Raw genomic sequence first — 72,089 nt, 5'->3', positions numbered from 1 at the left:
TGACCTTAAGTTGCAATACCGATAATTGGCCAGCAGGTGGTGTTGTTGTACCACTGAAGCAAATCCAGGGGGTAAAGAAACTCTGGTCTGACTTATCTCTAATGTATTACAATCTGTCATTTCTAAGCAACAGTCAACAAACCCAAACTGAACAAATCTTTGTTAGAGAGAACGGAAAGGAAGAAACCTGCACATGCAGTAGGTGTTGAAAAGCCAGCAGAACTGGGCAGCTGTACTTGGTTGGAGCTAGAGCTATGGAGGGCTATACTGGGCCAGTAACATAGCAGCAGCTGCTGGAAGCTGAGAGATGGCTTTAGTGCAGGCTGCAGTTCTGGGCACTCTGCTAGAGTGCCACGTGGAAACGAAAGGAAAACCAGCAGTGGCTCTGGGAAATTAGGTGAAGCAGCACTGGCAACAGGCCATGGGGGTTGGTTGCCAGGAGCAGAGCAGACATGGAAGGACATGCATGACACACTTCTCCAAGAAATCATGGAAAAGCCTCAGATAGTGGCAGCTGCTGGCAGGGTCAGGAAGCTGCACAGTAAGTAATTAGCAAATACATGGTGGGAAACTATGCAGAAGCAGACTTGGTGGACAGGAAAGCAGGCAGGGGTTGGCAATACAGGAAGAGCTGGACCCATCTGACCAATGAATGCAGGGAAGCTGGCAGGGCTTTGGGGAAAGAGGGAGAGACACCACAAACCTTCAGAGCAGTAGAAATATCAAAACACAACTGTGCCAAGAATTCTGTGAATAATGTTTTAAACATGTATTTTTAAATATATCAAGTAATACTACTTATTAAACATCTAATCCAAAGTCAAATGCTGGTTGATAGAAATGGGTAAAGTTGAATTTTTGTTATAATTCAGTCACTATTTGTAAAGTTTCACTGCTCCTTGGCTCACTTCGAACTCACTATGTAGATCAGGCTTGCCTCCAGCTCACATGGATCCACATTCCTCTGCAATAAGGTCTTGCTCTGTATTCCATGCAGAACTCAAACTCAAGATAGTCCCTCTGCCTCTACCTCCCAAATGATGGAGTTATAGGTATAAATGACCAAACATGGCCCAGTGTCTCTTAGGTGCCTCCTAAGCTTCAGTTTCTTGCATTTGACAAGGCAGATGTTTATCTTTAGCATCACCCAAGACTAAGTATTTTCGATGACTCCTGCCATTCTGATTATTTCTCTGAATGAGCTTGTGTCAGGAACTATGAAGCCTAATATCAGATCAGCATATGACCACTAGGCCAATGGGTCTCCTCAGGGCAAGGACCTTGAACAGATTGACTCTCACTTGGCAAGAACTAGTAGACTGTGGGACATTGCAGGACTTTGCTGAACTCATGTTCCTTTCGATCTTTTTCACTCTCATTATGTTGTTGATTCTTTTGGTTTGACTTTGTCTGCTTTACATATAACAAGTGTAATTTTCTTTGGAAATTCCATTTGTTCTTGAATGTTTCCACCTAATATTAAGCTGGAGGATAATGCTTCTTAAATTTCTTATCTGGAATCACTAACTACAGCTCCTAATACTAGGAACTTTTCTGATTCAAAAGTGGCAGTTAAAATTAATCCATCTTGCTTTCCTAATTGTTCTAAGGAAAAAGTAGGTAGAACCACCTTGTGGAAAAAGATATTCATAGAACTGTAGTGGTAGTAAGTAATTGGTACATATGAGAAAACAGTACTTGGAACATTAGATTTATCTGAGTTCTGGGAAGGAAAGGCAATGCATACACAGAGAAGGGAAAAGGCCTCAGGGATACACACAATGACAACTGTTGAGAGTAAGTTCCCTGGGACCAAATTATAGAGAATCAATGGTAAGATCTCAGAGGCTACAAGAGAAAAAATTCAATGCTAACTGTGAGATGGATAGACCCATCTTTACCATTCATAAGAGATTGCATTGGTGGAATCAGAAGGTTATGGTAGGATGGGAAAAGAGTACTTTGTTAAATTCATTTATAGAGAGATTGAAACATAGGACCTTCGTGTAGGCCAGGGAATTGTATAAAAGCATATTATAGGCATGAAAACATTGTCCAGATTTGAATATTTTGTCCTCAAAGTAATGTACCTATGTCTATTACTTTTTAATTTTGCAACTACAAGTAGTTGCCAGATGATGCAAGTTAGCAAAAGCAGGATGTGTCAGGCTCAATATTTAGTTGAGCTTGCAAAAGCACTGTCTACAATCAGATTGTACAGAGGGTGAGAAAGGGGAACAATGGAGGCTTTTATTATCATTATGTTGTATTATTAAAAGTCAAAATTAGAAGCTAAAGAAAAACTGTTCTTATGTCATATAGAAAAAAATCTCTATTAAAAGTATAAAGAAAGATGGCTTTATCTATTTGGATCACTTGTCTGCAATGCACCTGGTGGTCAGATATTTCCTTCCTCTGATGGATGTGCTTTCCCTGTCTCAGAACCAGAGGCAAAGCCAAGGCTGGACCCTAGCAAATTTAATAACAATGGCAAATTATAAATTACATACAATAAAATTAACCAGGCAGTTGTGACACATGCCTTTAATACTAGGACTTGGGAGGCAGAGGCAGGCAGAACTCTATGAGTTTGAGGCCAGCCTGGTCTACAAATTGAGCTCCAGGACAGCAAGGGCAATACAAAGAAAACCTGTCTCAAAAAACCAAAACCCCAAAACAAAAACAATAGCAGTAAAAGTCAGAGATAATTACTACAGTGACTAAATTAATTAAATTGATATATCTCCAAAAACTGAGATGTAATATTTGTACTAAACTGCATAACATTTGAAGTTCAAGGTTCTTTGGGATTATGTAACTAATGGATTTGCAACATTAGTGACTTAGCTTATTAAGGTACTTTAATCCCTCTAATTTGAGAAAACAAATCAAAATGGGCCTTTTCTATATATATGTGAAATGGCATTAAAAACTTAAATTAATATGCAGGATTGAATTGTGTCCCTAAAAATATGCTGACCTCTTAACCCTCAGGGCCTATGAATGTGAGTGAAGAATGAGGTAATGAGGATGGGCCTAAAGCACTGTGACCACTGCCTTAATGCCATGAGCACTGTGACCACTGCCTTAATGCCATGAGCACTGTGACCACTGCCTTAATGCCATGAGCACTGTGACCACTGCCTTAATGCCATGAGCACTGTGACCACTGTCTTAATGCCATGAGCACTGTGACCACTGTCTTAATGCCATGAGCACTGTGACCACTGCCTTAATGCCATGAGCACTGTGACCACTGCCTTAATGCCATGAGCACTGTGACCACTGCCTTAATGCCATGAGCACTGTGACCACTGTCTTAATGCCATGAGCACTGTGACCACTGTCTTAATGCCATGAGCACTGTGACCACTGTCTTAATGCCATGAGCACTGTGACCACTGCCTTAATGCCATGAGCACTGTGACCACTGCCTTAATGCCATGAGCACTGTGACCACTGCCTTAATGCCATGAGCACTGTGACCACTGTCTTAATGCCATGAGCACTGTGACCACTGCCTTAATGCCATGAGCACTGTGACCACTGTCTTAATGCCATGAGCACTGGGACCACTGTCTTAATGCCATGAGCACTGTGACCACTGTCTTAATGCCATGAGCACTGGGACCACTGTCTTAATGCCATGAGCACTGTGACCACTGTCTTAATGCCATGAGCACTGTGACCACTGTCTTAATGCCATGAGCACTGTGACCACTGCCTTAATGCCATGAGCACTGTGACCACTGCCTTAATGCCATGAGCACTGTGACCACTGTCTTAATGCCATGAGCACTGTGACCACTGTCTTAATGCCATGAGCACTGTGACCACTGTCTTAATGCCATGAGCACTGTGACCACTGTCTTAATGCCATGAGCACTGTGACCACTGTCTTAATGCCATGACAGAAAAGCAGGGAGGAAATTGTATGAAGACAGAGAAAGAGACTGGAGTGTTGGAACTGCAAGCCCAGTATACCAAGTATTTGAGACCTCCACCCAATGTCTGGAACAGGAAAGGAAGGATTCTACAGTCACTGTAGAAGGCCCTGCTCATACTAGACTTCATATTTTGTCCTTCAGAACACTAGCAGCACATCTTTTTTTTAGGACATGTAATTCCCTACATCAGCTGTATGGAAGGAACATGCTTCATGATTTTGCTCAATATTTAAATATGGAACAAATAATGCCAACTCACCAAATGGAAAAAATACAAACTAAAGTGAAAAGGCAATGTTACAAGTGTATCATTAATGAAACTTGTAACTTTTGTAATAGAGAATGTTAATAATGTAAATACAATTACCCCTACAATGAATACTGGTTTAACTAAGTATTATAACCCAAGATCTTTTGTTAGGGATGCATATGTGTGTATTTGTGCCTGTGCATGTGCATATGTATGTATGTGCATGTGTGTGTCAATTCATTATCTATTTGTAGCTATGTATGCATTTTATATAGGATATAGTATAATTAGTATAATTAACATTTTCATTTCTGATATAAGCAACTCTATATTGCATATACTTGAGTTGGATAAGGAGAACACAGCTGGGGTGTCATTTTATTTTTATTTTTCAAGACAGGGTTTCTCTGTGTAGCTGTGGAGCCTGTACTGGCACTCGAGACCAGGCTGGCCTCGAACTCACAGAGATCCACCTGCCTCTGCCTCCCGAATGCTGGGATTAAAGGCATGTACCACCAAAGTCCAGCTTGAGGTGTCACTTAAAATTGTACAAATACATACACACAAATTGAAGAAATAATTGTTGGTGTCTTTCATTACTATGATATCTGATTAATTGTACCATGTTTCATTATTTGAAATATTTAATTACTTCACATATTTTTGTCATGTTGTAAATAATTAGCATAAAATAGTGAATTGTAATATATGTTCTAGAGATAGTGATATAAATTTAAGTCATAGGATTCTCTATATCTAATTTTCCTTTTAAACTAGGAATATATATTTAATAATGCTGCTGAGACATGTTCTTTATGTCCTGTGTAGTACTGAATTAATGTGAAAAACATCACTTTTTCCTGAACCCATGTGAAAATACCCGATGTGGTAACACATGCTTGTAATCTCAGCATTCGAGAGCAGCAGACAGCAGAAGTGAGGGGCACACTGGGCAGAGGGTCTTCCTAAACAGTCAACAGGAGGCCCTGAGACCCTGTGAGGAAATAAAGGGAATGACTCCTAAAGAAAAAATATGGGATTTTCATACTGTCTACACATACAGCATACACATGTGCACACACATATGAATAAAGGTACATGCACGCACGCGCGCGCGCACACACACACACACACACACACACACACACACACACACACACACACACACATGAACACAAATGTGTGCACACTTATACACAAAAAGAAGGTATGTAGTATGAGAGTGGTGGGAACCCATATTTTAGCAATCTATATATTCTAATTTACTCTGCAGGTGATCTTCAAAATCGGCATCTATAAAACTAGGGCAACTTGGTCATGCACTGTGTGAGCCTGCAATGTTATGACAAACATGATAATTTTCTGCTATTCCATCATTTCTCATTGTATATGACCAGATAAAATCCAGGAAGAGATTGATTGACTGTATACTTGGCAGATGCCATGGGTCCTACACACAGGACAGGGGCCGCATGCTGTACTCAGAGACTTGTTGATCATTTCCCCCAGTAACCTGTCCCATGGATTGACCTGTGACATTAAATTCAGTAACTCTCTCATCCCCAAGGCAAGCTTGTCTCTTCTCTATGCTCTTGATTCTCCCATATCCCCAGAGTGGTTCCAGTCTCTGAGTCATGCTGCACTGCAAGTGGCTTTTGCTGCTTCATTATTGGGAGTTCAGGCAGGGGCATGGTAGGAATGCTTTCACATTTACTATGCCTTTCAACGTTTTCCTTGAGAAGCAGGGCTTAGGATTTCATATTTCCATGTGTGTTTTCAAACTCTGCTAAATTTCACAAAGATTATTGGGAAATTTTATCATTGAGAGAAAAATCTTCAAATTGATTGGAAGGGGTTTACAACATGAATTCCTCAACTCATCAAGAGATTATATCACTTAGAAATTTAGGCTTTGTTTCCCCACCCCCAAAGTATTCCTTTTCACTGTCATGGCTTGTAAATATTTTCTTAAAATTTTACTGAATAATGAGTTTTCTCTGGTTATTGTTTTCTAGAATTTATATCATTCTTTTGATCTGGCTTATTAAAATGATTGTGTTTTTCTTTTTTCCCTTTTTAATTTAAATTATAATAACCCTACTTTATATATAAATTCCAGTTCCTTCTCCCTCCCATTCTCTCATGCCCCACACCGGCTTCCATCCCATCCCTCTTCTGCTCCATAGAAAGGGTGAGGCCTTCTATGGGAATTATTAAAGTCTATCACATCATTTGGAGCAAGGCCTAGGCCCTCCCCTGTGTGTCAAGGCTGAGAGAATATCCCTTTATGTGGAATGGGCTCCCAATATCTGTTCGTACACTAGGTATAAATGCTGTTCCATTACCAGGGACCCCATAGACTTCCCAGACCCCCTTACTGACACACACATGCAGAAGGCCTGGTTCCATCCTCTACTGGTTTCCAAGCTGTAAGTCTGGGATCCATGAGCTCCTCCTTGTTCAGGTCAGCTGTTTCTGTTGATTTAACCGTCTTTGTCTTGACCTCTTTGCTCATCACTCCTCCCTCTCTAAAACTGGATCCAGTAATTTGGCTCAGTGTTTTACTGTGGGTCTCTGCTTTTGTTTCCATCAGCTACTGGATGAGTCCCTAGGATGGCATATAAGGTAGCCATCAATCTCATTATCAGGGAATGGCATTTAACATAGACTCTCCACTATTGCTTAGATTGTTAGTGTCATCCTTGTAGATCTCTGGACATTTCCCTAGTGCCAGATTTCTCTTTAAACCTATAATGGCTCCCTATATTATGGTAACTCTTACCTTATTATCTGATATTCTTCCCATGACTCAAACTACCTGCTCCCTCATGTCTTCCTCTTCCCACCACTTCTCCCATTCTCGTTTTCCTATCTCCCTCTCCCCCCATGGTCCCAATTTGCTCAGGAGCTCTTCTCTCTTTCCTCTTCTTCAGGGGACCATGTATGTCTCTCTTAGGGTCCTCCTTGTTTCCTAGCTTCTCTGGCAGTATGGATTGTTGGCTGGTAATACTTTGCTCTATGTCTAAAATCCATATATGAGTGAGTACATATCATGTTTGTCTTTTTGTGACTGGGTTACCTCACTCAGGATGGTTTCTTCTAGTTCCATCCATTTGCCCGAGAATTCAAGGTTCCATTGTATTTTCCTGCTGAGTAAACTAAAAAACATCAATATCAGTTTATGATAGAGAGGATGTGGAGAAAGGGGAACACTGCTCCACTGCTGGTGGGAGTGCAAACTTGTACAGCCACTTTGGAAATCAGTATGACGGTTCCTCAGGAAATTGGGAATCAGTCTACCTCAAGATCCAACAGTTCCACTCTTAGGCATGTACCCAAAGGATGCACATTCATACAGCAATGATATCTGTTCAACTATGTATTATGTGTAATAGCATTATTATATGTAATAGCCAGAACCTGGAAGCAACCTAGATGCCCCCCAACTGAAGAATGGATAAAGAAAATGTGGGACATTTACATAATGGGGTAAATTATTATGATTTTATGTTTTAATCATGATGTTGAATTTAGTTTAACTATTCTTATTTATTTTCCTAATTATAGCTAATGATTTGTCTGTCAATCTATGTGGAATTTCAAGGTGATTTGTGCTTAATATTTTCTCTCTATATTTTATATTTTATATTCTTCTTTGTTTTAGTTTACATTATTATTGAACTGATTGATGAATTCCAGATAGTGTTAAACAAAACACCCCTTTCTTTGATTTTTTAATTAGACTATTTGACTTTTTTGTATTATCACTGGGACTGTGTTAAAGTCTACTTAAAAGACAAATTAGACAGTGACAAACTGATTGAATACTGATATCCAAAAGTGCAATATGTTGATTCTGCAGGCACAGGATAGAACTCTGTGCTACATTACCAATCATAGCTGTGTCAGTCAGAAGGGTCTCCATGGAAGCACTCATGGTCCTGCTGCTCACTGTCTCCTGGCTGCTTCTCTTCCCACTCTTGAGACAGAGCTCTGGGAGAGTGATGCTCCCTCTTGGCCACATGCCTCTGTGAACTATTTGCAGGTTATACCACAGAGGTGTGACAGACACCCAGAAATCCATTACCAATGTAACTATGCTTCATGCCTTATAGTTCTATGAGAAGGGAGAGATATCTAGTTTTAAATGAAATATTGGATGCAATGTTGTTTAAAATGATCATAAAGTCAAAATTCTGTAAAGCTTTGTGTTTCTTCTGCTTCTTAAACTTGTGTGCTGGTCAGGAATTCTGTATTGATCAATAAGTTTCAGGTGAATAAACATGAAAGTCTGATGGGGATGTCCTTCTGTTATATATGTTTCTCTTATTGGTTCATGAATAAAACACTGTCTGGCCAATAGCCAGGGAGTAAAGGCAGCGCTACCAGACCAGGAGAATTCTGGGGGAGAGGAGAGAGAGGCTGAGGAGAGACACCATGTAGACCCTTCTCTGGTAAGATAAGACCATATGGAAATACTTAGATTAATAGAAATGGGTTAATAATTAAGAAAGGGCTAGGTCCACTGGCATGACCCCTACCAAGGTGAGTGTACCCTCTGCTCATGTCCTATTCCTACCAAAGTTCCCATTCACCCTGGATCTCTCTGGGCCTGCACCAGTTTAGAGTGGACACACCCAGGCAGGGAGAAGCTCCCTGAGTCTGGAAACACCTCACACTTCCTTCCCCTTTCTGCTGCCAGCCTGACCATTCCTGAGTGAAGAGACTACCAGGAGAGGCAAGACCATCCAGAGCTGCAGACACTGAAGTCTTGGCCCACACAGACAACTGGATGACAAGAGGAGATAGAGAGACCCCACCTGCACTCACTGGAAGAAGACAGGGGAAGAAGACTGAATAAGAACACACTCAAAAACAGAAATACCAATATGACACCACCAGAATCTGGGAATCCACACCAGGAAGATCTGAATAGCCCAACACAGAAGATGAAGAAGAGATGGACCTCAAAAATTATCTTAGGAAGATGATAGAGACTTTTAAGAGGAAACAAGAAAATCCCTTAAACAAATGGAAGAGAAAACAAGCAAAAAATTGCATGAAGTAGAGGAAAAGACAAACCAAAATTTCAAAAAATAAACAAATCTCTTAAAGAATCTAAAGAAAGCCAAGAAAAAACAAGCAAGTGAGGGAAGCATTCGAAACAGTTCAAGGCATGAAAGCTGAAATAGAAACAATAAAGAAAACACAGAATGAGGTGATGCTGGAAATAGAAAGGCTGGAACTAAAGATGTGAGTATAACTAATAGAATTCAAGAGATGGAAGAGAGAATCTCATTTATTGAAGACTCTCTAGAGGATATACAGTCATTGACCAAAGAAAATCTCAAGTCCAAGAAATCTCTAACAAAAATATCCAGGACATATTGGACACCATGAAAAGGCCAAAGCTAGGAATAATTAGATATAGAAGAAGGTGAAGAAATACAGCTCAAAGGTACAGAAAAAATTCAACAAAATAATAGAAGAAAACTTCCCCAACCTACAAAAGTATAATGCCTATGAAAGTACAAGAAGCTTACAGAACACCAAACAGACTGGACCACAAAAATAAGTCCCATCGACACATAATAATCAAAACACAAAACCTACAGAATAAGGAGAAAATATTAAGAGCAGCAAAGGAAAAAGGGCAAGTAACATATAAAGGCAGACCGATCAGAATCACTCCCGAATTCTCAATGGAAACTTTGAAAGCCAGAAGGACCTGGAGAGATATCCTACAAACACTAAGGGAGCATGGATGCCAACCCAGACTACTGTTGTACCCAGAAAAACTTTCAATCACTAAAGATGGAGAAAACAATATATTCTATGACAAAACCAGACTTAAAAAATACATAGCCACAAATCCAGCACTGCAGAAAGTTCTGGAAAGAAAACTCCAAACCAATGAAGAAAACTACACTCACAAAAACATAGGCAATAGACAATCCAATTTTACCAAACATGAAAAGAAACAGGAGGGCAAAATCCACAAACAATGAACCCACCAACAATAAATCCAAAACAAACAAGAACCAACAATCAATAGACATTAATATCCCTCAATGTAAATGGTCTTAACCTGCCTATAAAAAGATACAGGCTAACAGAATGGATACAAAGACAGAATCCATTATTCTGCTGTATACAAGAAACACACCTAAACAACAAAGACAGACATTACCTCAGAGTAAAGGGTTGGGAAAAGATTTTCCAATCAAATGGGCCCAAAAAACAAGTTGGTATAGCAATCCTAATATCTAACAAATTAGACTTCAAAATAAAATCAATCAAAAGAGATGGAGAAGGGTAATTCATACTCATCACAGGAAAATTCCCTCAAGATGAAATCTCAATCCTGAACATCTATGCCCCAAATACTAAGGCACCCACATTTGTAAAAGAAATATTACTAAAGCTCAAACCACACATAAAACCACACACACTTATAGTAGGAGACTTCAACACTGCACTTTCACCACTAGACAGGACCACCAGGCAGAAACTTAACAAAGAAACAAAGGAGCTAACAGAAGTTATGACTCAACATGGTTTAACAGATATCTATAGAACATTCCATCCAAACACAAAAGAATATATCTTCTTCTCAGTGCCACATGGAACCTTCTCTAAAATTGATCACATAGTTGGCAACAAAGCAAACCTCCACAGATACAAAAGAATTGAAATAATGCCCTGTATCTTATCAGATCACCAGTCTTTAAAGTTAGAATTCAACAGCAATACAAATTGCAGAAAACCTACAAATTCATGGAAATTGAATAACACCTATTTCACCATTCCTGGACTGAGGAATAAATAAAAATAGAAATTAAAGATTTTCTAGAATATAATGAGAATGTAGACACAACATACCCAAACTTATGGGGCACTCTGAAAGTTCACAGCACTAAGTGCCCACATGAAGAAACTGGAGTATAGTCACACTAGAGAACTGACAGAACAACTGAAAGCTTTAGAGCAAAAAGAAGCAAACTCACCACAGAGAAGTAGATGCCAGGAAATAATCAAACTGAGGGCTGAAATCAATAAAGTAGAAACTAGGAAAACATTACAAAGAATTAATGAAACAAAGAGGTGGTTCTTTGAGAAGTTCAACAAGATAGACAAACCTCTATCCAAACTAACCAAAAGGCAGAGAGAGAGAACACTAAACAACAGACACTGAGGAAATCCAGAGAATCATCAGTTCATACATTGAAAACCTGTACTCAACAAAATTCAAAAATCTAAAGGAAATGGACAATTTTCTGAATAGCTATCACTTACCAAAATTAAGCCAAGAACAGATAATCAGTTTAAATCCACTTATAACCCCTAATGAAATAGAAGCAGTCATCAAAAGCCTCCCAACCAAAAAAAAAAAAAAAAAAAAAAAAAAAAAAAAAAAACCCAGGGCCAAATGGCTTCACTGCAGAATTCTACCAGAAATTCAAACAAGAGCTAATACCAGTACTCTTCACATTGTTCCACACAATAGAAGCAGAAGAGACACTGCCAAACTCTTTTCATGAAGCTACAATTACTTTGAGGACCAAGCCACACAAAGACACAACTAAGAAAGAGAGCTACAGACCAATATCCTTCATGAACATCGATGCAAAAATACTCAACAGAATATTGGCAAATCAAATCCAAGAACACATCAGAAAAATCATCCAACATGATCAAGTAGTCTTCATCCCAGGGATCCAAGGATGTTTCAACATATGAAAATTTATCACTGTAATCTACCATATAAACAAACTGAAAAAGAATAACCACATGATCATCTCACTAGATGCTGAAAAAGCCTTTGACAAAATCCAACATCCCTTCATGATAAAGATCTTGGAGAGAACAGTAATAACAGGAACATATATAAATATGATAAATGCATTATACAGCAAACCAAAGGCCAACAGCAACGTAAATGAGAGAAATTCAAAGCGATTCCTCTAAAATCAGGAACAAGACAAGGCTGTCCACTCTCTCCATATCTCTTCAATATTATACTTGAAGTTCTAGCTAGAACAATAAGACAAAAAAAGGAAATCAAGTGGATACAAATTGGAAAGGAATAATTCAAACTTTCACTATTTGCAGATGATATTATAGTCTACATAAGTGACCCAAAAAACCCTACCAGGGAACTCCTACAGCTGATAACTGCCTTCAGCAAAGTAGCAGGATACAAATTTAACTCAAAAAATCAGTAGTCCTACTATATATAGATGATAAATACAATGAGAAAGAAATCAGAGAAATGTCACCCTTTAAAATTACCACAAACAACATAAAATACCTTGGAGTAATGCTAACCAAACAAGTGAAAGACCCATACAGTAAGAACTTTGAGTCTTTAAAGAAAGGAATTAAAGAAGATGCCAGAAAATGGAAAGATCTCCTGTGCTCTTGGATACATAGAATCAACATAGTAAAAATGGCAATCTTGCCAAAAGTAATCTATAGATTCAACGCAATCCCCATCAATATCCCAATAAAGTTCTTCACAGACCTTGAAAGAACAATGCTCAACTTTATATGGAAAAACAAAAAACCCAGGATAGCCAAAACAACTCTGTACAATAAAGGGTTTTCTGGAGGCATCACCATCCCTGACTTCAAGCTCTATTATATAGCTATAGTTCTGAAAACAGCTTGGTATTGGCACAAAAAATAGACAGATAGACCAATAGAATAGAATTGAAAACCCTGATATTAACCCACACACCTACAAACAACTTATTTTTGACAAAGATGCTAAATCTAAACAATAGAAAAAAGATAGCATCTTCAACAAATGGTGCTGGCACAAATGAATTCGAACATGCAGAAAATTGCAGATAGATCCATATCTGTCACCATGCACAAGACTTAAGTGCAAATGGATCAAAGATCTCAACATAAATCCAGCCACACTGAATCTTCTAGAAGAGAAAGTGGGAGATACCCTTGAACGAATTGGCACAGGAGACCGCTTTCAGAACATTACACTGGTAGCACAGACATCGAGATCTGCAATTAATAAATGGAATCTACTGAAACTGAGAAGCTTCTGTAAGGCAAAGGACACAGTCAGTAAGACAAAACAACTGCCCACAGAATGGGAAAAGATCTTCACCAACCCCACATCTGACAGAGGGCTGATTTCCAAAATATACAATGAACTCAAGAAGCTAGCCACCAAAACACCAAACAATGAAATTAAAAAGTGGGGTGCAGAACTAAACAGAGAATTCTCAACAGAGGAATCTGAAATGGCTGAAAGACACTTAAGAAAGTGTTCAAAATCCTTGGTCATCAGAGATTTGCAACACAAAATAACTCTGAGATACCATCTTACACCAGCCAAAATGGCTAAAATTAAAAACACCAATGACAATCTATGCTGAACAGGATGTGGAGAAAAAGGAACTCTCCTCCATTGCTGGTGGGAGTGCTAACTTGTAAGACCACTTTGGAAATCAGTATGGTGGTTTCTCAGAAAAATGGGAATCAGTCTACCTCAAGATCCAGCAATTCCTCTCTTGGGCATATACCCAAATAATGCACATTCATACAACAAGGACATATGTTCAACCATGTTCATAGCAGCATTGTTTGTAATAGCCAGAACCTGGAAGCAACTTAGATGCCCCTCAACTGAAGAATGGATAGAGAGAATATGGTACATTTATACAATGGAGTGCTACTCAGCAGATAAAAAAAAAATGGAATCTTGAAATTCACAGGCAAATGGATGGAACAAGAAGAAACCATCTGGAGTGAGGTAACCCAGTCACAAAAAGACAAACATGGTATTTACTCAGTCATTTATGAATTTTAGACATAGAGCAAAGGATTAGCAGCCCACAATCCTCTTCACCAAAGAAACTAGGAAACAAGAACTCTAAGGGAAAAATGCATGTACCCCTGAGAATGGTAAGGGTCAGGATCTCCTGAGCTAATTGGGAGCATGCAGGTAGGGGAGAGGGAGCTTCCAGAATTAGAGGAGAAGAGGGGAGAGGAGTAAATGGAGAAGCAGAAAGGTTGAGTTGGGGGATGAATAGAGGAGAACAGGATACCATATCAGAGGGAGCCATTATAGGTCTGAGGAAAGATTTTGTACTAGGGATATTTCCAGAGATCTACAAGGATGATACAAACTGACAATCTAGGTAACAGTGGAGAGGATAGCCTAAATGTCTTTCTCCTATGATGAGTCTGATGACTATTTTTATGCCATCCTAGAGCCCTCATCCAGTGGCTGATGGAAGCAGAAGCAGCCACCCACAGATATACACCGAACTGAACTCTGGAACCTAGTTGTAGAGAGGGAGGAATGAAGATCAAAGGGTTCGGTACCAGGCTGGTGAAACCCATATAAACAGCTGGCCTGAACAAGGGGGAGCACATCGACCCCAGACTGCTGTCTGGGAAGGCCAGCACGGGACTGATCCAGACCCCTGAACTTGATGTCAATGATGAGGCCTCAACACTCTTGGGGGCCCCTGGTAGTGCATCAGTATTTTTCCCTGGTGTAAGAAGGGACTTTGAGAACCCATCCCACATCTCAGCCTGGACACATGGGGGAGGACTTATGACCAGCCCAGAATGATGTGATGGACTTTGGGGAGCCCCCCATCGAGGGTCCTACCCAGCCTGGGGAGTGGAGGGTAGATGAGGTGGGGAGCAGGTGGGAGATTGGGGGTAGGGTTGGGTGAGGGGAAGGAGATAGAGAAGGGATTGACATGTGAAGAAAGATTGTTCCTCATTTGAACTAATAAAAGAAATTACAAAAAGAGAAAGAGCTAGCCAGTAAGAAACCCTAGACATCAGCCAAGAGTTTAAAATTAATATAGCATCTGTGTGTTTATTTGGGGCTGAAGTGCAGAGAGACCTGTCAGAACAGAAACCTCTGTCTTCATAGCTCATTGCATTTTATAGCATAAATCACAATATTCTAATGCTTCTTCACATATGTGCTTTGCAATTATTTTCCATTATTTTTGGTTGAAGTTCAAGAATTTGGAATAGTACCTCAGATAGTCAGAATATTTTAGATACTCATTGTTACTAGGATTAGTCATTGGTGCTGGACTCTGAAGAACTGATTGGTGCCTTATTTGAAGTAAACATCTATGGGCAAAGACTCACACGGTCAATAAAACACATTTACAATGTGACCAAATATAAGTAGCAGTTTTCATATCTATTTTCATTTTTACAAAACCTCTTCCTGGAGACAAGAACACTACAAGGTAAGAATCTTTTTTCCTAACAGATGTTGGATGCTGTAGTCAGCTTCTATGGAACCCATTATCTGGGGTTTTAGTAACAACAGAAAAAAAATTGACTGATCATTTGTAGTGACCTGAAATTTCTGCCCATTATAAGAGGGCTTGCTAGTTTTCCACAGGAGGAGTTTCACAGCCAATCCTGCAGCAGTTATCTGACTACTGATGTATTGGAAACTGCTCCAATGAGTTAGCTAGGATGCCTGAGTTGTGAGTGGTGTGAGGATTGAGAAATGGCAGATAAAAGAAACACAGACAGAAATGCAGGATAGATTCAGGGAGGACTGCCTGGTCGATGCCAAACAACACATCAGACAGCACTGAGTTTAATTTAGAACCTGCTTATGTACAGAGTAGAGGTAAAGCAGAACAAAGTAGAGCATAGTCAGTAAACCAGCCCCTTGCTCTGTCCTTGAATCAGAGTAGGCAGGCTTGATATCATGTGAATCCCACTAGCAGCAAGCACCTTCATTCTCCATCTTTATGTGCCTTTCAGATGGCTTTCACCAGCCTGCATCTTAAGATAACGCATTCTTTCTCATGGGCTTAATCAGAACTTTTTCATAGCTCTCAAAGAGACTGAAGTAAGCAAGCTTGAACTCAAATGATTTATAAGTCAGAAAAGACTCCAGATGGAAACTATGTCAAATGGGCTCCCACATTGATTTCTATTTTATATTTGAATGAATATGAGGGTGGTGATAAATTGATCAAGAGTCGAACAGTGAAAAAAGGGAGTGCTTATTTTGAGTATTTTTGCATTTGCAATAGGGTTCAGAAAATGAATGTGGAGTTCTTTACATCAGTTTCATTGTGAAATAAGACAAAGAAACCTGGTAAATATCTTATTGTGATGATTCATTGTCATTTATGGGTCAACTGTCTGCATCATTGCCTGGGACATTGTAAGACATCCATAAGTGGTAATCACTGTCATGATATATATCAGAGCCAATTGAATCCGAGTTTGCCTGAATAAAACATTAAAATACAATAATTCATCAGCATCAATGAAGTTTCTTGTATGGAGAATGAATTCACATGGTTCCTATCTTATTGAAAGTTCTTTTTTATTTGCAAAGAGAAGCCAGGACTATAGGTCTCATGTTAATTTTACATTGCAGTATGGTGTCATGCATTTCCCTCAGCACAAGTATAGTTTCACTATTGCATATTATCTAATCTAACAATAATCACTGATAATGGCCAATGTCCTCATGTATGCCCAAGGAGCATACTTATATAATATTGATGTTCACTTTTTGAATGACATTGCTCTACATTGCTTTAATCATGTTTCTAAGGGGCTTTCACAGATCATGTTCACAGTTCTTAGTGACAGTGGTAAAATGTGTAGTTTTCTTTACTTAGCTAATTATAATAGGAATTTCATCAATTATTATATCTCTGCTTATAAATGACTTCAAGATTTTATCACTATTTTCACATTGCAAGCACATGGAAATTTATGTAATGATTCATTTACCTAAATAAGAAATATTTTCACAGTGAGTTGGTGCACATGCCTTTAATCCCAGCACTCCGGAGGCAGAGGCAGGTGGATCTCTGTGACTTTGAGACCATTCTGGTCTCCAGAGTGAGTGCTAGGATAGGCTCCAAAGCTACACAGAGAAACCCTGTCTCGAAAAACAAAAAAAAAGAAAGACATATTTTCACTGACTTTTTCGTATTCCCCTACATGTCTTAGTTTTGCTTATACTTTTCACATATATTGTTTGTGTGTGTGTGTGTGTGTGTGTGTGTGTGTGTGTGTGTGTGTGTGTGTGTGTGTGTTTGAAATTTAATGACTGAGGCCAACTTCTGCTTGCCCACTCTGGGATCTCCTGGCCTGGGGACTGCAGGCAGGTCGACTGCCCCCCCCATGAACCCAGAAACCAAAGAGTCTGCTGACATCACTGTGCTAGTCCCCCTCTCACCCACCAGAAGAGGGAGTGCCTCAGACCCACCTGCACCCACCATGAGACCGATCAGAGGATTGAAACTGCTTGCACCCACTGGAACAGGAGCTTGTACCCATACCTACCAGGAGAGGAAGAGAACCCACCTATACCTGCTGGAAGAAGGGATAGGAAGTTGACAATATAGGAACACATTCAACAACAGAGAAACTAATATGGTGCCATCAGAGTCTAGGGAATCTATACCAGCAAGATTAACCAGAAAAGAACTACCTTAAAAACAACTTCATGAAGATGATGGAGATCCTAAAAGAGGAAATAAGAAAATCTTTTAAAGAAATGGGAGAAAAGACAAACAAAAAATTTCAAGAAACAATTCAAATAGTGCAAGGTTTGAAAGCGAAAATAGAGAGAATAAAAGAAGACAATTGGCAGGAATGCTGGGATTAGAAAATCTGAGTAATGATTGGGAAATACAGATGCAAGCATAACCAACAGAATACAAAAGATGGAAGAGAGAATCTCAGGAATTGAAAATACACTAGGAGAAATAGATTCATCAACCAAAGAAAATTTTAAGTCAAACAAATCTCTAACACAAAATATCCAGGAAATATGGGACACTATGAAAAGGCCAAACCTAAGAATAATAGGTATAGAGGAAGGTAAAGAAACCTAACTCAAAGGTTCAGAAAACATATTCAGCAAATCATAGAAAAAAACTTTCCCAACCTAAAGAAAGACATGCCAATGAAAGTACAAGAAGCCTACAGAACACCAAATAAAGTGGACCACAAAGTGTCCCCATCATCAAATGATAATCAAAACACAAAACATATAGAATAAAGAATAATAAAGAGCAGAAAAGGAAAAAGGCCAAGTAACATAAAAAGGCAAACCTATCAGAATTACACCTGACTTCTCCATGGAAACTCTAAAAGCCAGAAAGTCCTGCATACATATTCTACAAATACTAAGAGACCACGGATGCCATCCCAGACTACTATAGCCAGCAAAGATTTCAATCACTATAGATGGAGAAAACAAGATAGTCCATGACAAAACCAATCATAAACAATATATAGCCACTAATCCAGCCCTACAGAAAGGACTGGAAGGAAAACTCCAGTCTAAGAAAGTTAACTATACTCACAAAAACACAGGCAATAGATAATTGCACTTTAACAAAAGCCAGAAGTAAAGGCAGGATAAATCTACACACAGTACCAACAAAAACAAAAAATCCAAAACAAACAAGAATTAACACTCAATGTCCCTAAATTTCCCTCAATATTAATGGTCTTAACTTGCCTATAAAAAGACACAGGATAACATAATGGATACAAAGACACAATTCACCCTTCCCTTGCATACAAAAAACACACCTCAACTTAAAAAACAGACATTACCTCAGAGTAAAGGGTTGGGATAAGATTTTCCAATCAAATAGACCCAAGAAGCAAGCTGATATAGCTATCCTAATATCTAACAAATTAGACTTCAAAGTAAAATCAATCAAAAGAGATGAAGAAGGTCATTTCATATTCATCACAGTAGAAATCCATTCAGGAAGAAGTCTCAATTCTGAACATCTATGCCCCTACTACAAAGGCACCCACATTTGTAAAAGAAACATTATTAAAACTCAAATCACACATAAGACCTCACACAGTTATAGTGGGAGACTTAAACACCCCACTCTCACCACTAGACAGGACCACCAGACAGAAACATAACAGAGAAACAAAGGAACTAACATAAGTTATAACCCAATTGGATTTAACAGACATCTATATAACATTCCATACAAACACAAAACAATAAACCTTCTTCTCAGCGTGACATGGAACCTTCTCTAAAATCAATCATAGTCTCAGCAACTTAGCAAACCTCAACAGGTATAAAATTGGAACAACTTCCAGTTTCTTATCAGACCACCATGTTTTAAAGTTAGAATTCAACATCAACACACATTACAGAAACCCTACAAACTCATGGAGATTGAACAATGTGCAATTGCACCATTCCTGAGTCAAGGAAGAAAGAAATTAAAGACTTCCTAAGATTCAATGAAAATGAAGATACAAAATACTCAAACTATTGGGATACTTTCAAAGCAGTACTAACAGGAAAGTGCATAGTACTGAGTGCCCTCATGAAGAAACTGGGGAATAGTCACACTAGAGAATTAACAGAACACCTGAAAGCTCTAGAACATTAAGAAGCAAACTAACCAAGGAGGAGTAGATGCCAGGAAATAATCAAACTGCGGGCTGAAATTAATAAAGTAGAAACAAAGAAATCAACACAAAGAATTGATTTAACAAAGAGTTGGTTCTTCCAGAAAATCAACAAGATAGACAAAGCGTTATCCAAACTAACCAAATGGCAGAGAGAGAATATGAAAATTAACAAAATCAGAAATCAAAGGGGGGGACATAACAACAGACACTGAGGAAATCTAGAGAATTTTCAGGTCATACTTTGAAAACTGGTACTCCACAAAATTAAAAAAAAATAAAGGAAAAGGACAATTTTCTGGATAGATATCACTTACCAAGATTGAATCAAGAACAGATAAGCAATTTAAACAAACCTATAACTACTAATGAAATAGAAGCAGTCATCAAAAGTCTCCCCCCCCAAAAAAAAAACAGGGCCAGATGGCTTAAATGAAGAATTCTACCAGACGTTCAAAGAAGAGTTAATGTCTATACTCCTCAAATTGTTCCACCCAGTAAAAGCAGAAGGTTCATTACCAAACTCACTTTACAAGGCTACAATTACCATGGTACCCAAGCCACACAAAGACACACCTAAGAAAGAGAACTATAGACTAATATCTCTCATAAACATTGATGCAAAAATACTCAATAAAATACTGACAAACTGAATCCAAGAACACATCAAAGAAATCATCCACCATGATCAAGTAGGCTTCAGCCCAGGTGTGCAGTGATATTTTAACATATGAAAATCTAACAAAGTAATCCACCATATAACAAACTGAAAAAGAAAAACCACATGATCATCTCACTAGATGCTGAAAAAGTCTTTGACAAAATCCAACACCCCTTCATGATAAAGGCCCTGGAGAGATCAGGGATAAGAGGAACATATCTAAACATGATAAAAGCAATATACACCAAACCAACAGCCAACATCAGACTAAAGGGAGAAAAACTCAACATGGTTCCTCTGAAATAGGAACAAGAAAATCTGTCCACTATCTCCATATCTCCTCAATATTATACTTGAAGTTCTAGCTAGAGCAGTAAGACAACAAAAGGAGATAAAGGGAATACAAATTGGAAAGGAAGAAGTCAAACTTTCACTATTTGCAGATGATATGACAGTTTACATAAGTGTTCTGAAAATCTCTACCAGGGAACTCCTACAGCTGATAAACACCTTCAGCAAAGTGGCAGGATACAAGATTAACTCAAAACATCATTCGCCCTACTATATACAGACAAGAAATGGGCTGAGAAATAAATCAAAGAAACATCACCTTTCACAATATCCACAAGCAACATAAAATACCTTTGGGAAACACTAACCATATAAGTGAAAAACCTGTATAGCAAGAACTTTCAGTCCTAAAAGAAAAAAATGAAAGAAAATACCAGGAAATGGAAAGATCTTCCATGCTCTTGGAAAGGTAGGATCAACTTAGTAAAAATGACAATCTTGCCGAAAGCAATTTACATATTAAAGGCAATCCCCATCAAAATTTCAACAGAATTCTCCACAGACCTTGAAAGAACAAAAATCAGCTTTGTATGGAAAAACAAAAGACCCAGGATAGCCAAAAGAACTCTGTACAATGTTCCTTTATAAGATTATCAGAGGCATCACCAACCCTGACGTCAAGCTTTATTATAGAGCTATAGTCCTGAAAACAGCTTGGTATGGCACAAAATAGACAGATAGACCAATGGAATTCAATTGAAAACCATGAACTTAACCCACACACATACAAACACCTGATATTTGACAAAGAAGCTAAAATTATGCAATGGAAAAAAGAAAGCATCTTCAACAAATGGTGCTGACATAACTGGATGCTGGAGTGTAGAAGACTGCAGATCAATCCACATCTATCACCACACACAAAACTTAAGTCCAAGTGGATCAAAGACCTCAACATAAATCCAGCCATACTGAACCTCTTAGAACATAAAGGGGGAAGTACCCTTGAATGAATTGGTACAGGAGACCACTTCCTGAGCATAATACCAGTAGCACAGACATTGAGATAAATAATTAATAAATGGGACCTCCTGAAACTGAGAAGCTTCTGTAAGGCAAAGGACATAGTGACTAAGACAAAATGACAGCCCACAGAATGGGAGAAGATCTTCATCAACCCCACATCTGACAGAGGGCTTATCTCCAAAATTTACAAAGAACTCAAGAAGCTAGATCCCCCATGGTATGCCTTGCCCTCCCTGGGGGAACAGAAAGGGGATTGGGATAGGGAGTTAGTGGGCAACAGGGGAGGAGGCAAGGGAGAGGGAACTGGAATTGCCATGTAAAACAAGCTTGTTTCTAATTTAAATGAAAAATAGAAAAAATAAAGTTGATGACTCTTTCTTTGCTAGCAATGTGAATGCAACTCACCTAACATGGCTTGTATTGAGAAATCTTACTTCATTGAACTGCAAGTGACTAACAATTTTTCATCCAAATAGAGTAAAGGACTCACAATCATATTTGAAATATGAATCATGTGTTTATATACAATAGCAATTCCAAAATTATACATTTCTTTGCTAAATACAATACATTTTTCTAAAGAGAATACAGTGTTTCTATACAATACATTTTGTGATAACTTAGAGCAGTGATACTCAACCTTCTTAATGCCATTACAGTTTAATATAGTTGCTCATGTTATAGTGACCCCAACCATCAAGTTATTTTCATTGCTACTTCATAACTGTGATTTCTGCTTCTGTTATGAATCATAATGGAAATCTTTATTTTCCAATATGGTCTTAGGCCACCCCTTTTAAAGGGTTGTTTGGCCTCCAATGGTGTCTTGAAACACACATTGAGGACTGCTCAATTAGAGTATTATTCTATATTACATATCTGGTAACCAGCAAGAAGCTCAAGGAGTTCCTCTTGTTCACATGTCTAACACTGTTAATAAAGGGGTCATTCATTTGAATCTGAAGTCATAAAATTTGATAACATAAATACTCTTATACTCTCCTTAATCCAATGAGGACCATGAGTGTATCACATTCTGTGTTCATGATTTAGTGTCTCTTCACATCATATAATATGTGCTTTCTTTGCTATAATATAGACCTTATCACTAGTTGACTCCCATATTAAATGGAGCCAGGTCATCTTGAATTTGTGAACCTATTCTTGATATCTATGAATCCCTATCCCCTTATACACAACTTGAACTTAGTCCATGAAAAACTTCATCAGAAATCTTACATCAACTTCTTCACACAGGCCTTCAACAGTTTATCATTATGTCCTCTATTTACTTTCTGCTATGAATTTAAATTGGACTTACTATCAAATATGAGGAAATGTAGTAATAAATATCTAAAAATCATAGATATATTTAATTTAGACAAAAAGAGTTCATTACAAACCAAGGTTTGTATTGAAGAGTAGACAATACATCAGAGTCAAGTGCCTGCCAAATTTTCACTATGTTTAGCCTTTAGGTTTTCTTCTGATAAATAAGTCTACTTATCCCCCCCAAATAATGTAACACACATCCTTCCTCTCATATGTTATGATAGAAGAAAATAAACAATGAAACAAATATGTCTCTTCACGTCTTCTATGAACCTCAATATCAATCATTATACAGAGAGAGAGAGAAGATGAGAAAGTCTTATAATTTCAAGAAATATAAATGTAGATCACAAAAGTTTACTATCTACACCACAATCCCAGAATGGCATCAGAATGTCATATTGGATTCCACTACTAATGTCAGTTCCTGAATCTGCAAGTCAACAATAGAAAATTATGCTATATTATAAATTCATTGTAACTAGATGTACGAGTAACAAATTATCCAGCAATTTGTAACACCATTCTTAGGAAAACTGTGATAAGCCACTGAATTGTACACTTGAAAATCTGGCAGTAACTATGTCTAATCTGTTTGGTACTGGGACAGAGACAACAAGCACAACACTGAGGTATGCTCTTCTGCTCCTTCTGAAGCACCCAAATGTCACAAGTAAGAAAAGAGTTGGTGAAGCACAGTGTCCCTGTAAGATGTTAGAAAGACCTGACTAATGTCTTTTATGCCGTCTCAGTATTTGCAGCTGGACATGGTTGAGCATGCCTTTAACCCCAGCACATGGGAGGCAGATCTCCCAATTCAAGGTCACTCTAGATTACTAATTACAGGAGAGGTGAGGCTATACAGAGAAACCATGTGTCTTACTTACTGTTTGGTTTCTATGAAGAGACACCATGACCAAGACAACACTCATGAAAGAAAGCATGGGGGCTTTTCTATAGTTTCAGAGAGATTCAATCTATTAGCATGATGGCTGAGAGTGTGGTAGCACACATGTTGCTGGAAAAGTAGCTGAGAGAGATTTCCTAGTTCGGAGACTTAAAGAAAGCCTCTAGGGTTGGCATCAACATTTGAAAACTCAAAGCCAACCCATAGAGACACACTTCCCCAAGCAAGGCCATACATATTAATTTTTTCATCCTTTCAATCAGTTCCAATTCCCTGGTAACTAATCATTTAAATATATGAGCTGATGGGTGTCATTTTATTCAAACCACAACACCCTGTCTCAGAAAAACAAAAGGCAAAACAAAATTCTCAATATTAAATTTGCTCTTCCAATACTTGTAGTGTGAAAGATGACCAAATAAATGAAAAGAGCATACCTGGAGGAAAAGAAAATGAAGCTGGATCATTTTCTGGGCTTCCTTGAATGCCATCTGAGGCAGATACCACTGATATACTTCAGTTTGCTGTATATATTCGTGTGTTCCCCAACATCAAGTTTTAAAGATGATGAATTTTTTTATTTGGCTTCATTCTGATAAATCATAGAAGAAAACATTCCCAGCTGAAGGAAGGACATGCCTATGAAAGTACAAGAAGCCTACAGAACACCAAATAGATTGGACCAAAAAAAAAGAAAAACAAAAGTCCCCTTGCCATGTAATAATCAAAACAACAAATGTACAGAATAAATAATACTAAGAGCAGGAAAGGAAAAAGGCCAAGTAACATATAAAGGCAGACCTAACAGAATTACACCAGATTTTTCAATGGAAACTCTGAAAACCAGAAGGTCCTGGACAGATGTTCTACAAACATTAACAGACCATGGATCCTAGCCTAGACTACTATACCAAGCAAAGCTTTCAATCACTATAGAGAGAAAACAAGATATTCCATGGCAAAACCAGATTTAAACATTACATATCCATAAATCCAGCTATATAGAAAGGAAAACTGCAACTCAAGGAAGTTAACTACTCTCACAAAAACATAGGCAATAGATAATCCCACACTACCAAAAGCCAACAAAAAAGGAAACCCACACACAATACTACCACCAAAAACAAATCCAAAACAAACAAGAATCAACAATCAATGGGCATTAATATCCCTCAATATCAATGGTCTTAATTCACCTATAAAAAGATACAGGCTTACAGAATGGATATGCAAACAGAATCCACCCTTCTGCTGCATACAAAAAAACACACCTCAACTTCAAAGACAGATGTTACTTCAGAGTAAAGTGCTGGAAAAAGATTTTCAAATCGAATAAACCTGAGAAACAAGCTGGTGTAGCTATTGTAATATCTAACAAATCAGACTTCAAAGTAAAATTAATCAAGAGATGAAGAAGTCATTTCATATTCATCACAGGAAATTTGTTTTGTTTTGTTTTGTTTTTGTTTTTTGAGACAATGTTTCTCTGTGTACTTTGGAGCCTGTCCTGGCACTAGCTCGAGACCAGGCTGCCCTCAAACTCACAGAGATCTGCCTGGCTCTGCCTGCCAAGTGCTGGAATTAAGGTGTGTGCCACCACCACCCAGCATCATATTCATCACAGGAAATTTTTTAGTCAAGATGAAGTATCAATTCTGAACATTTATGCCCCAAATACAAAGGCAACCACATTTGTAAAAGAAATGTTATTAAATTATTAATAACCTCAAATTAAATTATTAAGCCTCAAATTACACATAAAACCCAACACACTTATAGTCGGAGAATTTAACATCCCACTCTACCACTGAACGGGACTACCAGGCAGAAATTTAACAAAGAAAAAAAGGAACTAACAAAAGTTATGATTCAAATGGGTTTAGCAGACATCTATAGAACATTCTATCCAAACACAAAACAATATACCTTCTTCTCAATGCCACATGAAACCTTCTCTAAAATACACCACATACTCAGTAACGAAACAACCAAAACAGATAAAAAACAAACAAAAGGATTACCAGCCTACAATCTTCTTCACCAAAGGAACTAGGAAACAAAAAGGACTCTAAGAGAAAAATGCATGGTCCCAGGAGAATGGAAAGGGCCAAGATCTCCTGAGCTAATTTGGAGCATGAGGGTAGGGGCAAGGGAGCTGGCAGAATGAGAAGGGGAGAAGAGGAGGGGAGAGGAGGAAATAGAGGAGCAGAGAGGTTGAGTTGGGAGAAGAATAGAGGAAAGCAGGATGACAGATATCAAAACAGAGGGCACCATTATAGGTATGAAGAGAGATCTGGAATTAGGGAGATTTCTAGTCATCTACAACTCTACAACTCCAGATAACACCAACTGACAATCTAGGCAATGGTGGAGAGGCTACCCTAAATGGCCTCCCCCTATAATGAGACTGATCACTACTTTATATGCCATCCTAGAACCCTCATCCAGTGGCTGATGGAAGAAGAGGCAGATACCCACAGCTATACACTGAGCTGAACTCTGGAACCCAGTTGCAAAGAGGGAGGAATGAAGATCAAAGGGGTTATGACCAGGATGGTGAATCCCACAGAAAAAGCTGACCTGAACAAGGGGGAGCACATCGACCCCAGACTGCTGTCTGGGAGGCCATCACGGGACTGATCCAGACCCCTGAAAGTAGATGTCAACGAGGAGGCTTCCACAAAAATGGGGCCTCTGGTAGTGTATCAGTATTTTTCCCTGGTGTAAGAAGGGACTTTGAAAGCCCATCCCACATGAAGGGATGCTCTCTCTGCCTGGACACATGGGGGAGGGCCTAGGCCTGGCCCAGGACGATGCTGTGGAATTTGGAGAGCCCCTGTGGAGGGCTCTACCCTCCATGGGGATCGGAGGGGGGGGAAGAGGCTGGTAGGAGGTTGATGAAGGGGGAAAAGGGAGAAGGTATTGACATGTGAAATTATAATTTTGTAAAAATTAAATTTAAAAAATTGGAATAACCCCCTGTTATTGTGGGAAATTACCAATACGGAGCATCTGTGGAGAGAGGGCGCTTTCCGGGCCTAGGCTGTGGGCCCGATGGAACCCATAGCCTGTCCCAAATGGGGTGTAGGTTTCCAATATCCCGCTCCTGACAACCAGATATTGTGGGAAATTACCAATACGGAGTCAGGTAGAAGTATAAGGGTATTTAATAGGGAAAAGCCTTACTTACAGAGCAACCTAGCCAGACGGCGTGGCAGCAGTCTGTACAGCAAGAAACAAAGTAAAACCAAAAGCACAAACGCAGTCACACTACATCACTCTGACCACGCCCTCACAAGCGTGGTCAGACACACCTGTAGCCAGCCCCTAAGTGGGCGTGGCTACAGCTTCCCCTACACCCTGTATCTTATCAGATCACCATGGTTTAAAGTTAGAAGTCAACAACAAATCAAATTGCAGAAACCCTACAAACTCATAGAAATTGAACAATGCTCAATTGCATCACTCTTGGGTCAAGGAAGAAATAAAGAAAGAAATTAAAGACTCCATAGAATTCAATGAAAATGAAGGCACAGCATACCAAAAATAATGGGACACTTTGAAAACAGTGCTAAGTGGAAGTGCATAGCACTAAGTGCCCACATGAAGAAACAGGAGACTAGTATCACTAGAAAATTAACGGCACACCTGAAAGCTCTAGAACAAAAAGGAGCAAACTCAACCTGGAAGAGTAGATGCCAGAAAATAAATCAATAAAGTAGAAACAAAGAAAACAGTGCAAAGAACCAATGAAACAAAGAGTGGTTTGTTTGAGAAAATCAAAAACATAGATAAACCTCTATCCAAACTAACCAAAAGGCATAGAGAAAGCATGCTTATTAACAAAATCAGAAATGAAAAAGGGGACATAACAACAGACACTGAGGAAATCCAGAGAACAGTCATGTAAATACTTTAAAAACCTGTACTCCACAAAATTCATTTAAAAAAAAATGGATACTTTTCTGGATAGATATCATTACCAAAATTAAATCAAAAACAGATAAACACTTTAAAATACAGGCAGTCATCAAAAGTCTCCCAACCAAAAAAAGCCCAGTGCCAGATGACTTCTGGCAGAATTCTACCAGAAATTCAAAGAAAAGCCAATACCAGTACTCCTAAAAATGTTCCATACATTAGAAGTAGAAGAGTCATTGCCAATCTCTTTTTATGAGGCTAGAATCACCCTGGTACCAAAACCACACAAAGACACAACTAAGAAAGAGAACTACAAACCAATCTCCTTCATGAACATCAATATAAAAATACTCAATAAAATACTGGTAAATTGAATCCAAGAACACATCAGAAAAATCATCTGCCATGATTAAGTAGACTTCATCCCCAAGATGTAGGGATGGTTCAAAATATGAAAGTCCATCTATGCAATCCACCATATAAACAAACTGAAAAAGAAAAACCACATGATCATTTCACTGAATGATAAAAAAGCCTTTGCCAAAATCCAACATCCCTTTATGATAAAGGTCTTGAAGAGATCAGGGATAATAGTAACATACCTAAACATGATAAATGCAATATACAGCAAGCCAACAGCCAACATCAAACTAAATGGAGAGAAATTCAAAGCAATCCCACTAAAATCCAGACCAAGACAAGGCTGTCCACTCATTCCATATCTCTTCAACATTGCACTTGGAGGTCTAACCCGAGCAATAAGATGACAAAAGGAAGTCAAGAGGATACAAATTGGAAAGGAAGAAGTCAAACTTTCACTATTTGCAGATTATATGATAGTCTACATAAGTGACCCAAAAAATCCTACCAGGGTACTCCTACAGCTGATAAACGCCTTCAGCAAAGTAGCAGGATACAAATTTAACTCAAAACATCAGTAGCCATACTATATATAGATGATAAATACAATGAGAAAGAAATCAGAGAAACATCTCCCTTTAAAATTACCACAAACAATATAAAATACCTTGGGATAATGCTAACCAAACAAGTGAAAGACCTTTATGGCAAGAACTTTGAGTCTTTGAGAAAGAAGTTAAAGAAGATACTAGAAAATGGAAAGATCTCCCGTGTTCATGGATAGTAGGATCAACATGGTAAAAATGGCAATCTTGCCAAATAGAAATCTATAGATTCATGGCAATCCCCATTAAAATCCCAATACAATTCTTCACAGACCTTGAAAAAACAATTCACAACTTTATATGGAAAGACAAAAGACCCACGATGGTTAAAACAACCCTGTACAGCAAAGGAATGTCCAGAGGCATCACCATCCTGATTTCAAGCTCTGCTATAGATCTATAGTCCTGAAAACAGGTTGGTACTGGCTCTAAAATAGACAGATGGACCAATGGAATCGAATTGAAAACCCTGATAATAACCCACACACCTACAAACATCTGATTTTTGATAAAGAAGCTAAAATTATACAATGGAAAACAGAAAGCATCTTCAACAAATGGTGCTGGCATAAGTGGATGCTGGTGTGTAGAAGACTGCAGATAGATCCCTATCTATTACCATGCACAAAACTCAAGTCCAAATGAGTCAAAGACCTCAACATAAATCCAGCCACACTGAACCTCTTAGAAAAGAAAGTAGGTGATACCCTCAAACGAATTGATACAGAAGAACCCTTATGAACATAACACCATTAGCACAGACAATGAGATCGACAATTAATAAATGGGACCTCCTGAAACTGAGAAGCTTTTGTAAGGCAAAGGACACAGTCAACAAAACAAAAGGGCAGCCCACAGAATGGGAAAAGATATTCACCAACTCCACATCTGACAGAAGGCTGATTTACAAAATATACAAAGAACTTGAGAAGCTAGTCACAAAAACACAAACTAAATGAAAAAGTGGGGTTCATTTCTGGGCCCAGCTTGTATCAGTCCCACACTACAGAAGCTATCTATTCTGGACTAAGGTCTCTGGGGCTGAGTTGGAGCCAGTCAAATGGCCCGGCTCCATCTTTGAGTTAGGGGTGCTGGACTGGGAAACATCTAGCTACCCAATGTCGATAAAGACCAGATACAGACATCTTGTCATTTCAGGAGGGCTCTCAGTCCATGCTGGAAAATGGAGTCCCTGGTTTATTCTAGCATCCTCCTAAATAGCTTCACAACAGTGGTGGTAACCTCAGAAGGCATCTACTACCATGTATATAGCTGGTATCAAGTAATTCTTTTAATTCAAGAGCACCTAAACAGTCTCTAGGCAAGCAAGCAAGTTCTCTGAATAGGAATGGGCACACCTAGGGTCTAAGTCTGTAGTTATGCAAACTCAAGACATTCTCCACTAAGGCCAAACCATCTGGTGGCAATTTAGCCAGCATCTGAAAGATAATGGGAGAATCAGTCTTTTGGAAAATGGACTGGAGATTTGGACCCTGAGAAACTTTATAATCAATAATTTTGGTCCCCAGCAATTCCCATCATCAAATCACACATTCTGTCATGTATGTTCTGTCTTAGGTTCCCTGGAGGCAAGAAAAACCTTCCCTGTCTGACAACCAGTCTCTGTAACAAAGAAATTTAATGGGGGTGGGTCACTGTCCAATTCTGTATGCGCATGAACCTGGAAGCTCACCAGGGAGCAATATCTATGCCCTCAAGGCTGCAAGTGGTCTCCTGTGAAAAAGGAATGGTATGAATGAATTAAAATGGCCTTTTAAAACCAGTGTCAGAATGTCTCTAGTGCCTCTGGTAAAGACAAGACCTAAGTTTGCCCTTCTAAACACACTTTTACCCTAAGGCTTGTAAGTTACATGTTATTTTCCTGTTGGAATGAACTCTGAATTCTTGTTTCTATAAGCATTTGCATAGCATATACAGCAAAGGTTTTGAACATTAATAATTTTAGTATGAACATACATTAGAGTGAGTTACAATGCAATCAAAAGACAATAAAATGTTCTCATGACCTGTAGAATGTGAACAATTACACAATTTTAAACTTTTCCCCATTTTCCCTATCTAGAGTTCAATGCCTTATGAATATTTTTCTTTTCCCTATCTAGAGTCCAATGTTTTGTGAACTTTCTTTTTCTTGTTTAAAGTCCAAAGATCTGTTGACTATAAAATTCCAAAATCAGGTTTGCAATATCACAGTCCTTGAATGTTAATTGCAAAACTTTTTGTCCATGTCTCATCCAAGCATTGACTAGTTTATACTAGTGTCCAGTTGTTCTAAATGGGTCATTTTTCCCCACTGGGAAAAACTGGCAAAACAGTTCTGTGCCTCAAGTTGTGGCAGAACGCAAGCTGTTAATCCTCCAGTTCTTTGTCGGCTCTGGGATGAAAACTCACAGGTCTAGGAAAGCTATATAGCTGGCCTGTTGAGAAACTGGAACTTTGGAATTGGGTGTCCCCTTTCCTCCTCCAGCTGTAGGTCAGATGGTGTCAAGGATCAGAAACACCAATTCAGCGGGTTTCACTCAAACTGGCTTGAGCAGGTTCCCACTGTTTTAGGTTTAGGAGCACTGTTCTGTGCTCCATGAATCTTACCAAACGGTCTGGTAGCCATCTCACTTTATTCTTTTTCTGCAAGAAACACAAACATCCCTCCACCCAAAATTGGGTCTTTTCTACTGTCTAGTATATGGATGTCTATATCTGACTTGAGAAAAAAAGTTGCTCAAGTTCCATCACGTCAGAAACTATCTGTAGCAGATTGCTCACTGGCATCCACATTTCAAAATTTTAAAGTGAGGAGTGTATGATTTAATGCATCTTGTGAATACTAGGGACATTTCTCCCCCTTCTTAATTGTTAGAAGCTGTGTTTTCAAGGAGCAATGGGCATACTCCATAAATCCTTGTCCTGGGGGATTATAAGGAATAGCTGTTATTTGATCATTTTTCTATTGAGTACAAAATAACTTAAATGCCTTACTATAATATCCAGATCTATTGTCTGTTTTTATTACTTTTGGAACTTCTATGTAAGCAAAACATTTTAAACAGTGACTTATCACATGTTTAGAAGCATGAATATCTATCAACTGCCAGGTGCATATATTTTAATTTGTCAAACTTTGTAATATGAGTAACATCCATTTTTCATGGGTGATTAGGAAGTGGACCTCGATGGTTCATTCCTAAATTAGGCACAGGTAAATATTGTGGGTATACCTCACATTGTTCGATGATTTGGCTAGCAGTTTTTCTAGTTAAGGCAAATTGCTTTCTTAAACTTCAGTTATTTTGGTGATGAAAGTTATGAGACTGCAGAGTTCTCTCTATCTGAGACAAATCGACCAATTTTGTTAACCAACCTATTGACTTGTTTCCCTTTAGCTAGTAGGCAGGGAAAGGCCTGAATGGGCTCCCAATGTGACCCACAAAACATGGCAATTTTCTTGGGTGAATAGCAATTTGAATTTGCTCAAAAAATATCTTAACCCGATCATTATTAGTTCCTATGTATTGAACTGTCTCTGTTATCTAAAGAGTTTTAAAAACACAATGACTATCAGTATACAAATTAAATGAATCATTTACTAGGAGCTGAAAAACCATTTTAACAGCTCATAACTTGATTATCTGAGCTACATTTGGAGCCATTTGTTGTGCTTATTTATTATCATTTATAACATAAGATGCTCTTTTGTTAGAAGAACCATCAGTAAAAACCAACATAGCATTTTTATAGGATTGTTCTGATGGGGAATGTACTTCTGTGTATGTTTATCTTATTGATTGTTGAATAAAGCACTGTTTGGCCAATGAGGCAGCATGTTAGGCAGGACTAAGAGCTGAGGAGGATTCTGGAAAATGTAATAACAAGAAGCTTGTGATACAGGCAAGAAGTGACAGAGCAGGCAGATTCATATACAAGCAGGGACAAACAGGAAATCGTCCCTTTTCTCTTGCTCTTCCTCTTCCTCTGCCTCTCTGTAGAGTCGCCATGTAACTGCCAGAAAGAGAGGCTACAAGGCCTGCGTCCTCCATAAGATAGGTCTTATTATTATGGTTGATAATTAAGACTGAGCTAGCAAGTAAGAAATCCTAGGGATTGGCCAGCAGCATTGTAAACTAATATAAGACTCTGTATGTTGTTCTGAGCACCCACATGGCAGCAGGGCTCCCGCGAGTGGAATAAAGACTTATCATTACACTCTTCCTTACTATTTTGGGGAATGTGAAAGGATGGCTGCAAACTGATTATCAATTTTCCCTGAAAATTTAGCAAAAAAATTGCCCAATGAATTGTTATTTTGAAACAACCAACCAACTTGTTGCTTGACATAAGTAACATGTATCATATTTGGTTCTCTGCCCAAATATCATCTAGACTCCATACAGCATTTTTATATCATATAGGCTACTGCTTTAAGGTAAGAATTTAACACTTTTGCTGGGAAGACGGCATAAACTTTTTATGGTTTTGCACTGCTAACAAAAGATCTGTTGATGCTGGATTGCATTCTCTAACAGTAGAAGAACTTGTCTACTCTCTTTGGTTAACTGTTTGGCCGAATTGGGATCACCATCTCCTATGAGAATCTCACTTAAAGGTTTTAAGTCACTACTAGATGCCCAAAAGAGGGGACATAACTATTGAAAATTTTTCAACAACTTCTGAAACACCACTCAAAGATTGTAAACTACCCTTTCTAATTCCTATCTTTTAAGCCTTAATTTCTTTAGAATACAACATATGTCCATATAATTTGTTTTGTTTTGTTTTTTTTATTAGTTCAAATTAGGAAAAAGCTTGTTTCACATGTCAATCCCTTCTCCCTCTCCCTCCCCTCACCCAAATCACTCCTCCCCCACCTGACCTACCACCCACCCCATCAACCCTCCACTCCTCAGACAGGGTAGGGCCCTCAACAGGAGCTCCCCAAAGTCCACCACATCATCCTGGGCAAGGACTAGACCATCACCCATGTGTCAAGGCCAAGAGTGCATCCCTTCACGTGAGATGGGCTCTCAAAGTCCCTTCTTACACCAGGGAAAAAATACTAATCCACTACCAGGGGCCCCCTAGAGTGCCTAGGCCTCCTCATTGACACCCATGTTCAGGCCAGCTGTTTCTGTGGGTTTCACCAGCCTGGTACCCACCACTTTGATCTTCATTCCTCCCTCTCTGCAACTAAGTTCCAGAGTTCAGTTCAGTGTATATCTGTGGATGTCTGCCTCTGCTTTCATCAGCCACTGGATGACGGCTCTAGGATGGCATAAAAAGTAGTCATCAGTCTCATCATAGGGGTAGGGCATTTAGGTTGTCCTCTCCACCATTGCCTGGATTGTCCATTCGTGTCATCCTTGTAGATCTCTGGAAATCTCCCCAGTGCCAGATATCTCCTCGGACATATGATGGCTCCCTCTAATATGATATCTCTCATCCTGCTCTCCTCTATTCTTCCCCCAACTCAAAATTTCTGCTCCTCCATTCCCTCCTCTCCTCTTTTCCTCTCTCATTCTGACAGCTCCCTCTGCCCTACCCTCATGCTTCCAATTAGCTCAGGAGTTCCTGCGCATTCCTGGGGTCCATGCATGTTTCCCTTAGAGTCCTTCATGTTTCCTAATTTCTTTGGTGAAGAGGACTGTAGGCTGCTAATCCTTTTCTCTATGTCTAAAATTCATATATAACTGAGTACATACCATGTTTGTCTTTTTTCTGACTGGGTTACTTCACTCAGGATGGTTTCTTCTAGTTCCATCCATTTGCCTGTGAATTTCAAGATTTCATTGCTTTTTTAAGGCCGAATAGTACTCCATTGTATAAATGTACCATATTTTCTCTATTCATTCTTCAGCTGAGGGGCATCTAGGTTGCTTCCAGGTTTTGGCTACTACAAATAATACTGCTATGAACATGGTTGAACATATGTCTTTGTTGTATGAACATGCATTATTTTGGTATATGCCCAAGAGAGGAATTGCTGGATCTTGAGGTAGACTGATTCCCATTTTTCTGAGCAACCACATACTGATTTCCAGAGTGGTCTTATAAGTTCACACTCCCACCAGCAACGGAGGAGTGTTCCTCTTTCTCCACATCCTCTCCAGCATAGATTGTCATTGGTGTTTTTTATTTTAGCCATTCTGACAGGTGTGAGTTGTTATCTCAGAGTTGTTTTGAGTTGCATTTTCTGATGGCCAAGGATTTTGAGCACTTTCTTAAGTGTCTTTCAGCCATTTCAGATTCCTCTGTTGAGAATTCTCTATTTAGTTCTGCACCCCACTTTTTAATTTAATTGTTTGGTGTTTTGGGTACTAGCTTCTTGAGTTCACTGTATATTTTTGGAAATCAGCCCTGTGTCAGATGGGGGGTTGGTGAATTTCTTTTCCCATTCTGTGGGCCACCATTAGGTCTTCCTGACTGTGACCTTTGCCTTACAGTTGTGTCAGCACAATTTGTTGAAGATGCTATCTTTCTTCCATTGTACAGATTTAGCATATTTGTCAAAAATAAGGTGTTCAAAGGTGTGTGGGTTAATATCAGGGTTTTCAATTCCATTCCATTGGTCTATCTGTCTATTTTTGTGCCAATACCAAGCTGTTCTCAGAACTATGGCTCTATAATACAGCTTGAAGTCAGGGATGATGATGCCTCCAGAAGTTTCTTTCTTGTACAGCGTTGTTTTGGCTATCCTGGGTTTTTTGTTTTTCCATATAAAGTTGAGCATTGTTCTTTCAAGGTGTTGGGATTTTGATGGGGATTGCGTTGAATCTGTAGATTACTTTTGGCAAGATTGCCATTTTTACTATGTTGATTCTACCTATCCAAGAGCATGGGAGATCTTTCCATTTTCTGGCATCTTCTTTAATTTCTATCTTTAAAGACTCAAAGTTCTTACTGTACAGGTCTTTCACTTTTTGGTTAGCATTACCCTCAAGATATTTTATGTTGCTTGTGGATATTGTGAAGGGTGATGTTTCAATGATGTTTCTCATTGTATTTACCATCTATATACTATATGGCTACTGGTTTTTTGAGTTAATTGTGTATCCTGCTACTTTGCTGAAGGTGTTTATCAGCTGTAGGAGTTCCCTGGTAGAGTTTTTCAGGTTAGTTATGTGGACTATCATATCATCTGCAAATAATGAAAGTTTGACTTCTTCCTTTCCAACTTGTATGCCTTTGATTCCCCCTTTCTTGTCTTATTGCTTTAGCTAGAACTTCAAATACAATATTGAAGAGATATGGAAAGAGTTGACAGCCTTATCTTTTTCCTGAATTTAGAGGAATCGCTTTGTGTTTCTCTCCATTTAGTTTGGTGTTCGGTGTTGGTTTAGTGTATGTATATTGCTTTTATCATGTTTAGATATGTTCCTGTTATTCCTGTTCTCTCAAAGCTCTTTATCATGAGAGGATGTTAGATTTTGTCAAAGGGTTTTTCAGCATCTAATGAGATGATCATGTGGTTTTTCTTTTTCAATTTGTTTATATGATGGATTACATTGATGAATTTTTGTATATTGAACCATCCTTGCAGCCCTGGGATGAAGCCAACTTGATCATAGTGGATGATTTTTCTGATGTATTTTTGGATTCAATTCACCAATATTTTGTTGAGTATTTTTGCATCTGTGTTCAAGAGGGATATTGGTCTGAAGTTCTCTTTTTTATTTGTATCTTTGTGTAGCTTGGGTATCAAAGTGATTGGAGCCTCGTAAAAAGAGTTTGGCAATGTCCCTTCTGCTTCTATTGTGTGGAACAATTTGAGGAGTACTGGTATTAGCTCTGTTTGGAATTTCAGGTAGAAGTCTGCAGTGAAGTCATCTGGCCCTGGTCTTTTTGGGGGGGTGGGAGGCTTTTGATGACTGCCTCTATTTCATTAGGGGTTATAGGTCGATTTAAACTGCTTATCTGTTCTTGGCTTAATTTTGGTAAGTGATGTCTATCCAGGAAACTGTCCATTTCCTTTAGATTTTCAAATTTTGTGGAGTACAGGTTTTCAAAGTATGACCTCAAGATTCTCTGGATTTCTTCAGTGTCCCCTGTTATATCCCCTTTTTGTTTCTGATTTTGTTAATTACCATGCTCTCTCTCTGCCTTTTGGTTAGTTTGGATTGAGGTTTGTCTATCTTGTTGAACTTTTCAAAGAACCACCTCTTTGTTCCATTGATTCTTTGTAATGTTTTCCTAGTTTCTACTTTATTGATTTCAGCACTCAGATTGATTACTTCCTGGCATCTGCTTCTCTGTGATGAGTTTGTTTCTTTTTGCTCTAAAGCTTTCAGCTGTTCTGTCAGTTCTCTAGTGTGACTTTTCTCCAGTTTCTTCATGTGGGTTCTTAGTGCTATGAACTTTCCTCTTAGCACTGCTTTCAAAGTGCCCCATAAGTTTGGGTATGTTGTGTCTACATTCTCATTAAATTCTAAGAAATTTTTAATTTCTATTTTTATTTATTCCTCAATCCAGGAATGGTGAAATTGGGTGTTATTCAATTTCCATGAGTTTGTAGGTTTTCTAAATTTGTATTGCTGATGAATTCTAGCTTTAAAGCATGGTGATCTGATAAGATACAGGGGGTTATTTCAATTCTTTTGTATCTGTGGATGTTTGCTTTGTTGCCAACTATGTGATCAATTTTAGAGAAGGTTCCATGTGGCACTGAGAAGAAGATATATTCTTTTGTGTTTGGATAGAATGTTCTATAGATATCTATTAAACCCAGTTGGGTCATAACTTCTGTTAGCTCCTTTGTTTCTTTGTTAAGTTTCTGCCTGGTGGTCCCGTCTAGTGGTGAAAGTGCAGTGTTGAAGTCTCCTACTATAAGTGTGTGTGGTTTTATGTGTGGCTTGAGCTTTAGTAATGTTTCTTTCACAAATGTGGGTGTCTTCGTATTTGGGGCATAGATGTTCAGGATTGAGACTTCATCTTGATGGGCTTTTCCTATGATGAGCATGAAATGCCCTTCTTCATCTCTTTTGATTGATTTCAGTTTGAAGTCTAATTTGTTAGATATTAGGATTGCTACACCAGCTTGTTTTTTGGGCCCATTTGATTGGAATATCTTTTCCCAACCCTTCACTCTGAGGTAATGTTTGTCTTTGAAGTGGAGGTGTGTTTCTTGTATACAGCAGAATAATGGATTCTGTCTTTGTATCCATTCTGTTAGCCTGTATCTTTTTATAGGCAGATTAAGACCATTGACATTGAGGAATATTAATATCCATTGATCATTGGTTCTTATTTGTTTTGGTTTTATTGTTGGTGGTGTCAATTTGTCTCTATTTTGCCCTCCTGGTTCTTTTCATGTTTGGTAAAATTGAATTATCTATTGCCTATGTTTTGTGAGTGTAGTTATCTTCGTTGGGTTAGAGTTTTCCTTCTAGAACCTTCTATAGTGCTGGATTGGTGGATATGTATTGTTTAAATCATTTTTGTCATGGAATATCTTGTTTTCTCCATCTGTAGTGATTGAAAGTTTTGGTGGGTACAGTAGTCTGGGTTGGCATCCATGCTCCCTTAGTGTTTGTAGGACATCTATCCAGGACCTTCTGACTTTCACAGTTTCCATTGAAAAGTTGGATGTGATTCTGATCGGTCTGCCTTTATATGTTACTAGGCCTTTTTCCTTTGCTGCTCTTAATATTTTCTCTTCATTCTGTAGGTTTGATGTTTTGAACATTATGTGTGGAGGGGACTTCTTTTTGTAATCCAATCTGTTTGGTGTTCTGTAAGCTTCTTGTACTTTCATAGGCATATCCTCCTGTAGGTTGGAGAAGTTTTCTTCTATGATTTTGTTGAATTTTTTTCTGTACCTTTGAGCTGTATTCCTTCACCTTCTTCTTTACCTCTTATTCTTAGGTTCTGCCTTTTCACGGTGTCCCATCTTTCCTGGATATTTTGTGTTATGGATTTGTTGGACTTGATTTTTTTTTTTGTTCGATGACTGTATATCCTCTAGAGAGTCTTCAACAACTGAGATTCTCTCTTCCATCTCTTGAATTGTATTGGTTATACTCACATCTTTAGTTCCTGATCATTTATCCAGCCTTTCTATTTCTGGCATCACCTCATTCTGTGTTTTCTTTATTGTTTCTATTTCAGCTTTCATTCTTTGAACTGTTTCCAGTGCTTCCTTTACTTGCTTGGTTGTTTTTGCTTGGCTTCCTTTAGATTCTTTAAGAGATTTCTTTACTTTTTGAATTTTTTGGTTTGTCTTTTCCTCCATCTCATGTAATTTTTTGCTTGTTTTTTCTTCTATTTCTTTAAGGGATTTTTTTGTTTCTTCTTTAAAGGACTCTTTCATCTTCCTAAGATAATTTTTGAGGTCCATCTCTTCTTCATCCTCTGTGTTGGACTTTTCAGATCTTGCTGGTGTGGAGTCCCTAGATTCTGGTGGTGTCATATTGGTTTTTGTTTTGTTGAGTGTGTTCTTACTCTGTCTTCTTCCCAACCCTTCTTCCAGTGATTGCAGGTAGGGTCTCTCCCTCTCTCAGGTGGATGGTGGAGGGCTCAGCCTCTGGTGGCTGCAGGATGGCAGAGGGTGGTAGGTGGACAAGGTTGGGGTGTGTCCGGACTCATAGTTGGCCTTCTTGGGCTGGGCAGGTCCACTCTTGCCCAGGTGTCTCAGGCGGAAGCAAACCTGATGGGGGAGATTGGGGAGCAGAGCAATGCCCAGACTCACCTGAGGCTTGGGCACACTCAGCAGGACAGAGGGCAGAGAGTGGACAGGGGTAAGGTGTGTCTAGACTCATTGTGTGCCTTCCGGTCTGGGCAGGTCCACTCTTGTTCATGGGGGTGGAGGGTTTCAGACAGAAGTGAGCAGGGGTTGATGGGGAAGGTTGTGGTGAGCAGAGCAGCACCCAGACTCACCTGAGGCTCGGGTGCCCAACACAGGACAGATGGCAGAGTGTAGACAGGGGTGAGGTGTCTCCAGACTCAGGGTGGGCCTTCCAGTCTGGGCAGGTCCACTCATGTGGAGGGGGGGTCAGGCAAAAGTGAGCAGGGGTTGATGTTGGGGCAGCCGAGGAGCTCCCAGATTCACCTGTGGCTCGGGCACCTGCCACAGGACAGAGGGCAGAGTGTAGATAGAAGTGAGGTGTGTTCAGGTTCAGCGTAGGCCTTCTAATCTGAGCAGGTCCACTCTTGTCTGGGTGGGCTCAGGCAGAAGCGAGCAGGTGTTGATGGGGGAGGTTGGAGGGGGCAGAGCAGCGCCCAGATTCACCTGAGGCTTGGGCGCCCGCTGCATGGCAGAGGTGTCCCAAATAATTTTTGAAAATTAAAGTTTCTGAGCAGTCTTTTTCAATCCAAACTGTGAAGCTCTCATTAGCAGACAAAGCCTCATTTGCATCTTAGCTGATGAGGCCTAATTTTCATCTATACTGACACCATTCCAGGTGGGGCATATAACAGGGTGGCTCTTTCAAGGCTTTTTCTCAAAAACCTTTTTGTAAATCATCCATTAACTTCTATTTTCTAGATTTCAATTTCTAACCAATAAAAATTTAGGAGGATTTTCTTTATTCTCTCCTCTGTTAAACTCTATAGATTCATCTGTAGAAATTTCTTCTGCTCTTAAGTCAACACTGCAGGCTTCTCCTATTTTTCTACCAACTAACTTTGAGGGGTCAAATCACTAGTCTTTTCTTGTAAAGACCTTTACTGTTTGGATGCTCTCTCTAATTATATATAAAGCAATTTTGGTAGCTTTTAAACTGTATCAGAAGCAATTTAAGTATCTCTTTGGTCATATCCAAAGCAATTTAAGTGGTTCCTTTCGTCAACATTCAGGCATTCACAATCACATTTCACACATACCAGTGTGGCCACACCATACACGAAGAACATGCACATATCTCTCATTTCCCCTTTTGCCTAGGTTATGACCAGTCTGTTGAAATGAAAAATGTCCAGAGTTAGGAAAATTCCATTAGGGAATTTCTCAAGGTCCATCACTCTGGAGCTCTGGTCTGCATTGAATTGCATATGCTAGTTGATTTGCTATTGAATGGCATAGCCTCAGTGGAGAATGTCCCCTAGTTTGCATTTCTACAGAACTAAGCATTTGAATAGGTCTGCACCAGGGTGGAGGGCTAGGTGTAAGTGACAAGTGAGGACAGAGAGTTAGGAGGGATCTGGCCAAGGGGTCTACCTGAGGGGAGATGATAGAGAGAGATTTGCTGATAGGATCTAGCAAGATGGAAGAGAAATGGTCTCAGGGTTAGGGAAGCACAGTTAGGAAACAGCCAGGGAGATGCTGAATAGACAAGAGACTCCAGTTTTGCAGCATGGAACTGAGAGTTCTCTAAAGATGACAAGATGCCTATGTCTGGCCTTTATAACCATTGGGTTACTAGGAATTTCCAAGTCCACATTCCCCCACTCAGACCAAACCTCGTGGCTTCCATGGTTTGAGGCTGAGACATGCCAGGCCATGACAAAATTGTGCCCAAACCCTGGGCCTGAGAACGGGAGAAGAAGCCATGGACACCATAAAGAAAGGGACACCAAAGAAGCAATGAACAGGGCAGAGGCATGGACACTTCAAAGAGATAGTTTTCATGGGCAAACCAGTCTGAGAAGAAGCACTAGCAGGAAAAAGAAGAAAGAAGTGGACGAATGTGGTGACTTAACAGCATTAAGTCAGGAATAAAACTATATAATTGTAGAAACAGGAAACAGATATTTGTAATATAAAATAGGAAGACATGAGCCAGCAGCTCACAAAAAAGTTGAAGTGGGTTATTTAACCTTTAAAGCAGAAATGTACACAAAAGAATATATAAGACGAAAATGTCATCCAGCAGCTGACAAAAAAGGTACAGTGGGTTATTTAACCCTTAAAGTAAGAGAAGTTGCACAAAGTAGATGTGAGACTAAAATGTCACTCAGATGATAAAGTAGTAAAATGTAGTGAGTGAAACTCCGGAGTGAAAAATACAGGTAATTGTAAATATGAAGCAGGAATTATTAGCCAGATGGTAAAGAGAAGTAAGTTAGCATGGAAAGTAAATATGCATATAGTTATAGAGATCAGGCAGATAATTGTTAGTCAGATGATTGTATATTTACTTGGGTATAGTTTAGTAGCCAGGAGAGCTGAAACAAAGCAAAAGCAAGTACAAAAGATTTTAGAGTTTAAGAGTTTGAAAAGGATCCTTCCTGCTTGCAAAAGCCACTGCCGTGACTCTGTCAGCACTTTGAGTTGCACCATGGCTTGGGGAGACATAGGTGTGGCCTCACATACAGGCAGGACTGTGGAGATATCTAGGAATGTAATGGAGAACAGAAAACTCCATGCCTACTAAGGGGCAGTTGGATGGTAAAGAATATACAGGACAAATGATTGGGATGAGTAGGAAGAGAGAGTTAATAAGTACCCAGATGGAGAGACTTCACCTCCTTCATTTTAAACTGGGAATATAGAGAGGCAAATACCCAGTGGTAAAATTCAGCAGGAGCTAAGAGGCTTGAAAGATTTAACTAAATAGCTCTCACGAGAGATGGGAAATTTACAGGCTTCCTTGGATGAGAGAGAGAGAGAGACAGACAGAGAGAGAGAGAGAGAGAGAGAGAGAGAGAGAGAGAGAGAGAGACTCAGGGAGGCTCAGGGGAACATAAGCAGGATTAGTGCACAAATACCATTCAAACAGCTCAAGGAACTAAAGATGGCTTATGTCCAGTATGGACCAACAGCAATTTTTACCCAGACACGGATAAGGAATATTCCTGTAGAAGCGTTATCCCTGGGAAATTGAAAGCAGGTAGCCAAGGTCTGCTTGTTCGGAGGAGATTATTTGTTTGAGAGAGCAGGCAAGATTCTAGGAAGTTATTTCAGAATTTGTCACTAATCCTGTGTGGACATTAATCAAAAGAGTTAGAGACATGGGTGTTGAAACTTTGATTGTGAAACTGCTAGGTTATGAGAATGCTGGTACTGCATGCCAGGCCTCACTAAGGTCTCACAGGAAGAGGACTGACATAGGTAAGTTCATTAAGATTTTTTTCAGATATTGGAACTAGCTTACACTCAGGAAACTTCAGTAAAAAATATGTGATTCTGCCGGGCATTGGCAGCACACGCCTTTAATCCCAGCACTTGGGACGCAGAGGCAGAGGCAGGCAGATCTTTGTGAGTTTGATGCCAGCCTGGTCTGCAGAGCCAGTGCCAGGATAGGCTCCAAAGCTACACAGAGAAACCCTGTCTCTAAAAACCAAAAAAAAAAAAAAAAAAAAAAAAAAAAAAAAGATTTCTAAAGAGAAAGCAAGGCATAGGGAGGAAGAAATGCACAAAGCCTTCTAGAGGTAGCTTTGGACATGATCAGGAAGGGCACTGGGTCAAACAGAGTCTCAACAGAAGAGAAAGTAGGGGATCAGTCTTGTGCCGAAATACAGCCATAGATTTTCCAGTGGCCAGGAGGGCAAAAGTTGAGCTAAGGCCAAGGTCAGTCCTGTCAGTGGCCAAAGTCCACCAGCCCTCAGCCAGTGGCTCAGGTCAGTGTCTGCAATGGGCTCGACAATGGGCTGATGGGGTGTCAGACGGCCTGGAGCACTTTAGGGTAACTTACAGCCTTGGGAGATGCCACTATGGCTGATGCCAATCAAATGTATAAAAGTGCTGTTGATACAGCCACTCAGAAAGTGTTTTAAGACCTTATGGAGGAGAAAGGACCACATATTTAAGCTTAGATCTATTCAAATTTTGGATGCTCATATTTCAAGAATTGACTATAGCTAGTGTCTCAGGAGAAATTTCAACTAAGGATTTTTCTTTTCAACAAACTGATCATAACCTAGGCAAAAGGAGAAATGTAAGATGTATGAAAGTTATGAATGATCGGTGTGGCCACATTTGGATGCATGATATGATTGTGAATTTGTGAATGCAGATGAAAGGAACTGCCTAAATTGCCTTGGATTGATTAGAGAGATAGTTACATTGTCTCAGATATATTTTAAAAAACTACCAGAATCGCTCTAAATACAGTCAAAAAAAGCATCCAGTCAGTCAGTCAATGTCTTAACAGGAAAAATTAATGATTTGAGCCCTAGGAAGAAGATAGCAGAAGCCTATAGTATTAGCTTAGGGGCATGGGAAATCTGTGGATGATTCTGTAAAATTTGGCAGTGGAGAGGATACAGATCCTCCTAAATTTTTATGGTTTTAAAAGGAAAATCTAGAAAATAAAAGTTGATACATGATTTTAAAAGGGGTTATAAGAAAAAGCCTCAGGAGACAGCTGCCTTGTTAGATTCAGAGCTTGAGTGTGTCAGCATAAATACAAATTAGGCCAGGTCAGCTAAAATACAAATGAGGTTTTATCACCTTGTAAGCTTCGAAGGTTAGATTATAAAAGGCTGCTCAGAAACTTTAAATAAATCTCAAAAATTGTTTGGGACATATGTCGTATTCCAAAGAAATTAAAGCTTAATAGATAACAATTAGAAAGGATAGTTTACAATCTTTGAGTGAGTTTTTTTAGAAGTTGTTAAAAAATATTCAATGGTTGAGTCCCTTTTGGGGGGTATCTAATGATGATTTAAATCCTTTAAATAAGATTCTATAAGGAGGTAGTGATCCAAATTTACCCAAACAGCTGGCTAAGAATTAGACAAGTCCTTCTACAATTAGAAGGGGCAATTAAGCATCAATAGATATGTTATATTGCCTATGCAAAACAATGGGAAGCTTATGTGCTCCCCACAAAGCATAATCCGACTTCTGTTCTATTGTAGGAGGGACCAAAGGGGTACCATGCATATCCTTAAATAATCCATGCAGATGCTAAAACAGTGGGTTGCTATTAGAAAACTGGCATCAGGGCCCCCATCCGAAGGTCAACATCTATACAGCTCATTAAATATAGAGAGGTTGAGCTGGTTCCTGAATACAGCCTTCATCCCTATTTTCTAGTCTCTTTGGTTTGGGGAGGTACTCTGTAGGCTACTGAAAAAGAATCATGGAAACCAATACAGTCACAAAACATTTGACCAACACTCTGTCCTGCATGTTAGATGTGCTGGGGTAATAATGGTGCAGAACTTGTGGAAGTGGTCAAGCACTGTCTGATTAATAAGAATCTGCTATACTCATAGCTTGGTGCCTTGTCCAGTGGTCATCAAAGAAGCTTCCTCCAGCATCAGATGGGAGTGACTAAGAGACACACAGTATACAATATGCAGATAAAGAGTGTAATTTGAGGTCTTAATTGGATCTCTCCTATACAGCAGTGGAGGAGAAAAGATTGTAAGAATCAGAGGGGATGGAGAGTATCATGAGAATACAGCCCACTGAATCAACTAAGCAGGCCTCATATGGACTCACAGAAACTGAAACAGCAAGTACATCTCCTTCATGGTTCTGCACCATGTCATTTGCCTATGTTTTGGCTGCTTTCTTGGTGTTTTTGTGGGACTCCTAGCATTAGGACAAAGTTGTTTCGAACAGTGTTGCCTGCTCTTGGGACACTTATCCTTCTATTGGGTTACCTTATCTTACTGTATTTTGTTTTGTTTGTTTGGTTGTCTCTTGGAGGTTCTTTTCTGAAGTTCGGCAAAATGGGTGTGGATCTAGGGGAGTTGGGTGCTGGGGATTTTGGAGGAGGGTATGTAAAGTAATCTGTGGTTAGAATGTGTTGTATGAGATTCTATTTTAAATTAAAAGCAATGAGTATTTGTACACTATTCAGTAGAATTAAGCCCAATGATCTCATGGTGAACATTACAAAAGGATGAGATTAAGGAACAATTGGGTTGGCTTACCACTAGGTAAAAGTCTACTTCATTGACAGGTTAAATATTATCTTGTTGATGAATCAATAAATCAATGAAATATAGCATGTTGATTCTGCAGCCACATGGCCACATGATCAAAACTCTGTGCAGTAAAAAGAGTCTCCATGGATCCAGTCACATTCCTGGTACTCAGCCTCTCCTGTCTTCTTCTCCTCTCACTCTGGAGACAGAGCTCTGAGAGAGGGAAGCTCCCTCCTGGACCCACTCCTCTCCCACTTACTGGCAATTTCTTCCAGATAGATGTGAAGAATATCCAGCAGTCCTTTACCAAAGTAAGTATGCATTATGCTCTTCTCAAACTTTGAAAATGGATATAAATCAAATGTTTTCAACGAAATAATGAAGGCAATATTGTTAAAAATGATCATATAGTCAAAACTTAGGAAAAGTTTTTTATTTCTTCTGGGTTTTTCTTTTTTGCCTCTTTCCTGGTCAAGAATTCAGTAATGAGCAATATGTTTCATGTAGAAGAATGTCTAGGTCATTGTATTTTATAATATAAATCACAAGATTCCAAAAGTTCTATATCCTTCTATATCCTTCACATCCTTGTTTTATAATTGTTTTCCATTGTTTTTGCCTAAAGGTCAAGATTTAGGAATCAATAGTCAGAATTTCAGAAACTGTTACTGGGATAAACCCTGATACTAGACTCTGAAGAACTAAATGATTTAAATAAATACTTATGAGCATGGGCTCACACACAAAATGAAATACATATACTGTGTGACCAATATATGTAGGAGTACCCAAAATCTGTTTTCATTTTATACAAACATATTCTGTGGAAGAGAACACTGTATAATAAATATGTTTATTCTACCCATGTTGGATGCTCAAGTTCATCTTCTATGTGTTCACTCTCATTTTTTGTAACTATAGAGGGGAACTGGATATGAGCATTTGTGGTGACCTCACAAAAATTTCTATTCTTTATCATAGGGCTCACTAGTTTTCCACAGGAGGAGTTTCACAGCCTATCCTACAGATGCCATTCAACTATTGATGTTGATTTCATATTGGAATGAGCATGAGAATGATTATAAATTGTTCATGCATCTAATAATGAATAATCAGAGTGTCAATTTTGAGTTTTTATTCACCTTCATTTTATTTGTGAAATGAGACAAAGAGATCTGGCAAATGTTTTAATTTATTTAGTTTCATAGTCATCTATGGTTCAACTACCTGGGTATTTGCCTAGGCTACTGTAAGAAACATAAGTGATAATCACCATAATGATAGATAGCAGAAATTTTTGCTACTGACTTTGCCTGCATAAAAACATTAACATACAATAAAGTCAGCCTCAATGAGGTTGACTATATGGAGAATGAGGTGACATTATTTTTGTGCTAATATTTACCTTTTCTTTCCTGTTTCCAGCTCTCAAAAGTCTACGGCCCTGTGTTCACTCTGTATTTTGGCCAACAGCCCACTGTAGTGCTGCATGGGTATGAAGCAGTGAAGGAAGCTCTGATTGACCATGGGGAGGAGTTTTCTGGAAGATGAAGGAGCCCAGCTCTTGATAAAATGTTTAATGGCCTTGGTAAGTGTGCATGTACTGATGTGTGTGATAGGGAGTGTCCATAGTGAGCCTGAGGATGGAAAACAAAATCTGTACTTGCTCCTCAGACACACACAGGTTGGGACTCTATGGCTACCCCTAATCAGCTCTCTCTTCTATCTCTGACATCTACCCTCTACTTTTTCCATTTGTTCAGGAATTCTTTTTAGCAATGGAAGCAGATGGAAAGATGTGAGGCCCTTTTCCCTCATCACCCTACAGAATTTGGGCATGGGAAAAAGGAGCCTTGAGCACCGTGTTCAAGAGGAAGCACAGTGCTTTGTGGAGGAACTGAGGAAAATCAATGGTAAGTACAGGTTTATAATCTTTTGCAGCAGCTCGTTGGTGGCACACGTCTTTAATCCCAGCACTCAGGAGGAAGTGGTAGGCAGATCTCTTTGAGTTCAAGACCACCCTGGTCTCCAGAGCAACTGCCAGAATAGGCTCCAAAGCTACACAGAGAAACCCTGACTCGAAATACCAAATAATAATAATGTAATTTTTGCATCTTGGTCTGGTAAAACAGCTCTCATCCTGTGGGTTTTCAACTGTTAGGCAGTGGATTGACCCTTTCACAGTGGTCACCTAAGACCATTGAAAAACACGAATATTTACGATATGATTCTTAACAGTAGCAAAATTTCAGTTAGGAATTAGCAATGAAAATAAATTTATGTTTGGGGATCACCACAACATGAAGAACCATTTTAAAGGGTAAAAGCATTAAGAAAGTTGAGAATTACTGGTCTTATATGATTGTGTAGGTCACATTGTTCCTAAAGTATTCAAAACTTTCTTTTATTTATAATGAGACCTCATACTAACTCTCCATTGCATTTTGGAGCTATGCATTCTCCTTAACACAAGTGTAGATTCCCTATTGCACATCATCTAACCAGATACTAATAATGGTGACAATGTTGTCAAGTATATTAAGCAACCTAAATTACATGATATTGATGTTCAGTTTTTTTAACTGCATTTCTCTCCATTGCTTCATTTCTATATCCTTGATTTCTTCAGGGATCATTTTCACAGTCCTTCATAACAGTAATGTAATGTATGATCTTAATTTCTTAGCTAAGTGTAATAGAATTTTCACCAATTATTGTATTGCTTTTTATAACATGATTTCACAATTTTTCATTATTTTTTCTTACAAACCACTTAGTGTTTAGATTCATATCTTATACCAAACCACATTTCAACATGAATACTCAAAATTTACTCACTTAGAAATTTATCCTATGATTCATATAACTAAACAAGAAATGTTTTCATTGTCTCTCTAGTAGTTCCCTACATGTCTTAGTTTTGCATATTATTTTCACATTTCCTCTTTTGTGTTAGAAAATTGATGACTATTCCTTTGGTAATACATTGAATGTCACTTACCTGGTAAGTTTTGTAATGAGAATTATCTTCATTAGTTCTAAATCTTGTGGCTCTCCTGGAGCTCATTCTGTAGACCAGGCTGGCCTTGCACTCAGAAAGCCACCTATCTCTGCTTCACAAGAGCTGTAGCTAAAGACATGCACTTACACCCAGTGCAAAATATTTATTGCTTAAGGAACAAAATTAATTGGTTGAAACATGCACATGAGAAAAGAAAAGTCTTCATTGGTTTCCTCATTTATTTTCCCCACCTGGGATGGATATTAAAAATAAAGGCTGTCACATCATTTAGTTTTGTAGGCAGATCTTACTTTTTCTTCCATATACCAATGATGTATATTGCTTTTCATATTGTTCTTCTTATTCCTGAATGTAACTATAGCATTGTCATTTTTGTTCTCTTTACTAGAACACTGCATGCTGTTTACTAGTATTCGTTAAAAAGAAAAATTCCAGATCTCTACCATTTAATTTCATCCTCAGTTCTATATGATCTATAGACATAGCAAGCAAAAGTAACTGAGCTATGATCATTAGAACATTAGGTTTATAAAAGTCTTTTGAACAAAATAGCATTTGCAGCTCAGATTACCGTGCATAAGCAACACAGTAGACATGATCTTCCATTACTTAACCACCAAGAAGGCCAATTCAAGATTAAGGTTAAGTTTATTATTGATTCTTCATTAGATGAGTATTGGCTGTTAAGATTACTAATTAAGACACTGCTTAAAACTTATAAAATACTTTACCTGCTAACAAAGGCAAAGTGTCCTCTCTGTGTATTTTAATGGCTTACCCTGTGACCCCACCTTCATCCTGGCATGTGCTCCCTGCAATGTCATCTGCTCCGTTGTTCTCCAAAAATCGTTTTGATTATAAAGATAAGCATTTTCTTAACTTGGTGAAAATTGTGGAAGAGAACACCGAGATTCTGAGCTCCCCATGGATACAGGTGAAGTCAATTTCCTTTCCTCCTGAGAACACATGTATGGTCTTTCTTTCTTATGAGTCAAACTCAATATGGACCAAGCAGAGAGCTGAGAAGACACCACAGTTCTGGCCCATAACATATAACATAATTTGTCCATAACAAATTATGGAATAATTATCTGGGGGAAGAGCTAAGTCATTTGCTATAAAAGTAGAAAGATATGAGGGAAAATGTTAGAATGGCTCGAGCCTGATACCTTCCTATACATTGGCTTTTAGCATTGACTTCCACAGAACTCTTTGTATAGAATACTGTATTTACTTCTAGATGGTTGACCAGTCATTCATAAGACATTCTTCTACTAAGTAAATTTATTGGCTTTTTTTCAACAATTACATTCATCTTTATCATATGAAAATGTAGGAATATTTTAGTTAAAACATACTATTCTCTTACAAGAGGAAAAACATTTGTGGTGATGACAATTGCCAGGAAACACTGAGTAGCTTCAGTGGTTTGATGCATCAGCTGGGGTCCTAGTTGACAGAGTGACGGGTAGAAATGACAAGATGAATGGTTTGATGGTGCTTATGACTGGAAAAGCTCCACAGAGTTTTCCAGTGCTGAATTGGCATCTCCTGGACATTGCAATAGAAGTTATTGTGATATATGTGTATATATAATCTTATTTTATGAATTTAATATTTATCATCAGTGAGTATGCCTGGAAAAAATTGTCTGAATCACTTGCATACCCTACATATGCACACAGTCCCTGAGGGGTATTGTGTCTAACTGATTTCAAGGCATTTTTGAACCCCACCCACTTCTATATACTCTTTTTATATAAAAAGCTAGTAGAGCCGGGATTTGGTGGTACATGCATTTAATCCCAGCACTTGGAAGGCAGAGGCAGGTGGATCTATGTGAGTTCGAGGCCAGCCTAGTCTCCAGAGGGAGTGCCAGTATAGGCTCCAAAGCTACACAGAGACACCCTGTCTCAACCCCCCACCCCAAAAATACTAGTTGATAGTAACAATATCTTCAGGCTTTAGATTTCTACTGTAAATCAGGTCACCCAACCATCTTAACTACTACTGTCAGCTGACTATAAATAATCTGCTCATATATAATTTCCAACTTGCAGAAAAAATTCATATGAACCATCAATGATCTAGCATGAATGTGCTACACACCAAAAAGATTCATAAATGTGGAAAATTTACTATGGTCTTTGACAATTTAGGGAAATTTGGTTTCTCCCTCAAATCTATTAGAATAGAGAATTACTATGTATGAAAATAAACCACTTTCTCAAGGAGCAGAACATTTATATCTAAGCTCTAACCGCAAATCAGGCTTGCTGCATGCTATAAATATGTCTTAATTTTATCATTACAGTGTATTCATTTAGCAATTTTTTGCATTTTTATAGGTTTGCAATATTTTTCCTGCTCTGCTTGATTACTCTCCAGGAAGTCATAACATATTCTTTAAAAATTATACTTATCTTAAAAGTTATTTTTGGAGAAAATAAAAGAACATGCAGAATCATTGGATGTTACAAATCCCTGGGACTTCATTGATTATTACCTAATTAAAGGGAGGCAGGTAAAGTATTAATATATATTTATATACTTATATGTGTATATAGGTAATTACATTTGTATGTGCATGTATATACATGTATAAAAATGACATGTTAATTCACATTTATACACTTAATATATTGGTCAAATTTAATAGTTCATATTTATTATGTGTATGAGTAAGCCTAAAAGAAATAAAGTGAATTTTTCATTAGTGCACATTAGCCCTGTTCTTTAAAATAAGAACCAAAAAGAAAAGCTAAAACAATCTAGCAGATAATACAAAAGACAGATAATGTGAAACAAACTCCAATCTAATCACAAATCATAAACTGTTCTGTATTAACATGAGCATTGGCATCATCATATAGTGTATTGAATACTTGCAAGTCTTGTACATGAAAATTAATCTGGATGTATTTGCAATTGTAGATACTATGGCAAATTTAAAAGGCCTGAATGATGTAGAGAGAGGTGTGGAATAGGAACAAGTATGTGGATAGAAGAAAAATTATTCATTTTACCTACCAACCACAGTTCCCCCTCCCTCACCTCCTCTCGCTCCTCCCCCACCTCCCTCCAAATCACAACAATCTACTCCTCAGAAAGGGTAAGGCCTCCCATGGGGAGTCAACAAAGCCTGACACAGTCAGTTGAGACAGGACCAAGCACCCTTCCCTAGCAGGCCAAGCAAGGTATCCCACCATATGGAAAATGCCAGCTCATGTACCAGTGATAGATCATTGTCCTACTGCCAGGGGTCCCACAAACAGCGCTGGCTACAAAACTGTCACCTACATGCAGAAGGACTAGTTTGGACCCATGTTGTCTCCCCAGGCAGGATCTAGAGTTTATGAGCTACCACAAGTTTGGGTCAGCTGTCTCTGTGGATTCCACATCATAATCTTCACACACACACACACACACACACACACACACACACACACACACACACACACACACACACACCTCCAACCCGCTGCTCACATATCCCTTCTCCCTCTTTTTGACTGGACTCCCTTAACTTGGCCTGGTGCTTGGTTGTGGAGCTCTGCATCTGCTTCTACCAGTTACTAGATAAAGACTCTATGAAGACATAGTAGCCACCCATCTGATTACAGGGATGGCAGGTGAGGGACCCTCTCCATTATTGCTAGGGTCCTTAGCTGGGATCATCCTTGTGGATCCCTGAGAATTTCCCTAGAATCAGGTGTCTCTCTAGGCCCCCAATGGTTCCCTCTGTAGAGATACCTCTTTCATTGCTCTCCCACTCCATCCCTCCCCCAAATCGACCATCCAATTCCCTCATGTTCTCATCCCCATTTCCTCTCCTTTACCATCTATAAGTGGTGAATCACCAATACGTAAGCACATAGGGTATGGGTATATTTACTGGGGAAATATGTCTTACTTACAGTGCACCTAGCCAACTGGCAGGAAAGCAGAACAAGTCAATGCAACAGAGAGAAGAGAGCTTTCCCACGTGTGTCCCTGACTCTTCAGGTGCACTCACATCATCCTGTCCATGCCCTAGGGGTTGTGGTCAGGTATACCTGTAGCAGGCCACAGGAGGCTGGGTCAGGATGACCCCCTGCACCATCCCCCCAACATTCCCCCGTTTACCCAAGAGCTCTCATCTATTTGCCTTTCCCAGTGTGATCCATGTGTCCCTCTTAGGAAATTCCTTATTACCTAGCTTCTCTGGAGCTGTGGATTGTGGTCTGGCTATCCTTTGCTTTAGATCTAATATCCACCTATGAGTGAGTACATACCGTGTTTGTCATTCTGGGTCTGGGTTAACTCACTCTGAGATTTTTTTTTTCTTTCAAGTTCCATCCATTTGCCTACAAATGTCATGATGTCATTGTTTATTTACAGCTAAATAATACATCATTGTGTAAATGTACCACATTTTCTTTATCCATTCTTCAATTGAGTGGCATCTAGTTTCTTTCCATGTTCTGGCTATTACGAATAATGCTACTATAAACATATTTGAAAAAGTGTTCCTGTGCACACCCTTTGGGTATATGCCCAAGATTTGTAATGGTGGGTCTTGATGTTGACTGTTTCCCAGTTTTCTGAGAAAGTGCCACACTGATTTCCAGTGTGACTGTATAAGTCTGCACTCCTACCAGCAGTGGAGGAGTGTTCCCTTTACTCCACATTCTGTCCAACACAGGCTGTTATCTGTGTGTTTGAGCTTAGTGTTTCTGACAGATGTTAAATGATATTCATTTTGTGTAACACAAAAAATAAATGACCCACAAGACCAGATTGGAGAAACCCACAGATACATTTGAACTGAACAAGGGGAAGCTCATAGACCCCAGAGTGATATTTGGTAAACCAGCATAGGACCAATCCAGACCCCCTAAATGAGGATGCCAGTTTGGAGGTCTGGTTAATCTATGGGGCCTCTGGCGGTGGATCAGTATTTATCCCTAGTACATGAATGAACTTTGGGAGCCCACTCCACATAGAGAGAGGATACTCTCTCAGCCTAGACATACAGGAGAGGGTCTATGCCCTGTTCCAAATGATATGACAGACTTTGAAGATGCCTCATGGAAGGCTTCACCCACCCTGGGGAGCAGAAAAGGGTGGGTTAGGGAAACACTGGGGGACAGGGGAGAAGGGAAGGGAGAGGGAATTGGGATTGACACATAAAACAAGATTGTTTCTATTTTAAATTTTTAAAAAAGGTTAAAATATTGACCCTGAGACTGTTGGGGTTCAGACTTCAAGCTGAAGATCAGAAAAGCAAAACAGCCAAGCCACTGGCTCTTACCTCTACTTCAGGCTAAAAGGGCTGATCCTTTTAGATTGATGCTTCTCCTCATCAATGCTGGAGAAACCATGCCTGATACTAACTACTGAAGACCTAGCTTCCATCATTAATATCTCTCTAATGCTGGGATTAATAGAATGAGCTCTGTTACTCTTTTAGATGGTTTCAATCTTGTGTAGCCCTGGGTGGCCTTGAACTCAGAGAGATCCATTTGCCTTTGTCTCCTGAGTCCTGGGATTAAAGATGTATGCCACCACTGCCTACGATTCTATGGCTAAGTAGTATGGTTGCTTTGCAATTTTAAAATCCATTGGCTTTAATAAATTATGAATAATATGTCACCACAATTCAACTGTTTGTCTAATACAAAAAAGAGAAGGCTACAACCAACCTAAGAAAAGCTATATACAATAATTACAATAAGTGGCAGGCTTTGATGAGTCCCCCCCCCCCATGGAAGGCCTCACTATCCTTGAGGAGCAGGTGGAGGGTTAATTGTGGGGTTGATATGGAGCATGGGAAGATGGGAGGGAGAGGGAACAGGGGGACTGATATGTAAAATTATTGTTCATAAATAAAAAATAAGTATAATAAGTATATATAATATATACAGGCAATAAGCACATTAATAATGTCTAGTCCATTTGCATTTGACAAATTCAGAGAAAAATCTTCACTATCTATACTATCATGGTGAGTTCAAAGTCTTATACCTAATTTATTTTCTATTATAATTTGCCTTATCAAATGATCTTTTAATGTCTTTCAACCTTTTACATTTTACATATCTTTAGTGAGTTTCTTATCTGAGTCTGGTAAACGAGGAAAACTACAACTATCTATTCTTCAACAACCTGAGGGATCTATAGTAGGTAATTACCAATACGGAGTCAGGTAGAAATATAACGGTATTTAATAGGGAAAAGCCTTACTTACAGAGCGGACCAGCCAGCCGGTGGTAGTCTGTACAGCAAGAAGCAAAGAGAAACCGAAACCGAAAACGCAGTCCCCCTACTCACTCTGACCACGCCCTCACAAGCCCTCAGGTACTCTTGTAGCCAGCCCCTAAGAAGGCGTGGCTACAGCTTCCCCTACAGGGATCTGAGAAGGAAATAATATTAACTAGGCAAACAGGAAGCACAAACAAGCATTTCCAGAAAAAAAAAATGTGAGAAATGGCAAAAACAGCTAGCTGCCTGGAGAGTTACCCAAAGTTGCTCTGTAATGTTGGGGCATCTATCTTTGGCCTATAGGTCTCACATATCTCATGGACTTTTCTGTGAAGCAGAATTTTTGAAAGACTATCCTACCTTGTCTTGGCAAGGTTTGCAGTCACTCTCTTTGTGGTCCTATTTGTCCAATTTGGACTGCATACTGTCACCAGTGAAGGCAAGGGCATGCTCTTGCCCAGTGGTTACTTTTGCCACAAAGGAAATAAACTCCATGTGGGGTTTCTTCAATGCCAATCATCTTCCCTGAAATATATTTGTGCAGCCAAGAGCAAACATGTCTCATTGTCATAAAAAAGAACCTATGTTATTAAAGGATTTTAAATGCAATATTCTGTAGATTTCTGAAGTTTTTGAAGATGACCTGTTTATACAAAATCTGTTTGACCTTGAAATCATACCTATCATATCTGTAGTGCTGGATTTGTGGATAGTTAGTGTTTAAATATGGTTTTGCATGGAATATCTTGTTTTCTCTGTGTGGGTGCTTGAAAGTTTTGCTGGGTGTAGTAGTCTGGGCTGGTATCCGTGGTCTCTTACTGTCTGCAGAACGTCTATCTAGGACCTTCTCACTTTTGGAGTTTCCATTGAGAAATCAGGTGTAATTCTGTTAGGTCTGCCTTATTATGTTATGTGGTCTTTTCTTTTGCAGCTCTTAATATTCATTCTTTATTCTGTATGCTAAGTGTTTTGAATATTATTTGGATAGGGCACATTTTTTTGTTCAGTCAATTTGGTGTTCTGTAAGCTTCTTATATTTCATAGACATGTACTTCTTCAGGTTGGGAAAGTTTTCTTCTATGATTTTCTTGAATATGTTTCCTGTGCCTTTGAGATGGACCTCTTCAACTTCCTCTATCCCTATTATTCTTAGGTTTGGTTTTTCATGGTCTTCCAGATTTTGTGTTAAGAATTTGTTGGATTTAACATTCATTTACACCAATGAATCTATTTCCTCTTTTGAATCTTCAATGCCCATTGTATTCTGTTGGGTATGCTTGCTTCTGTAGTTAAAGAACATTTACCCTGATTTTACATTTCCAGAATTCCCTCAGTTTGTATTTTTTATTGCCTCTATTTCAGTTTTCAAGTTAAGATTTGAAACAGTCTAAGGACTGTTTCTTGCACCTGTTTGATTATTTTTTTTCTCGACTTTCTTTAAGGAATTTGTTGATTTCTTCCAATCTTTTGTTAGTCTTTTCCTCCACTTCTTTAATGGAATTTTTCATTTACTCTTTAAGGGCCTCTATCAACTTCATAAAGTTATTTTTAAGGTTTTTTTCTTCTGCTTAATCTGCACTGGGATGTTCAGGTATTGCTGTTATAAAAACACTGGCTTCTGGTGGTGGTGTATTGCTCTTTATGTTGTTCGATGTGTTCTTACACTGTAGTCTATTCATCTCTTCCTCTAATTGGTCAGGTGTGGCCTGTGACTCTGATGATTGCTCTTCCAGGTACAGGCAGGGTCTTGGCTCTGGTGGTTGCTGATGTGGTGGGGGATAGTTGGGATGAGGCTTGGGATGAGACACTGGTGACAAGGGCCTAGATAGTAGGGCCTTCTGGGAGCCCAGATACTTAACTCCTCCACATGCAGGAGTCCCTCAGCTCTGGTAGTCACTTGTAACTCAAGACTTCAGAGAGTCCATGCCTCTTGTCCAACTGCAGTTTTATATCCTTAAACCAATCATTTCCCCATTGTTAAAAGACCCGCATTGAAGCCTAATAGCCACAATTCTGCTCTCTGTTCCCATAAATTCATCATTTCTAGGTTACACATAAAATTGAAATTGTGTGACAATGGTCTTCCAGTGTGTCACTTAATTTTTTTTGGCAAGGATATAACTTTACTACTTACTAAAGATGAAATCAAATTTGCATGCACAGGTGAGCACTCACTGAAACACCTTGGATTCATCATATATTTGAGTTTCAATTGGTATACACACACACACACACATACACACACACACACACACACACACACACACACACACACATATATATATATATATATATATGAAGAGCAATATTGGCAATATGTTATGCATCAATAGCAGCAACAGCTTTTCCAGGTTCTGCAGTCATTTGAACAAAATTGTAGACACATCCAGCACACTCCATTTAAAAAAAAACAAAGACAAGAACAAAAAACAAACAAACAAACAACAACACCAAAGTAAAAAACAAAATCCCCCAAAACAGCACAGTTCTGTTACTCTTGTGGTACTTGACATCATTTTTTTAAAGTATCTTCTCAATCATTATCTGGGAGGAAACCATTCTGAGCAACATCATTGAAAACAGCTCAGATAAATCATGGTCACTACTATGTATCATAAAGCAGGTCCACATATGAGTGAGTACATATCATACTTGTCTTTTTGTGATTGGGCTAACACGCTCAGAATGGTTTCTTCATGTTCCATCCATTTTCCTGCAAATTTCAAGATTCCGTTGTTTATTTCTGCTGAGTAGTACTCCGTTGTGTAAATGTACCACAATTTCTCTATCCATTCTTCAGTTGAGGGGCATCTGGACTGCTGCCTGTTTCTGGCTATTACAAATAATGCTGCTATGAACATGGTTGAACATATGTCCTTGTAATATGAATGTGCTTCTTTTGGGTATATGCCTAGGAGTGGAATTGCTGGATCATGTGGTAGACTCATTCCCATTTTCTTTTTTTTATCCATTCATTTACTTAGCTCATAAATAAAGTCATGCACAATCATGATGCAGAATACAGTATGTTCACAATGCCATGGCTAAATTAAACCAATTAACATGTTATATCACACATATTTATCATTTTGTTTTGAGAATACCTAAAGTATACTATCTCACAACTTTTAAAATATAGCATATTGTCATCAACCATATTTATCATGCTCTCAGTAGACCTCAAGACTTCAGAGAGTCCATGCCTCTTGTCCAACTGCAGTTTTATATCCTTAAACCAATCATTTCCCCATTGTTAAAAGACCCACATTGAAGCCTAATAGCCACAATTCTGCTCTCTGTTCCTATAAGTTCATCATTTCTAGGTTACACATAAAATTGAAATTGTGTGACATTGGTCTTCCAGTGTGTCACTTAATTTTTTTTTGGCAAGGATATAACTTTACTACTTGCTAAAGATGAAATCAAATTTGCATGCACACATGAGCATTCACTGAAACACCTTGGATTCATCACATGTTTGAGTTTCAATACATATATATATTGAATATATATGTATATATATATATATATATATATATATACATATGAAGAGCAATATTGGCAATATGTTATGCATCAATAGCAGCAACAGCTTTTCCAGGTTCTGCAGTCATTTGAACAAAATTGTAGACACATCCAGCACACTCCATTTAAAAAAAAACAAAGGACAAAAACAAACAAACAAAGAAACAACAACAACACCAAAGTAAAAAACAAAATCCCTGAAAACAGCACAGTTCTGTTACTGTTATGGTATTTGACACCATTTTATTTTAAATTAGCTTCTCAATCATCATCTGGAAGGAAACCATTCTGAGCAACTTGAAAACAGCTCAGATAAAGCATGGTCACTACTATGTATCATAAAGCAGGTCCACATGTGAGTGAGTACATATCATGTTTGTCTTTTTGTGATTGGGTTACCTCACTCAAAATGGTTTCTTCGAGTTCCATCTATTTTCCTGCAAATTTCAAGATTCCATTGTTTTTTTTCTGCTGAGTAGTACTCCATTGTGTAAATGTACCACAATTTCTCTATCCATTCTTTGGTTGAGGGGCATCTAGGCTGCTGCCAATTTCAAATTATTCATAGCAGCTATTACAAATAATGCTGCTATGAACATTGTTGAACATATGTCCTTTTTATATGAATGTGCTTCTTTTGGGTATATGCCTAGGAGTGGAATTGCTAGATCTTGTGGTAGACTCATTCCCATTTTCTTGAGGCCATACTGATTTCCACAGTGGCTGAGTTGGCACTCCCACCAGCAGTGGAGGAGTGTTCCTCTTTCTCTGTATCCTCTCCAGCATAAACTGTCATTGGTATTTTTGATTTAGGCATTCTGACAGGAGTAAGATGGAATCTCAGAGTTGTTTTGATTTGCATTTTCCTGATGACTAAAGATGTTGAACACTTTCTCATGTGTCTTTCAGCCATTTTAGATTCCTCTATTGAGAATTGTCTATTTAGTTCTGTACCCCACTTTTTAATTGGGTTGTTTGGTTTTGGGGGGACTAGCTTCTTGAGTTCTTTGTATATTTTGGAGATAAGCCCTCTGTCAGATGTGGGTTTGGTGAATATCTTTTCCCAGTCTATGGACTGCTGTTTTGTCTTGCTGACAGTCTCCTTTGCCTTACAGAAGCTTCTCAGTTTCAGGAGGTGCCATTTATCAATTGTTGATCTCAGTGTCTGGCTACTGGTGTAATGTTCAAGAAGGGGTCTCCTGTACAGAATAATTCAAGTGTATTTCCCACTTTGTCTTCTAATAGGTTCAGTGTAGATGGATTTATATTGAGATCTTTGAGCCATTTTGACTTAAGTTTTGTGCAAGGTGATAGGCTTGTGTCTAACTGCAGTCTTCTACATGTCTGCAACCAGTTATGCCAGCACCATTTGTTGAAGATGTTCTCTTTGTTCCATCATATAAATTTAGATGGTTTGTCAAAAATCAGGTGTTCATAGGTGTGTGGGGTAATATCAGGGCTTTCAATTCTATTCCATAGGTCTACCAGTCTATTTTTGTGCCAATACCAAGCTGTTTTCAGGACTATAGCTCTGTAATAGAGCTTAAAGTCAGGGATGGTGATGCCTCCAGAAGTTCCTTTATTGTATAGGGATATTTTGGATATCCTGGGCCTTTTTTCTCCATATCAAGTTGAGAATTGTGCTTTCAAGGTCTGTGAAGAATAGTGTTGGGATTTTGATGGGGATTGCATTGAATCTGTAGATTGCTTTTGGCAAGATTGCCATTTTTACTATGTTGATCCTACCTATCCAAGAGCATGGAAGATCTTTCCATTTTCTGGTATCTTCTTTAATTTCTTTCTTTAGAGACTCAAAATTCTTATGGTACATGTCTTTCATTTTTGGTTAGTGTTACTCCAAGGTATTTTATGTTGTTTGTGGCAATTGTAAAGGGTGATGCTTCTCTGATTTCTTTCTCCACCAATGTGTCATCTGTATAAAGTAGGGCTACAGATGTTTTGGAGTTAATCTTGTATCCTGCCACTTTGCTGAAGGTATTTATCAGCTACAGGAGTTCCCTGGTAGAGTTTTTCGGGTCACTTATGTAGACTATCATATCATCTGCAAATAGTGAGAGTTTGACTTCTTCCTTTCCAATTTGTATTCCCTTAATCTGCTTTTGTTGTCTTATTGCTCTAGCTAGAACTTCAAGGACAATATTGAAGAGGTATGGAGAGAGTGGACAGCCTTGTCTTGTACCTAATTTTAGAGGAATTGTATTGAGTTTCTCACCATTTAATTTGATGTTGGCTGTTGGCTTGCTGTATATTGCTTTTATTATGTTGAGGTATGTTCCTGTTATCCCTGATTTCTCCAGGACCTTTATCATGAAGGGGTGTTAGATTTTGTTAAAGGCTTTTTCCGAATCTAGTGAGGTGATCATGTGATTTTTTTCCTCAGTCTGTTTATATGGTGGATTACATTGATGGATTTTCCTATGTTGAACCATCCTTGCATCCCTGGGATGAAGCCTACTTGATCAGGATGAATGATTTCTCTGATGTGTTCTTGGATTCGATTTGCCAATATTTTATTGAGAATTTTTGCATCAATGTTCATGAGGGATATTGGTCTGTAGTTCTCTTTTTAGTTGTGTTTTTGTGTGGCTTGGGTATCAAGGTTATTGTGGCCTCATAAAAAGAGTTTGGTAATGACCCTTCTGCTTCTATTGTATGGAATACTTTGAGGAGAATTGGTATTAGCTGTACTTTGAATTTCTGGTGGAATTCTGCACTGAAGCCATGTGGCCCTGGGCTTTTTTTTGGTTGGGAGACTTCTAATAACTGCTTCAATTTCATTAGAGGTTATAGATCAATTGAAGTTGCTTATCTGTTCTTGATTTAATTTTGGAAAGTGAAATCTGTCCAGAAAATTGTCCATTTCCTTTAGATTTTTCAAATTTTGAGGAATATAGGTTTTCAAAGTATGACCTGAAGATTCTCTGGATTTCCTCTGTGTCTGTTGTTATGACACCATTTTCATTCCTGATTTTATTAATTTGCATGTTCACTATTTGTTGTTTGGTAACTTTGGATAAAGGTTTGTCTATCTTGTTGATTTTCTCGAAGAACCAACTTTTTGTTATATTGATTCTTTGTATTGTTCTCCTAGTTTCCATTTTATTGATTTCAGCCCTCAATTTGATTATTTCCTGGCGTCTGCTCCTCCAGGGTGTATTGGCTTCTTTGTTTTCTAAACCTTTCAGTTGTGATGTTAATTCTCTAGTGTGATTATTCTCCTGTTTCTTCATGTGGGCATTTAGACCCATGAACTTTCCTCTTAGCACTGCTTTCAGGGTATCCCATAGGTTTGGGTATGTTGTGTCTGCATTCTCATTGAATTCTAGGAAATCTTTAATTTCTTTTTTTAAATCTTCCTGGACCCACGAATTGTGCAATTGGGTGTTACTTGATTTCCATGAGTTTGTAGGTTTTCTGTAGTTCGTGTTGTTGAATTCTAATTTTAAAGCATGGTGGTCTGATAAGACACAGGGGGTTATTTCAAGTTTTTTGTACCTGTTGAGGTTTGCTATGTTGCCGAGTATGTGGCCGATTTTAGAGAAGGTTCCATGTGGTGCTGAGAAGAAGGTAAATTGTTTTGTATTTGGGTGGAATATTCTATAGATATCTGTTAAGTCCCATTGAGCCGTAACTTCTATTACATCTATTGTTTCTTTGTTAAGTTTCTGTCTGGTGTTTCTATCCAGTGGTAAGAGTGGGGTGTTGAAATCTCCCACTATAAGTGCGTGCGGTTTTATGTTGTATTTGAATTTTAGTAATGTTTCTTTTACAAATGTGGATGCTTTTGTATTTGAGGCATAAATGTTCAGAATTGAGACTTCATCCTCATGCATTTCTCCTGTGATGAGTAGGAAGTGAACTTCTTCATTTCTTTCGACTGATTTTAGTTTAAAGTCCAATTTATTGGATATTAGGATTGCTACTCCTGCTTGTTCCTGAGTCCATTTGATTGGAAGATCTTTCCCCAACCTTAATTCTTAGGTACCGTTTGTCTTTGAGGTTGAGGTGAGTTTCTTGTATGCAGCAGAAAGAAGGATTCTGTCTTATTATCCATTCTGCTAATCTGTGTCTTTTTATAGGTGAGTTGAGATCATTAATGTTGATGGATATTAATGACCATTGATTATTGTTCATTCTTGTTTGCTTTTGATTTGGTGATGGTGGTGAGATTATGTGTGAGATTCTGTCCCTTTTTCCTTTTGGCTGTTGGTAAATTGGGATTATCTATTGCCTATGTTTTCCTGGCTGTAGTTAACTTCCCTGGGTTGGAGTTTTCCTTCCAATACTTTCTCTAGGGCTGGATTGGTGGATATGTATTGTTTGAATCTGATTTTGTCATGGAATATCTTGTTTTATCCATGTATAATGATTGAAAGCTTTGGTGGGTATAGTAGTCTGAGCTGGCATCCATGGTCTCTTAGTGTCAGTACAATATCTATCCAGGATCTTCTGGCTTTCAGAGTTTCCAAGGAAAAGTCAGGTGTGATTCTGATAGGTTTGCCTTTATAGGTTACTTGACCTTTTTCCTGTGTTGCTCTTAGTATTTTCTCTTTGTTGTGTATGTTTGTTGTTTTGATTATTATGTGGCGAGGTGACCTTTTTTTTGGTTCAGTCTATTTGGTGTTCGGTAGGCTTCTTGTATTTTCATTTGTATGTCTTTCTTTAGGCTGAGAAAGTTTTCTTCTATGATTTTGTTGAATATTTTTTCTGTGCCTTTGAGTTGGATTTCTTCACCTTCTTCTATACCTATTATTCTTCAGTTTGGTCCTTTCACAGTATCCCATAGTTCCTGGATATTTTGTGTTAGGGATTTGTTGGACTTAAGACTTTTCTTTGGTTGATGAATCTATTTCTGCTAGTGTGTCTTTAACTCCTGAGATTCTCTCTTCCATCTCTTGTATTCTGTTGGTTATGCTTACATCTGTAGTTTCTGATCATTTACCCAGCTTTTCTGTTTCCAACATTGCCTCAGATTGTGCTGTCTTCATTTCAGATTTTAGGTCTTGAACTCTTTCCTTGAGAGATTGATATTTATTGACTTGAAGATTGATATCTTGTATTATTTGGTTAGTTTTTTCTTCCATTTCTTTAAGGGATTTTCTCATGTCCTCTTTGAGGTCCTCTATCATTTTCCTGAAGATGTTTTTAAGGTCAATCTCTTCTGGTTCATCTGCATTTTGATGTTGAGGTCTTACTGGTGTATGGTTCCTAGTCTCTGGTGGTGTCATATTGGGTCTTCTGGTGTTGGATGCGTTTTTACCTTGTCTACTTCTCATCCTTTCTTCTGGTGGGTGTAGCAAGAGTTTCTTGTTCTCCTGGTGGGTGTCGGACCTAGGTTCTCTTCTGGTAGATGCAAACAGATACAATACTCTGATGTCGGTCCTCTTCTCATGAATGGAGGTGTCACTGTTCCCCGGGTGTCGGCAGTGTTCGGGGGTGCAGGGTCCTGGGCCCGTGGATGGAGGCGGGCTGCTCTGGGTGTTCAGAGTTGAGAACCCGCCGCCGAACTGGGTCCGGCATGCAGGTCGCTTGTGTCAGGTGACTCTGAGAAGCAAAGACGATCCAAGACAATTGCTTTTATATCATCTAAATGTGGAATATTGACCTCTCCTACTATCAGTGTGTGAGGGTTAATGTGTGGCTTAAGCTGTAGTGATGTTCCTTTTACAAACTTTGGTGACCTTATGTTTGAAGCATACACACTAAGAATTAAAGTGTCATCTTTGTGGATTCTTTCCTCTGATGAATTTGCAGTGTCTTTCCCTATCTCTTCTGGTTAGTTTTGGTTTGAATCTATTTATTAGCTATCAAAATGGCTCCACCAGCTTGATTCTCATGTCACTTTGTTTGGAATAACTTTTCTAACCTTTTATCCTGAGGAAATGTCTATTCTTGATGTTCAGGTGAATTTCTTAGATGCAGCAAAAGTAGGGATCCTTTTTTCACATCGATTCTGTTATTCTGTTTTATTAGAGAATTGAGAACACTGATATTGAAAGATGGTAATGGCTAATGATTGTTGATTACTGTTATGTTATTGCTGGTGTCCACTGTGATGTGTGTGTGTGTGTGTGTGTGTGTGTGTGTGTGTGTGTGTGTGTGTTTACTTTTCTTCTTTTGACTTACTGATTCTGATTTTATTTTTTCCCTTTGTTGTCATAGTTGTAGTTAGCCTATTGTGGTTGGAATTTTCCTTCTAGAACCTTCTCTAGGTTTGGGTTTATAGAAAAATATTGCTTAAATTTGACTATCATGGATCACTTTATTTTATCCAGTTATGGTGATTGAAAGTTTTGCTGGATATGGTTGTCTCTGTTGGCATCTGTGATCAGCACATTTGTCCTGACTCTTGTGACTTTTGAACAGGCAGGTGTAACTCTAATAGGTCTGCCTTTGTATGTTACTTGTTTTTTTCCTCCTTGCAACTTTTAATATTCTTTGTTCTGTACTTACAGTGTTTTGATTATCATGTGCTGAGGACTTTTTTGTGGTCCATTCTATTTTGTTTTCTGTGTGTTTCTTGTACCTTTATAAGTTTTTTCCCTTGCAACTTTTAATATTCTTTGCTATGTACTTTCAGTGTTTTTTTTGCATTTTTTATTAAATTATTAATATTTTCACATGTACTTTCCCTCTCCCTCTCCCTCCCCCCACCCCCATTCCTTCTCCCCCACCTCCAACCTACCCCCCACCCCATCCACCCACCACTCCCCAGGCAGGGTAGGGCCCCCAACCAGGGCTCCACCAAGTCCACCAAATCTTCCTGTGCTGGGCCTAGGCCCCTCCCCATGTGTTCAGAGACAGAGCGAATCCCTTCAAGTGGGATGGGCAAAATGCCAGTCCACCTCCAGAGGCTTCCAGGAGTGCAGGGGCCTCCCCATTGGCATCCATGATCAGGGGGCTGGATTAGTCCTGTACTGTCCTCCCAAAGAGCATCTGGGGTCGATATGCTTTCCCTTTTTCAGGCCAACTGTTTCTGTGGGTTTCTCCAACCAGGTACAGACCCCTTCGTTCTTCATTCCTCCCTCTCTTCAACTGAGTTCCAGATTTCAGCTCAGTGTATTTCTGTGGATGTCTGTCTCTGCTTCTATCAGCCACTGGATGAGGACTCTAGGATAGCATAGAGAGTATTCATCAATCTCATTCTAGGGGAAGGGTTTCTAGGCCATCCTCTCCTCCACTGCCCAGACTGTCAGATCGTGTCATCCTTATAGGTCTCTGGAGATCTTCCTAGTTCCAGATCTCTTCTCGGACCTATAGTGGCTCCCTCTGATATGGTATCTCTCATCCTGCTCTCTCTCCTCTATTCTTCCCCCAACTCAATATATCTGCTCCTCCATTTCTTCTCCTCTACTCTTCATCTTGTGCTCTTATTGTGGCAGCACCCACTCCCCTACCCTCATGCTCTCAATTAGCTCGGGAGTTCATGCCACTTCCCATTCCTGGGGTCCATTTATCCCTTAGAGTCATTCATGATTTCTAGTTTCCTTGGGGTAGAGGATTATAGGCTGGTAAACCTTTGCTCTATGTCTAAAAATTCATATATGAGTGAGTACATACCATGTTTGTCTTTTTGTGATTGGGTTACCTCACTCAGGATGGTTTCTTCTAGTTCCATCCATTTGCCTGCGAATTTCAAGATTCCATTGCTTTTTCTGCTGAGTAGTACTCCATTGTATAAATGTACCACATTTTCTCTTTCCATTCTTCAGTTGAGGGGCATCTAGGTTGTTTCCAGGTTCTGGCTATTACAAACAATGCTGCTATGAACATGGTTGAACATATGTCCTTGTTGTATGGACAAGCAGTATTTGGGTATATACCCAAGAGAGGAATGGCTGGATCTTGAGGTAGATTGATTCCCATTTTTCTGAGCAACCGCCATACTGATTTCCAAAGTGGTCTTACAAGTTCACACTCCCACCAGCAATGGAGGAGTGTTCCTTCTTCTCCACAACCTCTCCAGCATAGGTTGTCATTGGTATTTTTGATTTTAGCCATTCTGACAGGTGTGAGGTGGTATCTCAGAGTTGTTTTGAGTTGCATTTCTCTGATGGCCAAGGATTTTGAGCACTTTCTTAAGTGTCTTTCAGCCATTTCAGATTCCTCTGTTGAAAAATCTCTGTTTAGTTCTGCACCCCACTTTTTAATTTCATTGTATGGTGTTTTGGTGGCTAGCTTCTTGAGCTCCTTGTATATTTTGGAAATCAGTCCTCTGTCAGATGTGGGGCTGGTGAAGATTTTTCCCATTCTGTGGGTGGTCGTTTTGTCTTACTGACTGTGTCCTTTGCCTTACAGAAGCTTCTCAGTTTCAGGAGGTCCCATTTATTGATTGCAGACCTCAGTGTCTGTGCTTCTGGCGTGATGTTCAGGAATCGTTCTCCTGTGCCAATTTGTTCAAGGGTTGTTCCCACTTTCTCTTCTAAAAGATTCAGTGTGGCTGGGTTTATGGAGAGATCTTTGATCCATTTGCACTTAAGTTTCATGCATGGTGACAAGTATGGATCTATCTGCAATTTTCTGCATGTTCGAATCCAATTGTGCCAGCACCATTTGTTGAAGATGCTATCTTTTTTCCATTGTATGGATTTAGCACCTTTGTCAAAAATAAGGTGTTCGTAGGTTCGTGGGTTAATATCTGGGTCTTCAATTTGATTCCATTGGTCTATCTGTCTATTCTTGTGCCAATACCAAGCTGTTTTCAGAACTATGGCTCTATAGTAGAGCTTGAAGTCAGGGATGGTGATGCCTCCAGAAGATCTTTTATTGTAAAGAGTTGTTTTGGCTATCCTGGGTTTTTTATTTTTCCATATAAAGTTGAGTATTGTTCTTTCAATGTCTGTGAAAAACTGTGTTGGGATTTTGATGGGGATTACGTTGAATCTGTAGATTGCTTTTGGTAGGATTGCCATTTTTACTATGTTAATTCTGCCTATCCAAGAGCACGGGAGATCTTTCCACTTTCTGGTATCTTCTTTAATTTCTTTCTTTAAAGTCTCAAAGTTCTTATTGTACAGGTCTTTCACTTTTTTGGTTAGTGTTACCCCCAGATATTTAATGTTGCTTGTGGATATTGTGAAAGGTGATGTTTCCATGATTTCTTTCTCATTGAGTTTATCATCTGTATACAGTAGGGCTACAGATTTATTTAAGTTAATTTTGTATCCTGCTACCTTGCTGAAGGTGTTTATCAGCTGTAGGAGTTTCCTGGTAGAGTTTTTTGGGTCACTTATGTAGACTATCATGTCATCTGCAAATAGTGAAAGTTTGACTTCGTCCTTTCCAATTTGTATCCCTTTGATATCCTGATCTTGTCTTATTGCTCTAGCTAGAACTTCAAGTACAATATTGAAGAGGTATGGAGAGAGTGGACATCCTTGTCTTGTTCCTGATTTTAGAGGAAATGCTTTGAGTTTCTCTCCATTTAGTTTGATGTTGGCTATTGGTTTGGTGTATATCGCGTTTATCATGTTTAGATATGTTCCTGTTATTCCTGTTCTCTCCAAGATCTTTATCATGAAGGGATGTTGGATTTTGTCAAAGGCCTTTTCAGCATCTAGTGAGATGATCATGTGGTTTTTCTTTTTCAGTTTGTTTATATGGTGGATTACATTGATGGTTTTTCGTATATTGAACCATCCTTGCATCCCTGGGATGAAGCCCACTTGATCGTGGTGGATGATTTTTCTGATATGTTCTTGGATTCGATTAGCCAATATTTTATTGAGTATTTTAGCATCAATGTTCATGAGAGATATTGGTCTGTAGTTCTCTTTCTTAGTCTTTGGGTATCAAAGTGATTGTAGCCTCATAGAAAGAGTTTGGCAATATCCCATCTGCTTCTATTGTGCGGAACAGTTTGAGGAGTATTGGTATCAGCTCTTGTTTGAATTTCTGGTAGAATTCTGCAGTGAAGCCATCTGGTCCTGGGCTTTTTTTGGTTGGGAGGCTTTTGATGACTGCTTCTATTTCATTAGGGGTTATGGGTCGATTTAAATTGTTTATCTGATCTTGATTTAATTTTGGTAAGTGATATTTATCCAGGAAACTGTCCATTTCCATTAGATTTTCGAATTTTGTGGAGTACAGATTTTCAAAGTATGACCTAAAGATTCTCTGGATTTCCACAGTGTCCGTTGTTATATCCCCCTTTTCGTTTCTGATTTTGTTAATTAGTGTGCTCTCTCTCTGCCTTTTGGTTAGTTTGGCTAGAGGTTTGTCTATCTTGTTGATCTTCTCAAAGAACCAACTCTTTGTTTCATTGATTCTTTGTAATGTTTTCCTAGTTTCTACTTTATTGATTTCAGCTCTCAGGTTGATTATTTCCTGGCGTCTACTCCTCCTTGGTGAGTTTGCTTCTTTTTGCTCTAGTGTTTTCAGTTGTTCAGTTGAAAGACCCCCGAAGAGGCACTTTCGTAGAGGGAGACCCACACACCCAGGAATCAGCGAGGCCACGAACTGGATGCAAAAAACAAGAGGCTTTATTGGAGACTCGGGTACCCGGGGCGACTTAGCCTTTGTGTGGCTAAGCGCCTCGAGCCAAGGGAAAGGGGTCCTTATATAGGGAAAAAGGCGCAAGCTAGGAGCAGGGATTCGATTGGATAATTCTAATGAGGCATTATACAGAGCTATTCCCATTGGTCAATGTATATGAGGCGCTATACAGGGTTATTCAAATGAGGCAAAGTACAGAGTTATTCAAATGAGGTGAAACACAGAGTCTTTCAAATGAGGCGAAATACAGAATCATTTCCATTGGATGGTTCAAATGAGACACAGAGCCATTCCAGATCAGCATATTCTCAAGGTCTGGTGTCTGGTACAGCAGACTCAATTCCCCCCCCTTTCCTGATGGCTGACCTTGGGGGCGGAGACCTTGGGACGGAGTGTTTCTCTTCGGGCGGGGCGGGGGCTCAGGGGCAGGGCTCCAGGCCGGCTCACTCGGTGTTTGTTCTCGTGCTGACCCACCTGGTGCTCGCCCTCGTGCCGGCCCACCCGGTGCTCATTCTCGGGCTGGCCCACCTGGTGCTCATTCTCGGGCCGGCCCCACCCGGTGCTTGTTCTCGGGCCGGGCGGGGAAAGGCCACCGGGGGTGGGGATCGGGGAAGCCGCCGACAGGAGGAAGAGGAGACAAACTTGAGAAAGAAAGGGCTAAGGGACAGGGGTCTTTCATTCCCCCATTTCTCTTGTAACTGAATGGAATCTTTCATTCAGAGGTCTCTGGATACTCTGGATCTATTTGCTTTAGCTGGTGGTATTGTTGAGTTAAGACTAAGGCCTGTATAACAGATAGTCGTTCTCTGATGAATTGAGTCAGTTTGTTCAGAATGCAGGGACCAAATATGAGGATCAAAAATAGAATAACCAGAGGTCCCATGAGCGTGGATATAAGGGTAGTCAACCAGGGGGACTTAGCGAACCATCCTTCGAACCATCCTTGTTGAGACTCAAATAGCTGTTGCCTCTGTTTTAGCCTCTCCCTAAGTTTGGCCATGCTGTCCCTAACTATTCCTGTATGATCTGCATAAAAGCAGCATTCTTCCTTGAGGGCAGCACATAGCCCCCCTTCCTGTAAAAATAATAAATCTAATCCTCGTCTGTTTTGCAGGACCACCTCAGAGAGTGATGTTAAGGATTTCTCGAGTGCACTGACTGACTCTTCTAGGACCTGGATATCCGTGTGCATGGCTTGTTGTAGAAGCTTAAAATGATTAATTCCCTGTAGGGCAACGGTTCCGGTCCCTATGCCGGCTGCTATGCCCCCCACTGTTATTCCTCCTAATAATAGGGCCACGGTAAAGGATATTGGCTCCCTCTTATATCGGGTTGATTTCTCTAGTACGCTGTAAACATATTCAGGTTGGTGGTATGTGACTTTGGGCCAAAGTTCTATCAATATACAAAAGTCAATGGTGGTGTTGAGAACAGTGGTAGAGACACAGGGAGTCAACCCAGTACTGCAAGCCCAATAAGTTCCATAAGGGGCAACAAGGTATCGGCTGTCCTGAGATAATGGCTCTACTTGGTTACATAATTCTTGATGTGAGGAAGGAATCCTGCCTATGCATAGCCCCTTTCCTGAGACCTCAGATATTGTGAGCTTGTGCTGCATAGCAGCTCCGCAACTGGTAGGTGCTGAGGTCTGGTTGGAGTAGTTGCCCAGTATTGCCACGCCTTCATAATATGGGGGCCGGGAAACTAGGCATAACCAGCATTCCTGAGTCTTGTTGGGGTCTGAAAAATTTAAGGCTTGGTAAACTCCTTGGATTAATTGTAATAATCTATCTCTGGTACCTGGAGGGTCTCTGGTTATCTCGATGTTTAGGGCATCTGGGGTGGGGGAGAAGGTGACAGCACCTGGTGTAGGAGTGATAGCTTTAGGAACGGTAGGGGGTTTAGGGACTTGAAAATGGGTTGGGGATCTCTGGTCCGCTATTACTATGTTTGGCCCGACTGATTGTTGGCTTAGGGGAGTAATTTGTCTGTACAGGGAGAATAAAGTCACCGGATCTTTCCCTGTTCGGTGCAGCCTGAGTCCCCAGACCTTAGGACTATCCCAAGTAGTTCTTTTTCCAGCATCTGTGAACCTTAGGATGAGAGGGTTGCATTTTCCTCCGGGGGTGGCGCCTTGAAAACCTCCCCCTCCGGCACTATCATAACAAGGTCCGCAGGCTCTTTGCCCACATCTCCATGGTCCTTTCCCTGCGTACCCTGGGATCTCCCTCCGTTTGAGAGTGATGAAATCCCAAGAGGAAGAGGGTTTCCAGTAAGCCTCCCCTGTGGTTTCACATCCCCATCTTGCACAGTACCCTTCCTGCGGCCCCCCGCAGCCATGAGTTGGTTTATGGCCGGGGCAAACATAAAAATCCTTGCTTCTTGTTCCTATCCTTCCCCCAGGGTGGTGGCATCCGTACCCTGGGAATGGTTCCTGGTCAGAGGGATCCCAATCAGACCCTACTAAGTCACATAGGTCGACATAGAGAGGAGGGAACCCATCATGTAGAGTCCCTATATAAGTGCTGAGGTTGGCTATTTCCCCGGTCCCTAGATTGGCTATTTTCCAGGTGATATTATAAACCCTGTGGGGGTTAGTTGCTACATGGGGGGTAAACAGACAACCAATCAACAGGAGGGTGTACGAGAGAGTCTTATCTTTAAAGGATTTTGAGTGCGGTGTGCGGTCCATTCTGATGCAGTGGCTGAATCGGTGGGTCGGGCTGGCTTTACATGTGAAGCATGTATCCAAGCTGCAATGCCGTCTACCTTGAGTGCGGTGGGAGTGGTAAGCAAAACGATGTAGGGTCCCTTCCAGCGGGGTTCAAGGTTCTTGGCCTGGTGACGCCGGACCCAAACAGTGTCCCCGATCTGGTAGGAATGGGGGATGGTGGGATGGTCCCTCTGGTCTTTATAAGCTTGAGCAAGGGGTTTCCAGACCTCCCGTTGTACTAGTTGGAGGGCCTGTAAATGAGCTTGGAGAGAAGGGGAGTTAGCAAAATCTGAGACATCTTGATCAAGAAAGTTAATGATAGGAGTAGGTACTCCATACAGGATCTCAAAGGGTGTGAGCCCATGTGGTCCAGGGGTATTACGAGCGCGGTAGAGTGCTAGGGGGAGTAGGAGGACCCAGTCTCTAGTGCCAGTTGCAAGCGACAATTTTGTTAAAGTCTCCTTGATTGTTCTATTCATCCTTTCTACCTGTCCTGAACTTTGGGGTCTATAAGCACAATGTAATTTCCAATCAATCCCCAACAAGGTGGCCACTGACTG

At 39.4% G+C, this 72,089-nt stretch overlaps 1 protein-coding gene and 1 pseudogene across 1 annotated transcript; one reads left to right on the top strand and one right to left on the bottom strand.

The window, feature by feature from the left end:
• The first annotated feature begins 45,607 nt into the window (after window positions 1–45,607).
• LOC100758779 lies at window positions 45,608–63,926 on the top strand (annotated as a pseudogene).
• A 5,602-nt stretch (window positions 63,927–69,528) lies between these two features.
• LOC113834829 (MLV-related proviral Env polyprotein-like) lies at window positions 69,529–71,508 on the bottom strand. The gene has a single exon (XM_027407406.2). The coding sequence runs from the start codon at window positions 71,506–71,508 to the stop codon at window positions 69,529–69,531; it is 1,980 nt and encodes a 659-aa protein (XP_027263207.1).
• Between the last annotated feature and the right edge of the window lie 581 nt (window positions 71,509–72,089).

Source organism: Cricetulus griseus, chromosome 3, assembly GCF_003668045.3.
Source record: "Cricetulus griseus strain 17A/GY chromosome 3, alternate assembly CriGri-PICRH-1.0, whole genome shotgun sequence".
Lineage (NCBI taxonomy): Eukaryota > Metazoa > Chordata > Mammalia > Rodentia > Cricetidae > Cricetulus > Cricetulus griseus.
This window is presented reverse-complemented; position numbering and strand designations above follow the sequence as displayed.

Bases quoted from the DNA above. Each gene is read 5' to 3' on its own strand.
- LOC113834829 (XM_027407406.2), bottom strand. From the start codon at position 71,508: ATGGACCGCACACCGCACTCAAAATCCTTTAAAGATAAGACTCTCTCG.